This window comes from Salvelinus sp. IW2-2015, linkage group LG11 (genome assembly GCF_002910315.2).
Source record: "Salvelinus sp. IW2-2015 linkage group LG11, ASM291031v2, whole genome shotgun sequence".
Lineage (NCBI taxonomy): Eukaryota > Metazoa > Chordata > Actinopteri > Salmoniformes > Salmonidae > Salvelinus > Salvelinus sp. IW2-2015.
In genome coordinates, this window is record NC_036851.1 from 32021245 (window position 1) to 32093333 (window position 72089).

Below are 72089 nucleotides of genomic sequence, written 5' to 3' on the forward strand. Positions count from 1 at the left end.
AACACACTAAAATGACATGCACAGCATAATTATTTAAACTGACACACAGAGAGCAAAACCTCTTCTCAAGTTTCCAAAAGTCTAAACACATTTTCTGCTTTACACACATTTTGCAATTCAAAATGGCACTTTTTAAATACACTGCACACGCTTCTCTGCATAAGACACAACAATCTGACATAAAGTCACATGTTTGCCATTTCAAAACACTGCCATTCAAAATGACACTACATGAGCTAATTGGCCAATACATGTGCCACCTGGCCAAACACCTCAATGGTTAATTGTTACCACTTCAATCAGGAAGTAAGCACTATGAAAAGACCACAAAACCTTTTGTTTTACAACAACAATGGAAGCCGTTGCAGAGAGAGGAAGGGGAAGAGGAAGAGGAAGAGGGAGGGGGAGAATGAGAGGGGGAGGAAGAGTGAGAGGTAAGGGTAGAGCTGGTAGAGGAGTTCATGGCCAAAGAAGACAACAACTTTCAAATGAAATCAGAGCAACCTTAGTTGATCATGTCATCAATCATGGGCTGACAATGCGAGAGGCTGGACAGAGAGTGCAGCCCAACCTGAGCCGTTTTACTGTCGCCTGTGTCATCCGGACATTTAGACTGGAGTACAGGTATGTAACCGAAATTTATTTCACACTATGTAGTACACCCCATGTTATAGTGTATCAGGTGGGTGACACCTGTTTACTTCATGAATGGCTGATGTCATACACTAACTGCACAAATTTCCTGTAGAATTTACTCTACTGTGGAGGAAATATCTTTAGGCTGCATTGTCCAAGCCCTATATTTTTGTTTTTTTGTTTTTCTAAAGGACTGAGAGACGCAACCATGGTGGAGGAAGGGGCCAAATGTTCACRGGGGTACAGGAAGCTGCCATTGTAAACTTGGTTTTGGAAAATAATGAAATCAGATTACGAGAAAWRCAAAGCCACATCATCCAAGACAACACCATATTCAACAACATTCAACGAGTCAGTCTGTCCACATTGGCTCGCATTCTCAAGCGAAACCAAATCAGAATGAAACAACTTTATAAGGTGCCGTTTGAGAGAAACTCTCAAAGAAACAAAGAGGTCAGACGAGCATATGTGGATGTAAGTACAATATTGACTGCAGTACACTACATGCAACATTGTTTCCCAGTGTACTGGATAACACKATARTGACTGCTTTTGTTCTTTGTTTTCAGGGAGTACTGGYAATGGATGCTCATGCAATCCCACATGAGTTCATCTTTATAGATGAGGCTGGGTTCAACCTAGCAAAGACCAGAAGAAGGGGGAGAAACGTCATTGGCCACAGAGCCATTATAGATGTTCCTGGCCAACGTGGTGGGAACATCACAATGTGTGCTGCCATCTCCAATACGCATGGTGTCCTCCACCGTCATGCCAACCTTGGACCATACAACACAGCCKATATTCACACATTTCTGGACAGACTCCACAACATTCTCATACCACCAGAGCGTATGAATGATGCAGACCATCAAAGAATCTGGTATGTTGTAGTATAGGACAAGGTGAGCTTTCATCGTGCAGCCCCAGTCCAAAACTGGTTTGCTGACCACACACCATTTCTCGTGCAATACCTCCCACCATACTCACCATTTCTGAACCCCATAGAAGAGTTATTTCCGGCATGGCGGTGGAAGGTATACGACCGGCAGCCCTTTGGGCGCATGCCTCTTGTGCAGGCTATGGAAGAGGCATGTGATGAGATTGATGTGGGTGCGATTCAGGGATGGATAAGGCACTCAAGGCGCTTCTTCCCTCGATGTCTGGCAAGGGAAGATATTGCCTGTGATGTGGACGAGGCGTTGTGGCCAGACCCAGCTGTGCGGCAAGATGCTGCCTAATTATTTTTCTTGACTCTTTTTTTCTATATATTTTTTCTGCACATTTTTTCTGCAATTTTCTTTTTCAGTTTACTGTTTTTTTGTGAGCATATTTTTGTTCAGTCCAATGTAAATATATCTGCTGTGCATATGTTGCACTGACTTGTTTGGTGAAAAATAAAAAATAAAATGTTTCAACAGCATGTGTGTGTATCTGCAAATATTTCTGTGCATCTGAAGAATTTTCTACAATTTGAACTATTTTAGTATTATGGCAAAGCATACTAAAGATGACAGTGCTTTTCATTATGCCCAACAGTGTGTATTTGGTTAGACGTGTGTGCCAATGAAGTGTGTGCCATTTCGTGCAAACGTTTGATTTTGATAATGCTATATGTAGTTTTGGTTGCAGTGCTGAATTTTGCAGCATATYAGGTATTTTGCAGTTTGGGTGTGTGGTTTTGTGAATTGTGTTAAGTATTTTGATAAAACCAGCCTAGTTTGCAAAATTGTGTTTTAGCAATTGGGGAAAACTGTATTATTCCACTCTATTTGTCTGTTTCCGATGGTAATATATCAAAACCGCAGCAAATGACAAAGAGTAGTCAGGCTGATCATTGATTTGTAAAGACCCACAATAATGGGAAGAGGATAATTGGGTGAGAAGTTCAGGGCCAGGGAAAATAAGTCTTGGTGAATGTAGTATTTCTGGTAAACAAGCTAGACAGCTGAACTGAGAGAGTTTTCTTTGTACTTTGAACACGCTGCCTTGCCAGTACAATCTGTGTGCATTTGGTGTGGGTGACGTGGCTGAGTGTAGACAGACTGTACTGCAGCAGGGCGGTGTGTTGTGTGTGTGTGTGTGTGTGGTGTGTGTGTGTGTGTGTGTGTGTGTGTGTGTGTGTGGTGTGTGTGTGTGTGTGTGTGTGTGTGTGTGTGTGTTGTGTGTGTGTTGTGTGTGTGTGTGTGTGTGTGTGTTGTGTGTGTGTGTGTGTGTGTGTGTGTTGTGTTGTGTGTGTGTGTGTGTCTGTCTGTCTGTCTGTCTGTCTGTCTGTCTGTCTGTCTGTCTGTCTGTCTGTCTGTCTGTCTGTCTGTCTGTCTGTCTGTCTGTCTGTCTGTCTGTCTGTCTGTCTGTCTGTCTGTCTGTCTGTCTGTCTGTCTGTCTGTCTGTCTGTCTGTCTGTCTGTCTGTCTGTCTGTCTGTCTGTCTGTCTGTCTGTCTGTCTGTCTGTGTGTGTGTGTGTGTGTTGTGTGTGTGTGGTGTGTGTGTGTGTGTGTTGGTGTGTCCTGTGTGTCTGTGTCTGTGTGTGTTGGTTTTGCAGTGTCTGTTTTGTGTACCTGTGTCTGTGTCTTGTCAGTGTTTTTTTGTGAGTGTCTGTAGTCTTCTCGTGTGCTGGTGTGTGTTATTATTCAGACTGATGGTCACAAAGCTGCTCAGCCCTTTGCAGATAACCTATGAGACATAATGGTGTTGCTTTGTTCTTGACCAATAGCCAATATTACTAATGTCTCTATGACACAACCACCCTCTCTTTCACCCTCTCTCTTTGTCCATCTGCTCCTTTAAATTTGACACTATCTTTCTTAATCTTTCTTCCTTTTGTTGCTTCTGCTTTCTCCCACAGTAGTTATCTCCCAATTACTTAGCTAACATTGTGTGCTGTAGTGGTGTCTCTCCGACTGACAGAATTTCAGAGTTAGCCTGCCTGGACAATCCACTGGCCTTTTCAATGGACATTACATTTGACATTTATATTTAGCAGACGCTCTTATCCAGAGTCAGTGCATTCATGTTGTAGTCAACAGTTAGCCTGTTGACGTCAACTGATTGAGCTTATTTAAACTTCATGTTCTTAAATAGATAGTATGAAATGTGATGTAGGCCTACCTACCGGTTGTTGCTTTTTTTTAACACTCATACAGACAGTGGTTGTRAATTTTCCATTGCAGACTCTAAACCTAAATCTATTTTTCTCTCTACTTCTGGGTCTCCCTGTCCTCTCTTYGCTCTTGTCCTCCACATTAATTATCTAATTTCAGCACTAATATGTCAGCATATAATGAATTGTACTGGTTACAATTATTTTTAATACTCTTGTTTCATCTGTTTAATTGATTAATACATTTAGTGGATGGGACAGTGTGAAAATACGTGAAGTCACTGAAAAGTTTGTGTTATATTGTAACGCTGAGTAGAAACCTGAGTTATTGAAGTTTAAAAAGTAGGCACATTAGTGATCATGACACACAAAGTTTTGAAGCTGGGTGCATCCATATACTGGAGAGATCCATTTTAATGTTGGCCTCCACACAGTTTGCCCTTTATCATGAGTTTGATTAAGAACCAATTCTGTTTTACAACAATGACGATCTGTCGACTGTTGCAGTGGGAAGATGAGGATTCAAAATGACCTAGTTAAAAACTGCCAGCAGGTTGATTTGATGGCAATCAAAACCAGTATCAGAGGCCAGGTAAGACATTGGGCCAGGACACAGGGGTAGCCTACTCCTCTATCCAATTGGTTTTAGTATTACATGTTTTGTTTATTGTGGTTGTGCTTTCCTATTGGTAAAGGGGAATGMTTTTTTTATATCAGTTTTGTCAACTTAGGTCCCTCAGGCCCAGGAGGGACCTTGCTGCCGAATGTAGCATGTTAGAATTTAATGGTCTTCATTTCATCACCAAGGACAGTGTCCGTTAACCGGATGCCCCCAGGTGGACTAGGAGCTTCTAAAAGCACTGGGTGTATAAATGGAAGAGGAAATACACAAAATGGCCTAACAAAAATGTCTGATGGATAATTGTTTGATTCCCTATACATATATTTTGCTAAGCTAAGCTGTTTTTCTTGTCATGTGACCATGGATAATGCTTGCATATTTTCAATTAATTATTATTTTAATTTTCTTAAAATAAAATAATGTGCTTAAATACTTCTTTTTTTCCTGTTTCCGTAGGCTAGTTTGGTGGTTTTGTGCCTTACAGAGGAATCACTAAACTGCTTTGATTTATTATTGAGTTTAAATCTGTGTACACCTTGGTTCGGCTCCATATAGGCTACTGCATGTGGAGCCGACAGAGAGCATCCGCCCCCTTGAGAGTTCGATCCGGGGTGCCTCTCGGCGGGGGTCCGGCCCCGCCAGACAGCGCTCACAATACACAGAGGCTTTACCCCCCTCACATCCTTGCTTTCATATCTCTGTGACTAATGTTTTCATATGGCTGTGATTCAACTCTAATCTAGTTATGGCATGGTTAATCTATTCAGTCGTTTGATGCTGCTTGGCCAAGTTCTTTGAAATTCGTTCATCATTTTCTTTGTGGCATTAAATAACACATGGCTGAACTTCATGAAAGAACACAACAGTTGTTGGGTAGCCAGTGAAGCAATGTGTATTATTACAACATTCATGTAAGCCAAGAGCCTAGTATCTGTTTAGATGATAGGCCTAGACTTGTTTGAGAGAAGGTTGAATAAACTATGCATAGGCATATGTAACAAGAGAGACACATTTGAGAGAAGGTTCACCCAATGGAAGTGGCAGACTACTAATATCAGTCCCTGTCCACTGACATTACATACACCGTTTAGATTTCCCGGGATACACTGACTAGCACGTGGCCGCAACGTCACATGAAAATCAGAACCTCGGATAGCGGCTTCTGCCAATGCGCAGCAAGACGGCAGAGCTTTTTTTCCTTCGCGGATAGACTGAGGAAGGAATAATCATAGGAAAACGAGGTGACAACAACGATACAAAAAAACACATCTGTGTTTCAATTTGGCTAGCATGCATTTTTATGGCAGGATCCTCTTTTTGTTCGTCCACCAAATCAATTTCGATGGAGGCACGTCTGCTGACAGAAGCAAGTATTTAAACAATGCCACGTAAAATAACGTTTTATTGTTGTTGAATGGACGTAATTAGTTATTGGTAGTAAACGAACCCGTTWTTTGGTGGCAAAGTTGATCTGGCATGGCGATGTAATCGGTTTGCTTCGTTCCCATACTCTGGGGGGTTATTCCCTGCCATCTCTGTTCTTCCTGGTGTGTGTTCTGCAGGAATCGTTGCAGGAAGAACAAAAAACAGCATGGAATTTCAATGGCAAAGGGATGTGTGTTCTTCTACAGGTTTMTGGTGTCTCGTCCGATCCTGTTTAAAATGCGAACACGTTGGATAGTAAAGTGGCTCTCGGACTTATGTGGAGAGGGAACCGTGAGGGACATATTCTCTAACAATCAGCCAGAAAAAACAGTGAGGAAACAGGGGAAGAGAAAAATACGGTGTTTTGAAGTCTAGCATGCCATTGAGGGACAAACAAAAGAGAGGTGGTTGTCAACTGGCCTTTTTTGTACGGACTAAACAGATGAAAGCAACACCCAAAAATGACTCGGTGGAATTACGGATGACATAGTGACATCTGTTTTTTAATAACATTGTATATTATCCCTGAGCCTTCAACGCTACCCGCTCCCCTCTATCTTGCTCCCTCTCTGCTTGCGATAGAATTTCCTTTCAGAACCTTGGACAGCTCCCGTTAAACGCAAGCGTTGCCATTGTGCCATAAGTGACTGGATCGAAAATGTACATGAGGGGATTCAGTTTGATCCTATTGCTGTTTGGTTATGCTCATCGCTCACACTGAAAGCTATCGGGAATTGTTGTATCGGCATCCGTTGAATTCCAAAAGAACTGCCCATCCATGAAAAACTTCCGCATTGTCTATCGGCTACACATGGTAACAGAGAAAATGTAACAATGAGAGATACAATGTATTTACATTGTAATGTTTTGATTACCGTTGACCAATATTTTTTTTCGGCAGTCATGCTTTTTATAGAAACCTCTGGTATTTTTGTTTTGATAGTATAGCCCATAGCTAGGGAAGGCTACTTGAACCAAATAGGTTTGCACTTGGTAATAATAATAGGCTACTTACAAAGCCCATTTTGGCTCTCAAATCGTGCATAACAAATGCCTGATTTATACAACTAAATGTATTGATACTTTCTATTTCACCCTACAGACGCATTTTGCCAATGTGGGCTAGTTCATGATGTTTAAGTACCGGATCCGTATGTTTTTCAATGAACTGAAAGTGCTGGTTTTGATGCGGTCTGGCTTAAGACGGGGGACCGATTCTGACACAAACCCAGACAGGCGAACAAGCAGCATGCGAGGGCTCGGGGTAGGAGGCTGCGGGTGGCCACCCTTCGACTGCTCTACCCGGGACGACGAAGAAGAGTACTATGGCACCAATCCCCGGCCGCGGAGCCAGGCATTCGAGGAGAAGAATGCGAAGCTCCAAGCGAGCCTGGACACTGTATCGCTCACAAGCAGCTTGGACAGTGGCATGCGCTCGCCGCAGTGCCGAATCTGCTTCCAGGGCCCCGAACAGGTAGGCTTTCCTGTCCTTCACCTATCTATCCACGTCTAGGCTACAGTTCCCTAGGCCCCTTTTGATTACCAATTGTCTCCCCATTGTTTCCAGGGCTATGCCTGTAAGTCCCTTCAAGGCTTCAAAGTTGGTTCTTCACATGTATTTCAGGTCTATACATAAGCCCACACTGCAGGGAAGCTCAGGTATCACCGTATGGCTGAGGAAAACAAGCATGTATTTTATCAGGGCAAATACCAAACTTTTCCACAATAGATAAAGTCAACCTTTGTCTCCAAAGACCCCATAAGAGACACATTGGCTCCATGCAGACTGTTACGTTCTCCTGGAATCCAGAATAACTCATGCGGATAAAAAGCTTTTAACTAACATGTTGACATGTTTCTGCATCCTCATGTTCCAGCTGCAGCCCAAACAGACAGTGATACAGCTTCCTCCCATTGAGGAGCATAAGCAGTGTTTTCCTTCAGTGACTTACAGCTCCGGTTAAATTTAAGCTCTGCAATTGTGACCCCATTAGGGTGCCACAAGTTTGGTTTCATGAAGCAACTCATGAAACATAAAATCTGGAAATGTCTCCAATGGGTCAAACTTTCACAAAGTGTTATAGAGAATTTACATCATGGATGGCTATCAGTGCTGTGCCAATATTAAACATTATTGTATTGTTATCCTGTTTGAGGGACAGTTTTCCAATAGACAGCACATTTTTTTCAATATAGTTGTTCGTACTTGGTTCCATACATTGTTCCATACATATATTGTTCCTTACATACATGCAAGTACCTGTCAAAAGTTTGGACACACCTACTCTTTCCAGGGTTTTTATTTATTTTTATTATTTTCTACATTGTAGAATAATATTGAAGACATCAAAACTATGAAATAACGCATATGAAATCATGCAGTAACCAAAAAAGTGTTAAACAAATCAAAATATATTTTATATTTGCAATTCTTCAAAGTAGCCACCCTTTGCCTTGATGGCAGCTTTGCACACTCTCGGCATTCTCTCAACTAGCTTAATGAGGTAGTCACCTGGAATGCATTTCAATTAACAGGTGTGCCTTGTTAAAAGGTAATTTGTGGAATTTATTTCCTTCTTAATACGTTTGATACAATCATTTGTGTTGTGACAAGGTAAGGGTGGTATACAGAAGATAGCCCTATTTGGTAAACGACAAAGTCCATATTATGGCAAGAACAGCTCAAATAAGCTAAGAGAAATGACAGTCCATCATTACCTTAGGATTTGAAGCTCACTCAATCCGGAAAATGTCAAGACCTTTGAAAGTTTCTTCAAGTGCAGTCTCAAAAACCATCAAGTGCTATGATGCAACTGTCTCTCATGAGGACCGCCACAGGAAAGGAAGACCCAGAGTTACCTCTGCTGCAGAGGAAAAGTTCATTAGAGTTACCAGCCTCAGAAATTGCAGTCCAAATAAATGCTTCACAGTGATCAAGTAACAGACACATCTCAACATCAACTGTTCAGAGGAGACTGCGTGAATCAGGCCTTCATGGTTGAATTGCTGCAAAGAAACCACTACTAAAGGACACCAATACGAAGAAAAGACTTGCTTGGGCCAAGAAACATGAGCAATGGACATTAGATCAGTGGAAATCTGTCCTTTGGTCTGATGAGTCCAAATTTGAGATTTTAGGTTCCAACCGTCGTGTCTTTGTGAGATGCAGAGTAGGTGAACGGATGATCTCCGCATGTGTGATTCCCACCATGAAGCATGGAGGAGGAGGTGTGATGGTGAGGGGGTGCTTTGCTGGTGACACTGTCAGTGATTTATTTAGAATTCAAGGCCCACTTTACCAGCATGGCTACCACAGCATTCTGCAGCGATACGCCATCCCATCTGGTTTGTGCTTAGTGGGACTATCATTTGTTTTTCAACAGGACAATGACCCAACACACCTCCAGGCTGTGTAAGGGCTATTTAACCAAGAAAGAMAGTGATGGAGTCAGATGACCTGGCCTCCACAATCACCTGACCTCAACCCAATTGAGATGGTTAGGGATGAGTTGGAATGCAGAGTGAAGGAAAAGCAGCCAACAAGTGCTCAGCATATGTGGGAACTCCTTCAAGACTGTTGGAAAAGCATTCCAGGTGAAGCTGGTTGAGAGAATGCCAAGAGTGTGCAAAGCTGTCATCAAGGCAAAGGGTGGCTACTTTGAAGAATCTCAAATATAAAATATATTTTGATTTGTTTAACACTTTTTTGGTTACTACATGATTCCATATGTGTTATTTTATAATGTTGATGTCTTCACTATTATTCTACTATGTAGAAAATAGTAAAAAAATTAAGAAAAACCCTTGAATGAGTCCAAACTTTTGACTGGTACTGTAAATACATACATACTGTACATAAATACATACATGTTGTTTCATATATTGTGCCAATGCAGATCTTTTCAGGTTAAAACAGGCAGTGGTTCCACCACCAAGAAMCAGATAAAGATGAATACTGCAGGTATATAACAAGTAGTGTAAGACACTATGAAGAAAACAATTGCTTTAATATTTAATGCTCAGATTTTTAAACAAGGAACAATAAACTGTAGGCCTAAGTGTACAAACATAGATTTTTTACATAGTCTGCATATATAGCACAAGAGGTTGGTGGCCCCTTAATTGGGGAGGACGTGCTCTTTGTAATGGCTGGAGCGGAATTAGTGGAATGGTATCAAATACATCAAACACATGGTCCTCCCCTCAGCAGCCTGCACTGATATATAGAGATGGATAATGCTCGCTAACTCCTGTGCATACCCGGATATCTCAGAGGCCTTTCGTGTGTCATGTTGCATGGGTAGAGCAGAAGTGCTTTCAATAATAATCTGATTGTTATGATTTGATTCACTGTCAGTCTGAACCTGACACTACTGTGTGTCAGCTAACCCACTGGGCACAGACGTCATTTCATTGTCTAGTTTTGTTTTACATTTGGTTTAGTTATCAACGAACATGAATTCACATGAAATCAACAAAAAATGTTACCATGTCATTGGATTTAGGTTAAAAGTTAGTTGAAAAAAACGAAATTCTCTTACCCAGTGGGAAGGTCCTGTGATTTCATCACAGGCAAAAAGGAAAACACAAATAACATCAAAAGAAGTGTAACAACATGTGAGGGACCAACAATGACAATAGYACATCCATCAGATTGAATACAGTAGGACATACAGTAGATACATTGAAATACAGTAGTAAAGTGCATCATGGGGTAATGCATTTAATGACCTTTGCCCATTTATCATGACATCGAATCACAACTAATCAACAAAGATTCTTGTCTGTGCAAAATATTTGAAACATTGTCAAGAAACACATACAAAAAACAACCCTTAAAAGTCTATTAGTGATTGTAGAAAATGTKTGTTTCTCTACCAAATACTCTTCCTGTATACTTGAGTGAATTAAATTAAAATACGTTTTGTTAAAATTATTTGACAATTTGTTTGTTAAAAAGCAACAACAACAAAAAGGCCTGAGCTCAGTCTCCCTGTAAGCGAGCCTTGGGCTGTAATATTATAGATAGAAACAGTCTCTGTTGCAGCACCATGTCCCGTGATATAAGCATCCACTGAGGGAATCAAATGAGACAGAACCCCTGAATACTTTTCATTAGCCTTGGTGGTGTCCTTTGAAAGGAGGCACGTGGATCCATTGATAGAACGTAAATGACAACATTGCGTGGAGTTGATTTATAGGAGTGTCGTGATGGGGACTTACTGTGCAGGAGAATAAGAGAGATGAAGAGAGGACTGTGGAGTCTGCAGAAACCCTGTAGCTAGGGGTATAGTGCCCTAACCTTATCACAAATCTACATATAGTGTATTATTCCACCTCTGCACTGGGGAATGATAATCCTTCCAAACCTCTAACTGTACATGTATATTAAATGGGTAAAATGTTCTCATTAGTTGAAAGACTGCAGATAAAGAAAAMCTTAGGAAGGGGGTTTCAAATGGGAGGTCGAGGAGTCTCTTATCCTAGATGAGAATATGTTTTGAAAGTGTAGCAAGTATAGTTCTAAGAATATCCTTGAAACAGCTGGCTATAGCTCTATGTTATTTGCAGTGAAGTGGTGGTGGTGGTACACGTGTATGGACCCAGGCTCTGCTGGACGGAGAGTGCTGATGTGTAAGGCATTGGACTGCAGGCAGAGTCTGACATTCATCCAACATCAATGGAGAGACATGCTCATGGAACCTATAGTGCCCACAGTGGATTGTCAAGATGGACAACTGTCCCACATGCAATCCCAGGGTTTTAGTTGAAACTCACACCATGAAGACTGTACTCACTCCAATACATGTCTTCCTACGCATTCTTCTATATACCTGTGTATTAGTTCTCTAAATAGAAACGATACAGAAAGTGGTCATTACCATATGGGTAGAAGAATCTGATCACCCCATGAATAAATATATTATGTTTTTTTCACACTGGTCTAGTCAGAGAGGAATGTTGTAAATCATGTCCCCGTCTGGTGTTTCTGGAGCAGTAGTAACTCTGGAATTATGCACATGTCAAAATATGTGTGTGTYCGTGTGTACGTGTGTGTTTGTGTGCGAGTGTGTGCCAGTGTGTGAATGCATGCGTGAGAGAGTGTGTGTGTGCGTCTCATTTATATGGTACATCCCAAATTATATGGACCAGGGCGAGAGCAAGATCATAAAGTAGAGATGATAAAAGATGGAGAAAGAGAATGGGGGAGGGGAAAGATACAAGAGAGAGAGAGAGAGGGCTACAGAGAAAAGGGGGGAGAGAGATGGACAGTAAGGTAGAATAGTACAGTGGGGAAAGAATCAATCAATCAAGTTTATTTTATATAGCCCTTCGTACATCAGCTAATTCGAAGTGCTGTACAGAAACCCGCCTAAAACCCAAACAGCAAGCCAACTGCAGGTGTAGAAGACGGTGGCTAGGAAAAACTCACTAGAAAGGCCAAAACCTAGAAAACCTAGAGAGGAACCAGGCTATGAGGGGTGGCCAGTCCTCTTCTGGCTGTGCCGGGTGGAGATTATAAACAGCAATGGCGAAGATGTTCAAAATGTTCATAAATGACAAGCATGGTCAAATAATATCAGGAATAAATGTCAGTTGGCTTTTCATAGCCGATAATTAAGAGTTGAAAACAGCAGGTCTGGGACAGGTAGGGGTTCCATAACGCGCGGCAGAACAGTTGAAACTGGACAGCAGCAAGGCCAGGTGGACTGGGGACAGCAAGGAGTCATCATGCCCGGTAGTCCTGACGTATGGTCCTAGGGCTCAGTTCTCCGAGAGAGAGAAAGAAAGAGAGGAGAGAATTAGAGAGAGCCAAGATGTCCAAATGTTCATAAATGACAAGCATGGTCAAATAATAAAATCAGGAATAAATGTCAGTTGGCTTTCATAGCCGATCTTAAGAGTAAAAACAGCAGGTCTGGGACAGGTAGGGGTCCATAACTGCAGGCAGAACAGTTGAAACTGGAACGCAGCAGGCCAGGTGGACTGGGGACAGCAAGGGGTCTCATGCCCAGTAGCTGACGTTGGTCCTAGGGCTCAGGTCCTCCGAGAGAGAGAAAGAAAGAGAGAGGAGAGAATTAGAGAGCATACTTAAATTCACACAGGACACTGGATAAGACAGGAGAAGTACTCCAGAATAACCAACTGGCCCTAGCCCCCGACAAACTACTGCAGCATAAATACTGGAGGCGAGACAGGAGGGTCAGGAGACACTGTGGCCCCATTGATGATACCCCGGACAGGGCCAAACAGGAAGGATATAACCCCACCCACTTTGCCAAAGCGGGATATCTTCAACCACCAACTTACAATCCTGAGACAAGGCCGGTTAGCCCACAAAGATCTCCACCACAGCACAAACCAAGAGGGGGCGCCAACCCAGACAGGAAGATCACGTCAGTAACTCAACCCACTCAAGTGACGCACCCCTCCTAGGGACGGCATGAAAGAGCACCAGTAAGCCAGTGACTCAGRCCCTGTAATAGGGTTAGAGGTAGAGAATCCCAGTGGAGGGGAACCCGTCTGGTTCTCCAAAGAACAATAGAGTGGGGAAAAAGGTGATGAAAATAAAATGAATATTTTAGGCATTCTCTTATCTCTTTAAACCACATGGTTAATTGAGAACATACATTTTTTACATTTGCCTTTGCAGCTTTTGAGCTTTTGTCATGATGATTCTGTGTAAACTATTCACAAAGACTACTCTTTGGCTTTGATATTGTTACAGTATGACATTTTCACGCATCAGCCCATTCTATAGCTAGGTTATACTCAACTTGATAAACACTTGAATGCCATTTATTTTTTCAATTCAGGAAGTAAACTGGAATTCAAATTCCATTTCCAAATGTTTCTCATTGAAAGCCATTGAGGGAACAAGCAGAGTATTTGGAAGCGCACAACATTAATCACATACAATACCACTACAACAACTATGTCCCTCTATAAGAGTTTCTCTAGTACAGTCCCAGAAACAAAGAGGGATATGTAGCACCATTTTTCCCTGCAGGAGAACCCTGTGAAAATAGGCTCCAGATAGAACCCTTTTCAGGTCAGATAGAAGCCTTTTGAGTTCCAAATTGAACCTGGGTTCCAAATACAGATGTATGATCTTAATTTTAGTAGGTTTGCCACAGCAGGAAAATAACCCTGCAGCAACAGGAAATGTGAATAGTATGTGGATTATAATTAATGGACATTTTTGTAGGGTTTGATAAAAAAAAATTGTTAGGGCAAATCAAGTCTGACATTTCAAAAGTGGAAATTACAAACTTTAGAAGCCTAAAGTTTAGAAACCTAAACTAAAAGTTTGTATTTCTCAGCAACACAAGAGTGACATCTGTAGAACCTGTTAAAGGGTGCTATTTGGAACCAGAAGGAGTTCTATCTGATCTTAAATGATTCTGTAGGGGAATCTTTTTGTAAAGGGTTCCTCTATAGCATGGGGGGCAACTCCAGTCCTCGAGGGCCTGATTAGTGTCACACTTTTTCTCCATCCCTAACAAACACAGCTGATTAATCAAATTGCATTCTAAACTGAAGATCGTGATTAGGTGATTATTGGAGTCAGGTGTGTTAGCTGGGGCTGGGGCAAAACTGTGACACCAATCAGGCCCTCGYGGACTGGAATTGCCTACCCGTGCCCTATAGGGACAAATGGTGCCACATATAACWATTTTTTTCTGAGAATGTAGTCTATTCTCTCCTCTGTCACCTCATCGATTTCTCAGGATAAGTGTCTCAACAGATGATGGCCCAGCCTCCCTGGCGTTTGCCATTTATCTTCGACAAACACAATTAGCCACCTCATCAGGTGGTATCAAATATTCATGCCCATCCAGTGATGGGGGTGACTCCCTGTTGACACTGTCAACCTGAGACGGAGAGATGGACATGCTGTGTCACTGTGCATCAACCAGGCCTGGGCCTGTATTCACAAAGTGTCTCTAGGATCAGGTCTACCCTGTCCACATAATCTTATTCATTATGATCATAAAGGAAAACTCCCTCCTGCTCTGAAACTATTTCTGAATACAGGCCCTGATGTGTGTCACATCATGTAAACTGTCTGTCTCAGCCTCTCACATTCTTGACCTATTGCTTTCTCTGTGTATTGTTTTTCTTGTATCTGTCGTTTCTATCTTTCCCCATAGTTATACAATTGTTGCTTCTGTTGTTCCATGTTCCATACTTCAAGCTTCCAAGGCCGTTGTGTGCTATTGTACCTGGCCTATAAGTACATTTCCTTGGTTACTAAATATATGTTGTCACACCCTGACCAGAGTTTGCTTTGTATGTTTTATGTTTTGGTTGGTCAGGGTGTGATCTGTGTGGGCATTATATGTTGTTTGTCTGGTTTGTCTATTTCTGTGTTTGGCCTGAWATGGTTCTCAATCAGAGACAGGTGTTTTGRGTTGTCTCTGATTGGGAACCATATTTAGGTAGCCTGTTTTGTATTGTGGGTTGTGGGTTATTGTCTATGTGTAGTGTTTGTGTCAGCACTAGTTTTCATTWGCTTCACGTTCGTCGTTTATTGTTTTGTATTAGTTTGTCAAGTGTTCTTCATTTTCGTCTTCGTTAAAATAAATCAAGAATGTATTCATTTCACGCTGCTCCTTGGTCCTCCTCTCTTCAACGTTACGACGATCGTGACATGTGTTGTTGGCATGAAGGGTATGTCATCCCTTGGTCCACTTATCAATAACCATTGATTAATGATAATATTATCACCTAGGGCCATATGTATCAAGCGTCTCAGAGTAGGAGTGCTGATTCAGGTAAATGTTTTCCTTTTTTATCACAATGAATAGGATTACATGGACAGCGATAARCTGATCCTAGATGAGCACTCCTACTCTGAGACACTATATAGACATGGCCCCTTATCTATCTATCTATAGCTTCAAAATTATAAAGACATCCTCAGCATTTCATAGTCATGAGATTATCACTCCAGCTCACAACATTCCATCAGGCTTATATCAATATCAACAGGCGACACCATTGAATTCATGAAGACATCACTGTTTCACCGATCTCCTGGTATCTTTCAATCATAATGTCATCATTGTTCCACCTGTCTCTCCATAACATCACATTAACAAATACCATTGGTTCACCTAGCTGTCCACTTTATTTGATTCATTAAGGCATTATGCCCAAGGAGCAGATTCACGTACCCTTGACTTACCCCGTTTAATGTTGCTGGTGCTTTTTTGCCCCAGTCCCTTCCGTCCTTGCCAGCTGAACCATCAACTCGCGTGGATATTTACATGCCCCGAAACAAATTATATTTATATAATGTTGTTGTGATGGGCACTCTGTGCGTGTTTTGGGATGGGAATCAAGTTTGGTCCCACCCATGCCCCACACCCACCCATCCCCCACACTGCCACTCCCTTCCCTAACCCCATATTCTTTATCCGCCAATACATCATAGGGACAGAAAGGCAAAGATACATACAGTACAATCCAGCTAACAATTGTTGGTTCCCAGAATGTTCATAGGTATTTCTATAATAGATTTGTATCTGCGTATTCCAGGAATGATCATGCCAGATACATTCCATGAATAGTTCAGAAACGTTTTCATAACTCTGTGGAGACATTCTTTGAAAATGTCATTAGCATATGAAGAGAATGTTTTCTATTGACCATGTCTGTGAGCATTAGATGCTTGCTGAGAATATTACTTGATTGACGATGAATTCACTGTTGCTCAATTACTACATCCAGACGTCTTACTTTATTCTTACTGAACCCCAAGACTGAGATACACTTGCTTTCAGGATTGAAATACAATAACATTTTCACAGAATGAACAAGGAGACCAATAACACTATTCAATGCAGAGAACAAAATCTGTGCAATAGGGGTGAGAGAAATGAGTCATACTATTTTGGATTACTTAGAGGATTGATCACAGTGGAAAAAAACTCCCTCTGTGATGTCACTACTATTGAATGAAGGCGCTGACCAGCACTGACAGACTGATTACTCCACATAAAGTATGCCCATGAAAAATTGACCACATTAAAGCTCAAGTGTGTTTTGCAAGTGTGCATAATGGTAGGGTTTTCATGTTAAGTGGCACAAGCCATTGGCTTTCAGGATGGCCATGCCACGCTGACAAACAGGCAGTGAGCTGACTCACCGTCCACCCTTTCCTCCATCCCCCTCCCTCCCTTCCTTCATCCGTCCTCCCCTCCGCCTCTCTTTCCTCTCTTCTCCTCTCCCTCTCTACAGCAGCCCTGTGGCTATCTGGAATCTGAGCGCGCGCACACACACACACACACACACACACACACACACACACACACACACACACACACACACACACACACACACACACACACACACACACACACACACACACACACACACACACAGAGAGAGACTGCAAAGACAGAGCTTTAACTAAACTCACAATAACATGGGCTTGCCAGAGAGAGGAGAGGAGACATAAGAAGTGAGAGACGGAGAGAGAGGGGTGGAGAACGAGAGAGAGAGAGAAAGGTAGCGGGAGAAAGGGAAACAATGAGAGGGGGAAACAGGGGAGCAAAAGGAGAGAAAGAGAGTGAGGGGGGAGAAGGAAAGGGGGATGGGAAGATAAAGCTGTTTGCACTTCAGGCATTTAGAAAAGAGCAGGACAACGAATGGGAATCATTATCGCTGTGGTAATGAGAGCATTTACAAAAACATACAGGCTTATTCCCACACACTCCTCCGGTAGCCACTGTCTTTTCATTCATTATCTCTGTTACATTTAGCTGTAATCCTCACAGCCAGCACTTACCATTACACTCAATCTCCGTTTTTCTTTATCCCTCTCCTGCCCCAAGTCTACTTTCTCAAACCCAGACAAATGGCAACAGCAACAACAACAACGATTGTACACAGTATGATGATCAGAATTGTGCTCCAAACCTATCTAGACTTTCACTGCTACGAATACTGGTTTCATTTTTGAAGATATATCCTGTGAGTCTGTTTTTAGGAATGGTGTCAATGATTTTCATTTAATATAATGTTAGGGTAGTTCGGTGGGAATCTGGATTAGCAGCAATGCCATTCTCTCTCAAATCATGTTCCACGAGTACACATTCTTTAAATCAATACATTCTTGGCATTCTTATTTACATTTTTGAAAAGGTTTTCTGGAATGGTGCCAATCATTTCCAATTAATGTTTGGGCTATATCTGGATTAGCAATGTCATCCTCTCCCAAATCATGTAAAACTATACATTCTCTCCCATGAACGTCCTTGATTATCAATCATGAGCTAAGATCATTCTCAGCATTTAACAATTTCCTTTCATGTTCTGTGCTTGTGTACAGTAACCATAATGCAAACTTTAATGCTCCCGTCACTTATCCACTGACATTTATATGCCTCTTACTGTATACACCTGCTTCCATCACACAAAATGTCACTTAACCTTTATGTACAATCCCTGTACTCAATTTTGTAATGTGTTTTAGTGGGCTATCCTGGTGAATGTATACCATCTTATTACCATGGAAATGCATGTGCTCTTCCATCCTCCATCCTTTCTCTACCACAGTGAATAATGCCCGGCACTTGATGGCAGGACATAATGGAATGGAATAAATTATCTGACCCTGACCTCTAACCTCAGCCAGTGGCTATATGACATGACAATTTTAGAAAGCAATCCAGGGATATTGCTAGATATCAAGTTGAAGGTGTACTCATGTGTGTCTCAAATGACAGATGGATTGGCAGAGGCTGTACAAACAACACCCTTATTCAGTGGGAAAAAGAAAGAGAAAACCCTCTGTATAGCAGAGGTGCTGGTGCTGGTTTTCGCAGGAACAACTAGTATTCCAAAACAAGTGTAAAAATCCCACATGTTTTAGAACATCCGTGTCAGCTTCACCAACCATTCAGTGCTTACCCAGCTAAAAACTAACATTACCACAACTTTAGAGAACGTTCCCTTTAGGTTTCATTAGGTCATTAACTAACGTTTTCAGAGGAATGTTCCTGTGATGTGCAAGGAATATTTCCACGAGACCACTCCCTTAATGTCAATAGAACTTACCCAAAACTTGGATACCATTTCTCAGAACTTAAGATATTAATGTTATAAACACGTTTCATAGGAAAGTTGTAACAACATTCATGTGTCCAGTTTTCTGTGGGTGAGGAGAATATTCCACCAACGTCCCACCAAACATACACAGAACATGGTTGGCATGTTATCAGAATATAAGATAATGTTCTAGAAACATTTCAAATCAAATCAAATGTTATTGGTCACATACACATGGTTAGCAGATGTTAATGTGAGTGTAGCGAAATGCTTGTGCTTCTCGTTCCGACAGTGCAGTAATATCTAACAAGTAATCTAACAATTCCCCAACAACTACCTAATACACAACAAATCTAAAGGGATGGAATAAGAATATGCACATATAAATATTTGGATGAGCGATGCCCGAGTGGCATAGGCAAGGTGCAATAGATGGTATAAGGTACAGTATATACATATGAGATGAGTAATGTTATATATGTTAACATTATTAAAGTGGCATTGTTTAAAGTAACAAGTGATCCATTTATTAAAGTGGCCAGTGATATGAGTCTCTTTGTAGGCAGTAGATTCTCTGAGTTAGTGATTGCTGTTTAGCAGTCTGATGGCCTTGAAATAGAAGCTGTTTTTCAGTCCTTCGGTCCCAGCTTTGATGCACCTGTACTGACCTCGCCTTCTGGATGGTAGCGGGTGAACAGGCAGTGACTCGGGTGGTTGTTGTCCTTGATGATCTTTTTGGCCTTCCTGTGACATCGGGTGGTGTAGGTGTCCTGGAGGGCAGGTAGTTTGCCCCCGGTGATGTGTTGTGCAGACCGCACCATCCTGGGGCAGCAGGTAGCCTAGCGGTTAGAGCGTTGGGCCTGTAACGGAAAGGATGCTGGATCGAATCCCTGAGCTGACAAGGTCAAAATCTGTTGTTCTGCCCCTGAGCAAGAACAGTTGCTCACTGTTCCCTGGGCGCCGAAGATGTGGATGTTGATTAAGGCAGCCCCCTGCCTGATTCAGAGGGGTTGGGTTAAATGCGGAAGACACATTTCAGTTGAATGCATTCAGTTGTACAACTGACTAGGTATCCCCCTTTCCCTTTCTGGACAGCCCTGCGGTTGAGGGTGGTGCAGTTGCCACTACAGGCAGTGATACAACCTGACAGGATGCTCTCAATTGTGCACCTGTAAAAGTTAGTGAGGATTTTAGGTGACAAGCCAAATTTCTTCAGCCTCCTGAGGTTGAAGAGGCGCTGTCTGTGTGGGTGGACCATTTCAGTCTGTCCGTGATGTGTACACCGAGGAACTTAAAACTTCTCCAGTACTGTCCGTCGATGTGGATAGGGGCGTGCTCCCTCTGCTGTTTCCTGACGTTCATGATCATCTCCTTTGTTTTGTTGACGTTGAGTGAGAGGTTGTTTTCCTGACACCACACTCCGAGTGCCCTCACCTCCTCCCTGTAGGCTGTCTTGTCGTTGTTGGTAATCAAGCCCACTACTGTTGTGTCGTCTGTAAACTTCATGATTGTGTTTGAATCGTGCATGGCCACGCAGTCATGGGTGAACAGGGAGTACAGGAGGGGGCTGGGCACTCACCCTTGTGGGGCCCCAGTGTTGAGGATCAGCGAAGTGGAGATGTTTTTTCCTACCTTCACCACCTGAGGGCGGCCCTTCAGAAAGTCCACGACCCAATTGCACAGGGCGGGGTTGAGACCCAGGGCCTCAAGCATAATGATGAGCTTGGAGGGTACTATGGTGTTGAATGCTGAGCTGTAGTCAATGAACAGCATTCTTACATAGGTATTCCTCTTGTCCAGATGGGATAGGGCAGTGTGCAGTGTGATAGCGATTGCATCATCTGTGGACCTGTTTGGGCGGTATGCAAACTGAAGTGGGTCTAGGGTGGCAGGTAAGGTGGAGGTGATATGATAAGGGGTAAGTCAAGTCCTGTACAATGCTTTAACCTTATCATACAAATGATCCTTAAAGGGACCACTCTGAACATTCCTCAGAATACTTTGTCACCACTCACGTACGTCAACGTGTTAGTGTGCTAGTTGTATATTATTATTTTTCTATTCTTACTTCAAATGATCATCATAATAACCCATTATACTCAATATTATGTTACTTTATCTATAGTAACCCATTATACATGTGTTACTTCACAACTTCCTCATCTAGACTAGTGTTCTATTCATACAGGGGTTTAGATATTTACACTAGCTCTATTTAACATCTTATTCGGAAATAGTTCTCTCTTCTTTCATATCCCCATACATAATAACATTATACATCAAACTCCACTGATGATACATGTTATCCTCATATAATCTAAATAATCTCAGAAACATGTTATCCTCGTTACCAATGAGACATGTTATCCTCGACATTAACGAGACATGTTATCCTCGACATTAACGAGACATGTTATCCTCCTTACTAATGAGACATGTTATCCTTCTTACTAACAAGACATCTTATCCTCTGAGACATGTTATCTGCAGCTGGTAATCGTTGCCTCTAATTGGGGATCATATTTAGGTAGCCATTTTTCCCACCTGTGTTTGTGGGATATTGTTTTGTGTTTGTGCATGTGCACCACTACTTTCACGTTTCGTTGTTGGTTTATTGTTTTGAAGTTTCACCGAAATAAAGATGTGGAACTTAAATCACGCTGCGCCTTGGTCCCGTCCTTATTACGAACGTGACAGCTAGTCCCCTGACAGCTCTCATTCACTCAGTACTTAATAGCTGTTACGAATCCCTTTGGCCCGACAGTCTGGGGGGGGGGGGGTGGGGGTGGTAATGGGACCCGTAACACAACTCACGCAAATTATAATAGTGAAAACGTAACAGTGAGAACAAATAACCACGACAACTTAAATCTACCGTCAAACTCAGGTTTATTAGTAAACCACGTAATGGGGGGGGGGGGGGGGGGCAGGAAAAGGGGCTGAGCTGGACCCAAGAAAAGAAAGAATAAGTACCCAAAAACACCCCTAAGCTAGACTAGCCTATTTCAACAACAACTAACTAACCAGAAATACAGTGGGTGGTCCGCCCAGTTCTAACTAGTGTATTTAACAAAGTTTACCTACGGGTAGTGTATGGCCATGGGCGAACAGTCTGGTTACCCCCTTTTCCCACTATCAAACAAACACAATACTCACAGGTGGGGACAAAGTGACATGTAGATGCTAAACCACACAAGCGATGTACAAACATATGGCATTTACAGAGAGATGGCTACACAAAGAGATCGAGCTCCAGAGAACACAACTGACAGGGTTTTTAAACCAAGGGAAAGGGAATGTGATTGGGTAGGAGAAAAGGAGCAGGTGTCTTCTGATTAGCGACTGATTGATGACTGATTGGGGAATGATGATTGTCACCTGTGAGTAGGGGAGAAGGAGAGAAAAGAAATACACACAGGATACACACAGAATACTTGTATCCGTAACAATAGCTCAATTTCAATGCTCTTATTATCCATACTTCAATCTTATTATCCAAATTCCAATAGTCATAATTTCAATAATTTGTTATCCAAATTTCAATCAGCAAAATTTCAATCAGGTTAATATGTCATATCTCACAATCACACACCTTTCACATCCACATTCACTGAGTACTATTCCCAAATACACTAGATAATTTCCTCATTACCCACGATCTCCAACGATTCTCTCTGTCATTACTTGCTATGCACATAAATAACACCCTGTACTCAAAAATACCTACTGTTATTTTTTATGGCTGCAGACCACATAGATATTTCTTGTAAATGCCTACAGACAGCTGTCAGCGGGGCTTTCCATGGTACCGTTACGCGCTTGCTCTAGTCTTCTCATTAAACTAGTGAATAGTCTTCTCTCTATAACACTGTGGGTACCTTTTTATGCATTACTCACCTTGATTTTCTTTTTACACAGATTCATTTAAATTGATTTACTGAAATCAGTTGCCGTCCCTCAATTGTTCGTGGATGATGTGACTCCTCCTGGGCAGCTCACAGTAAGAGTCTGGTCTGGGTGGGTCCTCGTCCTCTTTTGGTCACACAGGAATTTCCCTCACGCTTCATAAAATGCGCCACCGGTTTTCCTCGCAGACGCCCACTGGAAAGCTCCGCAGGCAGTATCAATCATGCTGGTCGTTGACGCCAAATTGTTGTGGAAAAATTACACAGGGACACTCAATGTACATTTTTCTCTTTATATTTATTTCTTAGCTTGAAAAAATGGTAGAATTTGCTAAATAATTTACCCTACAATGAGTCTTGTTGGCTATTTCTCAAAAGTTTCCGACAGCATGCCCAGCAGAACTACTAAGAACTAGACCAAAACCACCACTTCTGTAGATGTTCGGGGTGAGCTAACTAACGTTAGTGAAGTTAACACCATTGCTGATCCAGGCACAATGGATCTAGTGATCCAAAAGATGACTGATAACATTACTAAAGTGATTGATGTCAAGATAGTAATGGTCTTAGAAGCAATAACAGGCCATTCAGCCAAACTACAGAAGGTTGTCAAGCATGTTGATGAGGCGGAAGGAAGAATTGCTACTGTGGAAACTTCAACTACACCAATGGACACTAAGATAAAGACAATTGAGAAACAGGTGCATGAAATGGCGGAGCACATTGATGAGCTGGATAATTGAGGACGGAGATGCAATATCCGTGTGGTGGGTTTCCCGGAAATTAATGTAGGGACACGCTCAGTTAAATTCTTTGAGGAATGGATTCCTTGGTGCTGAATCTGATGGTATTCAGCACACAGGACCAAGGGTCTCATTCTTCAAAGACTACTCCACAGCGGTTGTACGAAGGCGTTTGATGAGGTGAAGAACCAACTCGAGAAAATGAAGATAGACTACTCACTTCTGTACCGTGCCACATTGTAGATTATGGTCAACAGAACGCCTAAGAAGCTTTACACACCTGAAAAGGCTGCTAGGTTTATTGACTCTCTCGGGTAAATAACTTTACGCTGCGCCTTTGCAGCATTGGATAGCTTCATTCAAATCTGGTCATGAAGCAGTAATGTGAGTTCTCAAGTGCTCTTGTTCAGTAACATTATTTGTATTATTTTTTATTGCTACAGTAACTGCCATCATAGCTCAGACTGAGATCTGTGTGAATCTACAGTGCCTTCGGAAAGTATTACATTTACATTTACATTTAAGTCATTTAGCTGACGCTCTTATCCAGAGCGACTTACAAATTGGAAAGTTCATACATATTCATCCTGGTCCCCCCGTGGGGAATGAACCCACAACCCTGGCGTTGCAAGCGCCATGCTCTACCAACTGAGCCACACGGGACCATACTGAGCCACACGGGACCATGTGTATTCCGACCCCTTGACTTTTTCCACATTTTGTTTCGTTACAGCCTTATTCTAAAATGGATTAAATCCTCAGCAATCTACACAGAATACCCCATAATGACATACCCCATAATGACAAAGGGAAAACAAGTTTTTAGAAATGTTTACAAATTCATTATAAATAAAAAACGGAAATACCTTTTTTACATAAGTGTTCAGACCCTTTGCTATGAGACTTGAAATTGAGCTCAGGTGCATCCTGTTTCCCGTGATTATCCTTGAGCTGTTTCTACAACTTGATTGGAGTCCACCTGTGGTAAATTCAATTGATTGGACATGATTTGGAAAGGCACACACCTGTCTATATAAGGTCCCACAGTTGACAGTGCATGTCAGAGCAAAATCCAAGCCATGAGGTCAAAGGAATTGTCCGTAGAGCTCAGAGACAGGATTGTGTCGAGGCACCGATCTGGGGAAGGGCAACAAAATTTGTCTGCAGCATTGAAGATCCCCAAGAACACAGTGGCCTCCATCATTCTTAAATTAAAGAAGTTTGGAACCACCAAGACTCTTCCTAAAGCTGGCCGCCCAGGCAAACTGAGCAATCGGGGGAGAAAGGCCTTGGTCAGGGAGGTGACCAAGAACCCGGTCGTCACTCTGACAGAGCTCCAGAGTTCCTCTGTGGAGATGGGAGAACCTTCATGAAGGACAACCATCTCTGTAGCATTCAACCAATCAGGTCTTTATGGTAGAGTGGCCAGACGGAAGCCACTCCTCAGTAAATGAAAACCTGCTCCAGAGTGCTAAGGACCTCAGACTGGGGCGTAGATTCACCTTCCAATAGGACAACGACCCTAAGCACATAGCCAAGACAACACAGGAGTGGCTTAGGGAATAAGTCTCTGAATGTCCTTGAGTGGGCCAGCCAGAGCCTGGACTTGAACCCGATCGAACATCTCTGAAGAGACCTGAAAATAGCTGTGCAGCAACGCTCCCCATCCAACCTGACGGAGCTTGAGGGGATCTGCAGAGAAGAATGGGAGAAACTCCCCAAATACAGGTGTGCCAAGCTTGTAGCGTCATACCCAAGAAGATTTGAGGCTATAATCGCTGCCAAAGGTGCTTCAACAAAGTACTGAGTAAAGGGTCTGAATACTTATGTAATTGTGATATTTCAGTTTTGTATTCTTTATAAATTTGCTACATTTTCTTTGTCATTATTGTCACGTCCTGACCATAGAGAGCCCTTATTCTCTATGGTAGAGTAGGTCAGGGCGTGACTGGGGGTTAGTCTAGTTTATTATTTCTATGTGGGGTTCTAGCTTTGTTTTTCTATGTTGGTGATTTTGTATGATTCCCAATTAGAGGCAGCTGGTAATCGTTGTCTCTAATTGGGGATCATATTTAGGTAGCTTTTTGCCACCTGTGTTTTGTGGGATATTGTTTATGTGTAGTTGTATGTCAGCACTCCATTGTCGTTTCGTTATTCTGTATTGTTTTGTTATGTGGTTCACTTACTTTAAATAAATAAAGATGTGGAACCCAGATCACGCTGCACGTTGGTCCGAGTATGCTTCCAACGATCGTGACAATTATGGGGTATTGAGTGTAGATTGACGAGGAAAAAATAACATTTAATACATTTTAGAATAAGGCTGTAATGTAACAAAATGTGGAAAAAGTCAAGGGGTCTGAATACTTTCCGAAGGTGCCCAGGTTTGGTCTTTGGTGGAAGAGCCTCAGTCTTCTTTCATTGATTTTTATTTGAATATTTATAAATGATGAGGCTATAGAATGGTTATACAGACTTAAGAGTCTACATTGGAGAGTTGAAATCCCCTGCATGTTAGCTGGCGGGGAAATCCCACTTTTGGAACTTTACATATTTATTTTTCAGGTGTATTATACTTAGGGTTCAGGGTTCATATAGTTTGTTTAGGCTCGCTGAGAATTTGTATTTATTATGGATCCCCATTAGCTGCTGGGGTCTGGCAAAATTAAGGCAGTTATATCATTTTTTAAAACATTCATAACAGATTTCACAACACACTAAGTGTGTGACCTCAGGACCCTACTCCACTACCACATATCTACAACACAAAATTTGTGTACATGTTATCATCTGTGTGTATGCATGTGTCTGTGCCTATGTTTGTGTTGCTTCACAGTCCCAGCTGTTCCATAAAGTGTATTTGTATCTGTTTTTTAAATCTGATTCTACTGCTTGCATCAGTTACCTGATGTGGAATAGAGTTCAATGTAGTCATGGGTCTATGTAGTACTGTGCTCCTCCCATAGTCTGTTCTGGACTTGGGGACTGTGAAGAGACCTTTGATGGCATGTCTTGTGGGGTATGCATGTGTGTCTGAGCTGTGTGCTAGTCATTTAAACAGACAGCTCGGTGCTTTCAACATGTCAATACCTCTCACAAATACAAGTAGAGATGAAGTCAAACTCTCATCCACTTTGAGCCAGGAGAGATTGACATGCATATTATCTCTGCGTACGTCCAAGGGTCAGCCGTGCTGCCCTGTTCTGAGCCAAATGCAATTTTCCAAGTCCCTCTTTGTGGCACCTGACCACACGACTGGCCCTTAGATGTACACAGTAGTCCAGGTGCAACAAAACTAGAGCCTGGAGGACCTATCTTGTTGATAGTGCTGTTAATAAGTTGATGGTACCTGCCACCCCTCTATGGGGCGGCAGGTATCCTAGTGGTTAGAGCATTGGACTAGTAACCGAAAGGTTGCAAGATCAAATCCTGAGCTGACAAGGTAAAAATATATAATTCTGCCCCTGAACAAGGCAGTTAACCCACTGTTCCTAAGCCGTCATTGAAAATAAGAATTTGTTCTTTACTGACTTGCCTAGTTACATAAAGGTAAAATAAGAAGGCAGAGCAGCACTATATTATGGACAGACTTCTCCCCATCTTAGCTACTGTTGTATCAATATGTTTTGACCATGACAGTTTACAATACAGAGTTAGTCTAAACAGTTTAGTCACCTCAACTTTCTCAATTTCCACATTATTTATTACAATATGTCACGCCCTGACCATAGATTGCTTTGTATGTCTCTATGTTTTGTTTGGTCAGGGTGTGATGTGGGTGGGCATTCTATGTTTGTATGTCTATGTTGTCTATTTCTTTGTGTTTGGCCGTGTGTGGTTCTCAATCAGAGGCAGCTGTCTATCGTTGTCTCTGATTGAGAACCATATTTAGGTAGCCTGTTTTCCCACTTTGAGTTGTGGGTGATTATTTTCTGTTTAGTGTTTTTCGTCACCTTACAGGACTGTTCGTTTGTCGTTTTGTTGTATTGTTCAGTTGTTTATTAAAATAATGAACACTTACCACGCTGCACCTTGGTCCTCCTCTCCTTCTCCCGACGACAAACGTTACACAATATTTAGTTGAGGTTTAGGGATTAGTGAATGATTTGTCCCAAATACAATGCTTTTCATTTTTGAAACATTTAGGACTAACTTATTCCTTGCCACCCATTCTGAAACTGACTGCAGCTCTTTGTTTGTTAAGTGTTGCAGTCATATCAGTCGCTGTAGCTGACGTGTATAGTGTTGAGTCATGACTTAGTGTCTTTGACTTCATTTTAAAACCTCTACAGGATCGGTGTCCCCCGCGGGACGGTTGAGCTAACGCCGGCTAATGTGATTAGCATGAGGTTGTAAGTAACATGAACATTTCCCAGGACATAGACATATTGGATATGGACAGAAAGCTTAAATTATTGTTATAACTGCACTGTCCAATTTACAGTAGCTATTGCAGTAAAATAATACCATGCTATTGTTTGAGGAGAGTGCACAGTTATGAACTTGAAAATGTATTAATAAACCAATTAGGCACATTTGGGCAGTTGTGATAGAACGTTTTGAACAGAAATACAATGGTTCATTGAATCAGTCTAAAACTTTGCACATACACTGCTGCCATCTAGTGGCCAAAATCTAAATTGTGGCTGAGCTGGAATAATACATTATGGCCTTTTTCTTGCATTTCAAATATGATGGAACAAAAAAAAAGAGACAAAAACACATGTTTTTTTCTTTGTATTATCTTTTGCCAGATCTAATGTGTTATATTCTTCTACATTAATTTCACATTTCCACAAACTTCAAAGTGTTTCCTATTTGAAGGAAACACTTTGAAGTTTGTGGAAATGTGAAATTAATGTAGAAGAATATAACACATTAGATCAATCAATTGTAATGGTATCAATAATATGCATATCCTTGCTTAAGGTCCTGAGCTACAGGCAGTTAGATTTGGGTATGTCATTTTAGGTGAAAATTGAAGAAAAGGGTCAGATCCTTAAGTTAAGAAATTATTTTTTTAAACATGAGTTTGGCAAGTCTGTAGCCCCAGACTCATGCGATGGTGCCTGGAGAGCAGGCCAGCAGCGGAGAATACCCTCTCCACACTTGCAGAGCCACTGGGGATGCTTATCACCCTTTTGGTCAATCTTGCTAGGCTGGGCAGAGATGCATAGTTGTTTTTGAAAATTTTCTATAGGTAGGCCTAAATGTTTTTAGGCAAAATAACCCAATCAAAATGGAAAGCTCCTTAAACGTGGGAATATGTCTGGCCTACTGGGCTAAAATCAATTAGGGCCTATTGAGCAGCGCTCAACGTTGGACTCTCTCCTACCACAGGATGCTGAAAAGAAAATTAGATTTGTCAGGCAAAAGCTTTATGAACATGGCGATAAACCAGGAAAATATTTGGCATGCCTAGCTAAAAAGAAAGTAGACTGGCATTCAATTGTTACTATTACTGATTCTGATGGCAACCATTTATATTCAAATAAATGGATAAATTAATAATTTAAGAAATGTTTTGCAAATCTTTATGCCTCAGAACTGACAAATGATGCACCCAAACTAATGGAGGACTTATTTTCTAAGATTGAGCTCTTTACTATTTCCGAAGAACAGAGCTCTCTCCTTAATGCCCTTATTTCCAAGGTAGAATTCATGTTTGCAATTGAGAATCTGCAAAAAATATATTTTTTAAAATTTATTTTATCCGTCTTTAACTAGGCAAGTCAGTTAAGAACAAATTCTTATTTTCAATGACAGCCTAGGAACAGTGGTTTAACTGCTTCGTTCAAGGGCAGAACGACAGGTTTTTACCTTGGGGATTTGATCATGCAACCTTTCAGTTACTAGTCCAATGCTCTAACCACTAGGCTACCTGCCGCCCCAAATGGCAGGGCCCCAGGACCAGACAGGTTTTGTAGTGAGTTCTATAAGGAGTTCCATGGCCTGATCCTTGAGCCAACTCTGAGGGAAACTAACATATCACTTATTCTCAAAAAGGGGAAATGCCCAGAGTCTTGTTCCTCGTACAGACCTATTGCCCTTCTGAATGTGGATAGAAAATTGCTATCTAAAATCCTTGCCGCACGACGAGAGGACTTATTGCCACTAATTGTGAAAGGGGACCAAAGTGGCTTCGTTAAGGGAAATAACTCATGTAATAGTGTCAGGCGGCTTCTTAATGTTATTCAAGTTCATAATGTTATTCAAACCTATTAACGAAGTGCTGTGGATGGTCTTGTGCTCTCCCTAGATGCTGAAAAAGCATTTGACCGTGTGGAGTGGTCTTACCTATTCTTTGCACTGACTAAATTTAGTCTAGGTGACAACTTTATAGAATGTGTTAAGGTATTATATGATGACCCTCAGGCTGATGTCCTTACTAATGGACTAAGGTCAAATAGCTTCTCCACACACAGAGGTACCAGACAGGGCTGTCTTTTGTCCCCTCTCCTATTTGCACTCGCTGGCCGAGGCCATCAGAGTAACGCCTGCTATATAGGGTCTGCTCATTGGTGACAATCATCATAACATAAGCTTGTATGCTGATGATGTTTTGATATTCATCTCTAGCCCTGAGACTTCAATTACATCTCTTGTTAATATTATTGAATTATTCAGTGTATTCCCAGGCTACAAGATTAACTAAATCAGAGGCTATGCCACTTGGTAGTTTTAGCTTTGTACCTACTACCTCTCCCCCCTTTCCTTTTAAATGGTCTCCCTCAGGTTTAATGTATCTGGGTATTTTTGTAACTCACAAATTCTAGCAAATGTACAAAGGCAATTTTGTTCCATTATTTGACACAATAAGACTGGATCTGGAGTGCTGGAACTCTCTCCCAATTTCATTATTGGATAGAATATCCCTCTTGAAAATGAATATTTTACCTAGACTACTTTACCCAATCCAAATGATCCCAGTCTTACTTTCCAATAAGGTAATAAAATATTTAAAAGGCTGGTTAAGTTCTAGGGGAGCTTGGATTTGCCCAATATGAGGTTTTATCAATGGTGTGCCCACTTAAGTTATATTTCTGACTGGATTACAAGTGATGACTCCTCTATTTGGTTAGATATTGTCACGATTTCCACCGAAGGTGGTTCCTCTCCTTGTTCGGGCGGCGCTCGGCGGTCGGCATTGCCGGCCTACTAGCCATCACCGATCCATTTTTCTTTTTCCGTTTGTTTTGTCTTTAGTTCATTCACACCTGGTTTTCATTTGCTTTAATTAACCCCAGATGAGTCGGCACCAGGCTCTCCCAGAGTCCCCTGTTGCTCACATGTATGTGTTGATTTCTTTTCCTGAGTTTGCCCCACATTCCCAGCATCAGGCGCTAGTAGATTCAGGCGCAGCGGGGAATTTTATTGACCGTGGTTTTGCGTATAGTTCAGATTGATAAGCCCTTCCCAGTGCACGCTTTAGATAGTCAACCATTAGGGTCAGGGCTAATCAGGGAAGCCACGGCTCCATTGGGCATGGTTACGCAGGAGGTTCATGCGGAGAGAATTAGTCTCTTCCTTATTGATTCTCCTGCGTTTCCCGTGGTGCTTGGGATACCCTGGTTGGCCTGTCACAACCCCAAGATTTCGTGGCAGCAGAGGGCTCTAAAGGGGTGGTTAGAGGAGTGCTCAGGCAGGTGTGTAGGAGTTTCCATCGGTGCAACGAGGGTGGAGAGTCCAGACCAAGTCTCCACCGTGCGCATTCCCTCAGAATATGCCGATTTGGCTATCGCCTTCTGTAAAAAGAAGGCGACTCAATTACCACCTCATCGACGAGGGGATTGTGCGATAAATCTCCTGGTAGACGCCGCACTTCCCAGGAGTCACGTGTATCCGCTGTCATAGGAGGAGACGGTGGCTATGGAGACATATGTCTCTGAATCTCTGGGGCAGGGGTACATTCGGCCCTCCACGTCACCTGCCTCCTCGAGTTTCTTTTTTGTGAAGAAGAAGGAGGGAGGTCTGCGTACGTGCTTTGACTATAGAGGTCTAAATTCCATTACGGTGGGGTACAGTTACCCGCTACCTCTCATCGCCACGGCGATTGAGTCATTTCACTGGGCACGCTTCTTCACAAAACTGGATCTCAGGAGCGCGTATAACTTGGTGCGTATCTGGGAGGGAGATGAGTGGAAGACAGCGTTTAGTACCACATCCGGCCATTATGAGTACCTCGTCATGCCGTACGGGTTGAAGAATGCTCTTCCTGACCAATCTTCCTCCGTCACAGGGCAACACCACGATCCTGGTCATTGTGGATCGGTTTTCTAAGTCCTGTCGTCTCCTCCCTTTGCCCGGTCTCCCTACGGCCCTACAGACTGCAGAGGCCCTGATTACACACGTCTTCCGGCACTACTGGGTACCTGAGGACATAGTTTCTGATCGGGGTCCCCAGTTCACGTCCAGGGTTTGGAAGGCGTTCATGGAGCGTCCGGGGGTCTCCATCAGCCTTACCTCAGGTTTTCACCCCGAGATTAATGGGCAGGTGGAGAGAGTAAACCAGGATGTGGGGAGGTTTCTGCGGTCGTATTGCCAGGACCGGCCAGGGGAGTGGGCAACGTTTGGCCCATGGGCAAAGATGGCCCAGAACTCACTCCGCCACTCCTCTACTAACCTATCGCCCTTCCAGTGTGTGTTGGGGTATCAGCCGGTTCTGGTACCGTGGCATCAGAGCCAGACCGAGGCTCCTGTGGTGGACGAATGGGTGAGGCGCTCGAAGGAGACCTGGGAGGCCGCCCACGGGTACCTTAAACGGGCCGAAGGGCGGCAGAAGGTGAGCGCTGACCGTCACCGCAGTGAGGCGAACACCGGGGGACCGGGTCTGGCTCTCGACCCGAAACCTGCCCCCCCGCCTGCCCTGCCGGAAGCTGGGTCCGCGGTTTGTGGGGCCATTTAAATTCCTGAGGAGAATAAACGAGGTGTGTTACAGGTTACAGCTTCCCCCCGATTACCGTATTAACCCCTCGTTTCATGTGTCTCTCCTCAGGCCGGTGGTGGCTGGTCCGCTTCAAGAAGCTGAGGTGCGGGAGGTTCCTCCGTCCCCTCTGGACATCGAGGGGGCCCCGGCATATGCAGTTCGGTCCGTACTGGACTCAAGGCGTCGGGTGAGGGGCCTTCAGTACCTCGTGGATTGGGAGGGGTACGGACCGGAGGAGAGATGCTGGGTGCCGGTGGAGGACGTATTAGACCCATCGATGCTGAGGGAGTTTCACCGCCTCCATCCGGATCGCCCTGCACCTCGTCCTCCGGGTCGTCCTCGAGGTCAGCGTCGGCGCGCTGTGGGAGCCGCGCGTCAAGGGGGGGGGTACTCTCACGACTTCCACCGAAGGTGGTACCTCTCCTTGTTCGGGTGGTGCTCGGCGGTCGGCGTCGCCGGCCTACTAGCCATCACGATCCATTTTTCTTTTTCCGTTTGTTTTGTCTTTAGTTCATTCACACCTGGTTTTCATTTGCTTTAATTTCTGTGTGTATATTTACCCCTGTTTCCCGCTTAGGTTTGTGCGGGATTATTTTCATGTTGCTCGTTGAGGTTTTCCTCAGTTTATTCACGTGTGTACAGTGTTGTAGGAAAAGTAAGGAGCGTTGTTTTTTCTCCTTCTGTGAGTGACTGTGTGTTCCTATGTCTTGGGCGTTTATTGGTATTGTACCTGACCCATTTTGGACTTGCCTATTGAAGACGCTACTTTGACATCTCTGCTATCCTGCGCTTGACTACCTTAGCTACCTCAGTACAAAGTTGCAACAGATATTGAGACTTCTTTTTCAAAAAGAATAATCTTGCATAATCTTTTATTTTTCAGAAGCTTCAAATCTGTAAAAGATTTCTGCAATAATCCCATTACACTTAATACACTCAAAGCATGGAGGTCAGTTCAACGTTTTTTGGGAAGGTTCCAAACTGACCTCTGCTCTTACCCCGATTCTTAACAACCCAGATGTTGGACCAGGATTGCTGGATGCTGGCTTTGCCTAAACCCTTATTAAACCAAATGTTAGACTAAATAATTTATTCACTGATAAGATGTTATTGTAATTGAGCAGATGAGAAATATTGACTCCCAAAGCAGGACTTTTTCTGCTTTCTACAAGTTGGACATTATATTTTGAAGAGCACCATCTTGATTGGCAACCCTGATGTGTCTGTCATTGAAATAATGTTTTTTTTTCTTACAAAGGAAAATGTCTGTAAGTATATTTTATGATGCTTTAAGGTCCTTTTCTACTGTTGACACACAGGGGGTCAAGCGAGTGCGGGAGAAAGAATTGTCTGCTACTATTGACGAGGTGACGTGGGAGGACATTTGGTGATATGCAAAAACAATATCTGTAATCGTACTAGAGCAATCCAATTAAGAATAGTACAAAGACTGCATAGATCCCAGAATCACAGACATGCTTTTAGCCCCTCTTCCTCTTCTCATCAGTGTCTTAAATGCAAAACTGATACAGGCACCCTAACACATTGTTTATGGTCATGTTCCAAATTACAAAGGTACTGGTCTGTTCTTCAAGAAATCCTAGGGCCGACCTAGAATTGGACCCAGTTTCTTTGCTGTTAGGTCTCCCTAGTAGGCATGTTACTTCTGTGGGTAAGAGGAGGCTTTACAACATCCTTACCTTCGCAGCGAAGAAAAAACATCCTCTTACTGTTGATTAGTGACAAGGTCTCTTCTATTAAAGATTGGCGTAAGATAATATTTGAATGGGCTCCATTTTAATATTTGACTTGTACATTACATTCTAAAATAGACAAGTTCTACAAAGTTTGGGGACATTATTTTATTTACCTAGAACCTGATTTATCAGCTATTATGCTGCAAGGATTTTCTTAGAATGGTGGTTGTTTACATGTCTCAGGATTACACTGTACGTTCCATGTATTTCACATAATTCCTTTATTTAAAAATGTGTGTTTAATTTCTGTCTGTTTGTTAATTTAATTTTTGTTCTTTGTTATTTTAATTTTATCTTTGTTACTGTATCTCTTAATGTGGGAGAAAATTGCGAAATTCCAATAAAAATACTATTCCAACAATTACTGTAAAAAATGTACATGCACAATGTAATCATGTATGTCAAAATGTGTCAAGTATGTAAGTTGAAAACACTGTATGTTAAAAACACTGTGTGTGTGTGTGTGTGTGTGTGTGTGTGTGTGTGTGTGTGTGTGTGTGGGTGTGTGTGTGTGATTATCCCCATTGCTTAATTGGCTAAACGGGAAGGTCGGAACAAAAAGTGAACGTGAGAGGGCGGTGACCTCGGGAGTGCTGAGGTACCGGAACGCATGAGAAAACAAAATCACCTTTATAATAAAGCATTGCATGCATATCATCACATTTGCGTAGTGACATAGAGCAGTAGAGTAGAGGCACTTACAGAAGTTGCAAGCATGGGGAACATTTTTATTAGCCTACGGTCTGGGAAAATGTTGGCTTTTATAAACGCATTTCATGCAATTCTACGTCATTTTACATGACTGGAGACAATGGCAGAATATTTTTTAATACCGCAAAAATTATCCAAATGGCAGACTACATTGACTGACAAACTGAGAATTTGAGATCAATAAAAAACACCTTGTCTTGAATCCATCAATGGCCTAGGCCTAGCTGTGTGGAGACACATAGCATAGACTCTTCTCTTTTCAGCAGTAGCCATTTGCTTTCTAACCTGTGTTATCCCTCGATTGGATTCAATGGTGATTTTAGCATGTACAGCGTATTCGGAAAGTATTCAGACCCCATGACTTTTCCCACATTTTGTTACAGCCTTATTCTAAAATTGATTAAATAAAACATTTGACTCATCAATCTACACACAATAACCCATAATGACAAAACAAAAACTGTTTTTTTCTGCAAATGTATTAAAAATAAAAAATATGTCATCAGAACCTTTGCTATAAGACTCTAAATTGAGCTCAGGTGCATCCTGGTTACATTGATCATCCTTGAGATGTTTCTACAAATTGATTGGAGTTCACCTGTGGTAAATTCAATTGATTGGACTTGATTTAGAAAGGACACACCTGTCTATATAAGGTCCCACAGTTGACAGTGCATGTCAGAGTGAATACCAAGCCATGAGGTCGAAGGAATTGTCCGTAGAGCTCCGAGACAGGATTGTGTCGAGGCACAGATCTGGGGAAGGGTACCAAAAAATGTCTGCAGCATTGAAGGTCTCCAAGAACACAGTGGCCTCCATCATTCTTAAATGGAAGAAGTTTGGAACCACTAAGACTCTTCCTAGAGCTGGCCACCCGGCCAAACTGAGCAATTTTGGCCGGGTCAGGGAGGTGACCAAGAATCCGATGGTCACTCTGACAGAGCTCCAGAGTTCCTCTGTGGAGATGGGAGAATCTTCGAGATGGACAACCAACTCTGCAGTGCTCCACCAAACAGGTCGTTATGGTAGAGTGGCCAGATGGAAGCCACTTCTCAGTAAAAAGCACATGACAGCCCGCTTGGAGTTTGCCAAAAGCCACCTAAAGAAACAAGATTCTCTGGTCTGATGAATCCAAGATTGAACTCTTTGACCTGAATGTCAAGCGTCACGTCTGGAAGAAACCTGTCACCATCCCTATGGTGAAGCATGGGGGTGGCAGCATCATGCTGTGGGGATGTTTTTCAGTGGCAGGGACTAGGAGACTAGTCAGGATCGAGGGAAAGATGAATGGAGCAAAGTACAGAGAGACCCTTGATGAAAACCTGTTCCAGAGAGCTCATGACCTCAAACTGGGGCTAAGGTTCACCATCCAATAGGACAATGTCCCTAAGCACATAGCCAAGACAATGCAGGAGTGGCTTCGGGACAAGTCTCTGAATGTCCTTGAGTGGGCCAGCCAGAGCCTGGACTTGAACCCGATCGAACATCTCTGGAGAGACCTGAAAATGGCTGTGCAGCGACGCTCCCCATCCAACCTGACAGAGCTTGAGAGGATCTGCAGAGAAGCATGAGAGAAACTCCCCAAATACAGGTGTGCCAAGCTTGTAGCGTCATACCCAAGAAGACTTGAGGCTGTAATCGCTGCCAAAGGTGCTTCAACAAAGTACTCAGTAAAGGGTCTGAATACTTGTGTAAATGGGATATTTCAGTTTTATGTTTTTTTATTAGTCATTAAGGGGTATTCTGTGTAGATAGATTAATGAAGGAAAATAACAATTTAATACATTTTAGAATACGGCTGTAATGTTACAAAATGTGGAAAAATCTTGGAGGGGCAAACTTCCATTCAATTTCTTTTTATACATGCCAGCAAAGTCACTGCACAACACAACACTAAACAATACATTAATTGCACTATAACAGTGAAAAACGGTGCCCACAAGCTGTTAGGGTCTACATAAAGCTATCCCAACAGCAGAGTCCCATCAGCAGTCCCAACACCTTACCACTGTTTTAGCTGCCTTGTCTGGCAGCGAAACATTTAATTCAGCCTTATTTACTGCCTTTTTAAAAAATGTCTGACTTGCTTAAACAAATGTGGTTTCTACTGAGAATTGAGATGTACAAACTATGGCATAAGGGGACGACGAGCGGATAAAAGGCAATCTGTAATTTCGATTAAGACATTAATGAGTGAGCTAGGACGGACGTAGTCAATATAACTATTTGTTCAGCACTTTTGAAATGTACAGCGACAGACTTCAGAGCATGGGCGGTTCTTACAGTGTTCTCTGTACGCCAAGTCAGAACCGTAGGATAAATAAAGGGGGCATATAAGCAAACAATGAAAGCTCTTACAGAATCCGATGATGATATTTCTCTAAAACAGGCTATAGGCTACATGTGCTCCACCAAGTCAGAAGAACAGTAGGCTAAATTATGAGGGGTAGGCACATAGGCTACGAACAGCTTACTACACAACATACACTTAGTATTACTTTCTTTGCTACAGTATATAATTTACATAATTTATGCCGCATCATACAATACATCTTTGGACTCACCTTGTTGTGCTGTGCTCACTTGAACAGGAAGGTGGTGCGGCGGTCCTTCAGTCCAAACTTTGTCATCAAAGTCTAGCATTCTCTGAATTTTTGGTGTTTTCAAGACAACTGGGAACTTGGAAAAACAATATTGAATCATGATGTTAGTGATCCTGTACACCCGCACATTGACTCGGTACCGGTACCCCCTGTGTATAGCCTTGTAATTGTTATTTCATTGTTGCTCTTTTATTTTTTACTTTAGTTTATTTAGTAACAATTTTTTTCTTAACTCTTATTTTTCGAAAAAATGCATTGTTGGTTAAGGACTTGTAAGTAAGCATTTCACGGTAAGGTCTACACCTGTTGTATTTGATGCATGTGACAAATACAATTTGATTTGAGGTCGGAGCTCTAGAAAGAGGCCCAGATCCCGACTTGGAATTGCAAGTTGGATCACCGTTCAAAATGTATTTTCCCAGTCGGAGCTAGTTTTTTTTCCAATTTCATAGCTGTCATGAACTCAACTGAAGTCAGATTTCCCAGAGTTTCCAGTTGTTTTGAAAGCGGCAGAAGTCATGCTGGAATGACAGCACGGCCAACGTTGAATGTTTATCCTTTTAAGCTTGGAAAATAGACCCTTAAGTGCTCCCGAGTGACGCAGTGGTCTAAGGCATCTCAGTGCAAGATGCGTCACTACAGTCCCTGGTTGAAATCCAGGCTGTATCACATCTGGCCGTGATTGGGAGTCCCATAGGGCAGCGCCCAATTGGCCCAGCATCGTCCGGGATTGGCCTGGATAGGCCATCATTATAAATAATAATTTGTTCTTAATTGACTTGCCTAGTTAAATAAAGGTTCAATAAAAATGAAATACTAATAATAATTAAACCCGGACTTGGACCAAACATCCAATCCACTGAATAGCAGGCTAGTGATTGCTTTGCAATGCTTGCAGTTGGCCACAGATTCCTTCCAAACCACTCATTGTTGAATTTGCGATTTCTAACTTGTTGTGTAATGTTTATGTCCAATGGCCGATGAGCACCGATACGTTTTATCTATAATTTATCTTCATAATTTCTCGGGGTTGAAAAGGATTTGCCAGTAGATTCATGATGATGACTGCTAGCTAAGATTTTGAAAGTATGACATGACATGATCAGTCCAATCAAAGCTACTGTACATATTACGTGATTTGATGTCATTTTATCTGTGGCCAATGACCTTGAGCCTTCTTGTATGGGCACTTCTAATGTAACTCTATGGCAGCACCCAAGGGGCTTAAATGTTCGAGCTCTCCATGTTGATTTTGTGGTGATATAGTGTCCCCATGAGTGACAGAACACTGAGCCAATCACGGTGCAACTAGAGAACATAGCCAACCCCTACGCTCCGTATTTCCCTTCCAACCCCACCATCACAGAAAGCACTGAGCTAGGCTGAAACGCCTGCATTTTTGAGCTGCCTTACTCAAGAAAGCAAACATTAAACCATGTTTGTATGTGGCTTTATTAACTAAATTATGTTTAGTTTATTTTTTATTTTTTTACATTGTTTTCAAACTGGTATGTGACACGTATTAATGGAAAATGAATATGCTTTTTAAATTTTTTTATGAATGATTGGTCGCCACTGATTGTATTAGAAATATTGCGAAAAACCTTTTTTGTTGTTGTTTTTCTACTGACAGATATGCAGCGCGTTCCCGACTGTAGGCTACAATCAACAGCTAGGCAATAAAAAAAAGAAGCGATTGATCCTCTGTGGCTAAATTATAGGCCTTCTCATGGTGTAGTAGGTTATTTTGAATGTTTTCATTTATTTCTGAACAAAGCAGTACTTCTATCATTTTGGGAAATGTATATAAATTCATCAGGGGTGCTGCTGTTTAGGCCCTGGCTGAAAATCTACTTTATCACGTTACGTTTTTTGTGGGGGCAGGAGAATTAACGAAGAGGCAACTCAAATTCACTTTGATCGCTTTTATTAGAATTTTTACATTGCAAAAAGTGAAAATAAATGTTCATGCCACGAGTGTTATGGGATATGGCCAAATACACTACAGGGCAACACCTACTCATTCAAGGGTTTATCTTTATTTTTTATTATTTTCTACATTGTATAATAATAGTGAAGACAATCAAAACTATGAAATAACACATCATGTAGTAACCAAAAAAGTGTTAAACAAATCAAAATATATTTTACCCACCCTTTGCCTTGATGGCAGCTTTGCACACGCTTGGCATTCTCTCAACCAGCTTCATGAGGTAGTCACCTGGAATGCATTTCAATTAACAGCTGTGCCTTGTTAAAAGTTAAATAGTGGAATTTCTTTCCATCGTAATGCGTTTGAGCCAATCAGTTGTGTTGTGATAAGGTAGGGGGGTATACTGAAGATAGCACTATTTGGTAAAAGACCAAGTCCATATTATGGCAAAAACAGCTCAAATAAATAGAGAGAAGTGACAGTCCATCATTACTTTAAGACTTGAAGGTCAGTCAATCTGGAAAATTTCAAGAACTTTGAAAGTTTCTTAAAGTGCTGTCGCAAAAACCATCAAGCGCTATGATGAAACTGGCTCTCATGAGCACCGCCACAGGAAAGGAAGACCCAGAGTTACCTCTGCTGCAGAGGATAAGTTCAGTAGAGTTACCAGCCTCAGAAATTGCAGCCCAAATAAATGCTTCACAGAGTTCAAGTAACAGACACATCTCAATATCAACTGTTCAGAGGAGACGATGTGAATCAGGCCTTCATGGTCGAATTGCTGCAAAGAAACCACTACTAAAGGACACCTATAATAAGAAGAGACTTGCTTGGGCAAAGAAACACGAGCAATGGACATTAGATTGGTGTAAATTTGTTCTTTGGTCTGGAGTCCAAATGGGAGATTTTTGGTTCCAACCGCTGTGTCTTTGTGAGATGCTGTGTGGGTGAACGGATGATCTCTGCATGTATGATTCCCACCGTGAAGCATGGAGGAGGGGGTGTGATGGTGTGGGGGTGCTTTGCTGCTGGAACTGTCTGATTTGTTTAGAATTCAAGGCACACTTAACCAGCATGGCTACCACAGCATTCTGCAGCGATATGACATCCCATCTGGTTTGTGCTTAGTGGGATTATCATTTGTTTTTTGACAGGACAATGACCCAACACACCTAAAGCTGTGTAAGGGCTATTTGACCAAGAAGGAGAGTGAGGGAGTGCTGCATCAGATGACCTGGCCTCCACAATTTCTGACCTCAACCCAATTGAGATGGTTAGGGATGAGTTGGAATGCAGAGTGAAGGAAAAGCAGCCAACAAGTGCTCAGCATATGTGGGAACTCCTTCAAGACTGTTGGAAAAGCATTCCAGGTGAATCTGGTTGAGAGAATGCAAAGAGTGTGCAAAGATGTCATCAAGGCAAAGGGTGGCTATTTGAAGAATCTCAAATATAACACTTTTTTGGTTACTACATGATTCCATATGTGTTATTTCATAGTTTTGATGTCTCCACTATTATTCTACAATGTAGAAAATCAGGGGACGTCCTGACAACTGACAACTGATGCACAAATGTTTTTGTGAAGTTCCCATGAAACGTGTCTAGAACTTTAATATTTTACATTCTGAGAACATGGCAACCATGTTCTATGTACACTATATATACAAAAGTATGTGGACATCCCTTCAAATTAGTGGACTCGGCTATTTCAGCCACACCCATTTCTGTCAGATATATAAAATTGGGCACACTGCTATGCAATCTCCAAGCTCCGTGACTTTCAAAGTGGCACCTTCATAGGATGTCACCTTTCCAACAAGTCCGTTCGTCCAATTGCTGCCCTGCTAAAGCTGCCCCGGTCAACTGTAAGTGCTGTTATTGTGAAGTGGAATAAACAAGGAGCAACAACGGCTCAGCAACAAAGTGATAGGCCACACAAGCTCACAGAACGGGATCGGCGAGTGCTGAAGTGCGTAGTGCGTCTCTCAGATGAAACACTCACTACCAAGTTCCAAACTGCCTCTGGAAGCAACGTCAGCACAAGAACTGTTCGTTGAGAGCTTCATGAATTGGGTTTCCATGGCCACAAGTCTAAGATCACCATGCGCAATGCCAAGTGTCGGCTGGAGTGGTGTAAAGCTCACCACCATTGGACTCTGGAGCAGTGGAAATGTGTTCTCTGGAGTGATGAATCACGCTTCACCAACTGGCAGTTGGGTGAATCTGGGTTTGGCGGAATCTGGGTTTGGCGGATGCCAGGAGAACACTGCCTGCCCCAATTTGCCACCTGTAAAGTTTGGTGGAGGAGGAATAATGGTTTGTGGCTGTTTTTCATGGTTCGGGCTAGGCCCCTTAGTCCCAGTGAAGGAAAATCTTAACGCTACAGCATACAATTAGATTCTAGACGATTCTGTGCTTCCAACTTTGTGGCAACAGTTTGGGGAAGGCCCTTTCCTGTTCCAGGATTACAATGCCCCCGTGCACAAAGTGAGGTCCATATAGAAATGGTTTGTCGAGATCGGTGTGGAAGAACTTGACTGGCCTGCACAGAGCCCTGACTTCAACCCCATCAAACACCTTTGGGATGAATTGGAACGCTGACTGTGAGCCAGGCCTAATTGCCCAACATCAGTGTCCGACCTCACTAATGCTCTTTTGGCTGAATGGAAGCAAGTCCCCGCAGCAATGTTCCAACATCTAGTGGAAAGCCTTCCCAAAAGAGAGGAGGCTGTTTATAGCAGCAAAGGGGGGACCAACTCCATATTAATGCCCATGATTTTGGAATGAGATGTTCGACAAGCAGGTGTCCACATACTTTAGTAGTGTATGTTTGTGACGTTGATGGAATATTCTCCTAACACTTAGAAAACTGGACACAGGAGTGTTCTTGCAACATCCCATAAAATGTCTACGACATTAATGTTGTTTATTCTGAGAACATTGTAACCACATTCTAGATAAGTTATATAGAAAGGTTCTCAGAAGGTTTTTGCTAACATAGATAGAATGTTCCCTTAACAATTGCTAAACTGGACACTCAAACATTAGGGGAACATTATGGGTAACATTACAAAAATGTTCTCTCTCCCTAGAATTCACAGGAAGTTGGTGGCACCTTGCGGAGGACGGGCTCATAGTAATGGCTGGAATGGAATTAATGGAATGGTATCGAGCTCATAAAACACATGGTTTCCATGTGTTTGATACCATTCCATTCACTCCATTCCAGCCATTATTATGAGGCGTCCGCCCTTCAGCAGCCTCCTGTGCTAGAATTGTTAGCTGGGTAGTGCCTGGTCCCAGGGTTTGCAGGCTTCTAGCAACCCTTTACTAACAGACTGGATTCAACAAATCTAGTAATCATCCACACCATGCTTAGCTGAATCAGGTATTCTAGTGCTGGTATGGATCAAAAGTTTAGGATCAAAATATTGGAGTTGTTGCCCATGCCTTCAGGAGATATATAGAGAGATTTAACAGAAGACTCTCTGTTTCCTTCTCTGTCTCCTGCAGGGGGAGTTGTTGAGCCCGTGTCGTTGTGACGGATCTGTGCGCTGTACCCACCAGCCCTGCCTCATCCGCTGGATCAGCGAGAGAGGCTCCTGGAGCTGTGAGCTCTGCTACTTCAAGTACCAGGTCCTGGCCATCAGCACCAAGAACCCACTGCAGGTACAGTGTGTGTCTGTGTGTGTATGCGTGTGTGCTTGCGTGTTTTTGTGTGTCTACAAGTACTGCCCCGTACCTCAGGAGATCCATATCAAATCTAATGTTTTGTGTGTCTACAAGTACTGCCCCGTACCTCAGGAGATCCCATATCAAATCTAATGTTTTTGTGTGTCTACAAGTACTGCCCCGTACTCAGGAGTTCCATATCAAATCTAATGTTTTGTGTGTCTACAAGTACTGCCCGTACCTCAGGAGTTCCATATCAAATCTAATGTTTTGTGTGTCTACAAGTACTGCCCCGTACCTCAGGAGTTCCATATCAAATCTAATGTTTTTGTGTGTCTACAAGTACTGCCCCGTACCTCAGGAGTTCCATATCAAATCTAATGTTTTGTGTGTCTACAAGTACTGCCCCGTACCTCAGGAGTTCCATATCAAATCTAATGTTTTGTGTGTCTACAAGTACTGCCCCGTACCTCAGGAGTTCCATATCAAATCTAATGTGTGGGTGTGTCTACAAGTACTGCCCCGGTACCTCAGGAGTTCCATATCAAATCTAATGTTTTGTGTGTCTACAAGTACTGCCCCGTACCTCAGGAGTTCCATATCAAATCTAATGTTTTGTGTGGATGCTAAGCATAACGTCCCACTCGAATCCTCCCAAAATACTTACAAATATAACAAAACAAATCTTCTTGCCTGTTGCTGCATGACATCAGTGCACAGATAATTATCTCCACCAAAAAGACACACATTGATCCGCCGCCTCCCCTCTCTCTCTCCAACCCCCCTCTCTTTGTCTCTCTCCTTGTCCCTTTATCTCTCTCTCTCTCTCTCTCCCCCTCCACCCCATCCCCTCTCTCTCTCCCTCAACCTCCCCCTCACTCTCTCCAGTGGCAAGCCATCTCTCTGACGGTGATAGAGAAGGTGCAGATAGCAGCCATTATACTGGGTTCTCTGTTCCTCATCGCCAGCATCTCCTGGCTGGTGTGGTCGTCCTTCAGCCCCTCGGCCAAGTGGCAGCGCCAGGACCTGCTCTTCCAGATCTGCTATGGCATGTACGGCTTCATGGATATCGTTTGCATAGGTGAGCTAGACGGTTCTATGACGTAGACCTCACCGACATACTATAAAAGATAAACATATGGTTTTGTGATTGCAATTGCAGGTATGATGTGTAGAGTTGCGTATGAAAAGAAAGGAGAATACTTCCATGCTCCCAGAGTTTGAATGTAGGAATGGTGGTTGAAACTTCCAGTGTTCCAGTAAGACTTGAGGTGTGTGTGTTAGATAGTGTAAGTGAGTGAGAGCAATTTGTTTGTTTTGGTCTTTGTTTCTCAGAGAGGTCGTAGTCTGTGTGATATGTCTCAGCTGAAAATGTACAGCCACTTCTGAAGTGCCTTGAACATCCAGACTGTTTAAATATTTACAGCACACTTGTGCAAAGGTAGCCTATGATAATTTCGGCTTGAAAGTGTTTTTTTCTTACTTTCTCTCCCGTCTCTGTCTTTCTCTGTGTCCTTTCATCTGTTTCTCTCTTTGTCTGGCCATTCACATTCTGCAATCTTTCACCTCTCTCTGTCTGCTTGCCTCCCTCCATCTCTCTTCTATTCACCGTCTCTCTTTCTCCTACCACTTGTATCACTCATGCTTCTCTCACTTTCATACCTGTGCTCTCTTTCTTCTCCCTCTTTCTCTCACTCTCTCTCTTACTCCTCCCTAATTTTCATGTCTGTCTGGATTCTCTCTCCAGGCCTTATAATCCACGAGGGATCGTCAGTATACCGGATCTTTAAGCGCTGGCAGGCAGTGAACCAGCAGTGGAAAGTACTGAACTATGAGAAAGCCAAGGACCTGGGCGACCCCATCAGCTCCAGCGGCAAGTGTGGGGGGCGTGGGGGTCGAAACCCTCCCCACGAAACCCTCCCCACGGCTGACAGGGTGGGCCGGACAGGCCAGCATGTTAGGACTATTCTCAACCACCACTGTGGCTACACCATCCTGCACATCCTCAGCCAGCTGAGGCCCAGCAACCCTCGCATCAGAGCCACATCCAACCGCGAGGTGGTCATGAGGGTCACCACCGTATGAGACCTGACCCCACGGGGGGGGGGGGTGACAAACACAAGGGCGTGGATGCAGACATCCTGCTCCTGATAAACCCACCCTAGGGACACGAGGGGAGGGAGAGCAGCACAGTTAAAGTTACAGTCACAGACAGTAGGACAAAATCATTAATAAAAAATTAAGAAATAAAAAAGAAACAGCTTCGATTTTTAAAAAACGTTGGAGGACTTTCTTTCACCAGCTGAATTACATAAAGCATTGTCATTATTCCTGTTCGTCTGTTTTCTAAGGAAAAACTGCAAGTATTGCTATTGATTTAGATGTTATAATCGAGAGCAGGTTAAGGAGGAAAAATGGAAAGGGACAATTTCTTACATCTGCCCCCACCAAACCCATACCACCAATGATGACTTACATCTCCTCCCCCTCCTCAACCCCCTCTCTCTCTCTTCAAGGTGTCTGTGACAGACATTCTCTGTCCACCTGTAACACCTGAACTGTCCCTGTGGTGCAAAGCATACCGGAAACCACCTAAAGAATGAGCAAAAAAATGCAATAAAACAGTTAAAAGAGATATGATTGACATAACAAAATAAATGATATTCCAACATTACAATTCATCTTCTGCAATAAAGAAACATGTACATGTCATGGTGAACCCCTATGTGATGTCACAGCTTTATTGTACACAATGTTTGATATAATTATTGTATGTTGTTCTGTTTTCTTAATTTACTGTGTGAAGTTGTGTGATTGGTACCTGGGAATATTTGAGTATTTGTTGAGGTTAACAATACAAGCTAGGTAAATATCAATAATTAGAGTTGATCAACTGGAACAGATTAGTTTTTTTTTTCATGGTTTGAAATATAGCCCTGGCAATGCTGAGAAAATGTTCTTGACAGCGCTACAAACGGCTATATCAGACCACTAATACAGGACTTTTAAAGGCCTAGTGCACTCATCATTCTTTTTATTTTTTATTTTCGATTTTTCAGGGGGTTCTGCAGCACCTTCAGCACCCTTACTTCCCGGGGCTATGTGCTTACCTCCATCAACTGGAATTGACATGGAATCAGAGCCCCATCTGCAAATGGGTATGGTAAGTATTCAAGTGCAGAATGGTGTGCATGATATTATGGCCTTTCACAACAGAAATGTTGATGCTTTGTTAACCCTCTATTACCACATTGTCTGGAGTCTGACTGTAGTTTACAGAATGCTGGACAATGCTATGCCAGGCCTACGCGTTAGAGTGGACCACTTATACCCTCTGTGTTTGTGAAAAACAATTATTTTGAAATGGTTTCAAATGATGGCCATAAATCAATTCAGTAAATGTGGAGTAGGGCAACAGATGGCGACAAAATGACCAATATAAAACATTGATGGTCTGAATAAATTCTCTATAGGCAGCAATACGTATTTTGATTCCGTTAATATAATTAAAGGTGAAAAATGCAGAAATCGCGGACCTGGTTGCTAAAATGTTTATGGTTCGCCTAATTTCAGTTTAAGTGACAAACAAGCAATGTGTAGAGAATCATTGTACCATCTAAACCGCTGTGGATTATCTTTTCAATAATATTGTATTTTCAGCTGTTTGAAGCTGGGGCGGCAGGTAGCCTAGCTGTTAAGTGCATTGGTCCAGTAAGTGACAAGTCACTGGGTCGATTCTCTGAGCCAACTAGGTGATAAATCTGTCGATGTGCCTTTGAGCAAGACACTTAACTCTAATTGCTCCTGTATTTCGCTCTGGATACGAGTGTCTGCTAAATGAATAAAATGTAAATATTTGTATTTATTATGGATCTCCATTAGCTGCTATCAAGGCAGAAGATACTATTCCTGGGGTCCAGCAACATTAAGGCAGTTATAAACAATTAAAAACATTTTGCAACAAATTAAGTGTGTTCCCTCAGGCCACTACTCATCTAGAAAACAAAATCCATGTATACGTGTGTGTATAGTGTGTATGTTATCATGTGTGTGTCTGTGCCTGTGTGTGTGTGTTTCTTCACAGTCTCCGCTATTTCATAAGGTATATTTTTATCTGTTGTTTTATCTGATTGTAATGTTTGCATGAGTTACTTGATGTGGAACAGAGTTTCATGTAGTCATTGCTCTATGTAGTTCTGTGTGCCTCCTATAGTCTGTTCTGGACTTGGGGATTGTGAAGAGACCTCTGTTGGCATGTCTTGTGGGGTATGCATGTGTAACAGTATAACTTTAGACCGTCCCCTCGCCCCGACCCGGGCGCGAACCAGGGACCCAGGGACCCCACATCAACAACTGACACCCACGAAGCGTCGTTACCCATCGCTCCACAAAAGCCGCGGCCCTTGCAGAGCAAGGGGAAACCCTACTTCAAGTCTCAGAGCAAGTGACGTAACCGATTGAAACGCTATTAGCGCGTCCCCGCTAACTAGCTAGCCATTTCACATCCGTTACACTCACCACCCTTCCTCCTTTTCCGCAGCAACCAGTGATCCGGGTCAACAGCATCAATGTAACAGTATAACTTTAAACCGTCCCCTCGCCCCGACACGGGCGCGAACCAGGGACCTTCTGCACACATCAACAACGGTCGGCCACAAAGCATCGTTATCCATCGCTCCACAAAAGTCGCGGCCCTTGCAGAGCAAGGGGAAACCCTACTTCAAGTCTCAGAGCAAGTGACTTAACCAATTGAAACGCTATTAGCGCGTAACCGCTAACTACCTAGCCATTTCACATCCGTTACACATGAGTGTCTGAGCTTTGCGCTAGTAGTTTACACAGACAGCTCGGTGCATTCTACATGTCAATACTTATCACGAACACAAGTAGTGATGAAGTCAATCTCTCCTCTACTTTGAGCCAGGAGAGATTGACATGCTAATTATTAATGTTAGCTCTCCGTGTACATTTAAGCAGTAGCATGTAAATCTTGGTGGGGCAAAGAAAGAAAGTGGGATGCATGCCAGCAAAGCCAGTACACAACACAACACAACACTAAACAATACATTAATTCCACTATAACAGTGACAAACGGTGCCCACAAACGGCCTACATAAAGCTGTCCCAACAGCAGTCCCAACATCTTACCACTGCTACACTTGGCTTTCAGTGGAGCCAGTTCATTCAGCCTCATTTACTGCCTTTAAAGAAAAGCTGATATGGCTGACTTGCTTAAACAAATGTGGTATGTAATAACAATTGAGATGTAAAAACTATGGCATAAGGGGACGACAAGCAGATAAGAGGCAATCCGTAATTTCGATTAAGACATTAATGAGCGAGCTAGGACGGACGTAGTCAATATAACTATTTGTTTAGCACTTTTGACATGTACAGCGACAGAATTCAGAACATGGGCCGTTCTTACAGTGCTTTCCTTGTACACCAAGTCAGAACCATATGATAAATAAAGGGAGCATATAAGCAGACAATGAAAGCTCTTACAATATTCGATGATTACATTTCTATAAAATAGGTTATAGGCTACATGTGCACCACCAAGTCAGAACAGTAGGCGAAATTAAGAGGGGTAAAGAGACCAAATTATTAGGGTGAGGCTCATGGGCTACTAACATCTTACTACACAACATACACTTAGTATTTCTTTCTTAGCTACAGTATACATATCTCCCTGGCATATTACATCATTTATGCAGCAGCATACAATACATTTTTGGACTCACATTGTTGTGCTGTGCTCACATGAACAGGAAGGTGGTGCGGCGGTCCTTTGTGGGCAAATTTTGTCATCAAAGTCTGGCATTCTCTGGATGTATGCTGCTTTCAAAACAACTGGGAACTCAGAAAAAAACAAGGTTGAATCATGATGACGTCATTGATCTTCAGGTCGTAGATCTAGAAAGAGGCCGGATTTACAATTCCGAGTTGGATGACCGTTCAAAATGTATTTTCCCAGGCAGAGCTCCTTTATTCCCGACTTCCCAGTTGTCTTGAACTCACTGAAGGCAAGTTTTCGCAGTTCCAAGTTAACAGTTGTTTTGAGCACGGCACAAAACATGCTTCATTGACAGCATGGCCAAAGTTGAATGTTTATAATTTTAAAGTTGGAAAAGAGCCCCTTAATCCCAGATTTGGGACCACACACCCACTTCACTGGAAAACAGGCTAGTGATTGCTTTGTAATGCTTGCAGTTAATGTTAGCCACTGTCACTGATTCCTTCCAAACCACTCATTGTTGAATTTGTGATTTCCAAATTGTTGTGTAATGTTTATGTCCAATTGCCGATGAGCACCGAAACATTTTATCTATAATTTCTCTTCATAATTTCTCTTCATATGACAAGGATTAAAAAGGATTTGCCACTGGATTGTCGACTTGATTCATGATGATGACTGCTAGCTAAGATTTTGAAAGTATGATATTGACATGATCAGTTCAATCAAAGCTACTGTACATATTACGTGATTTGATGTCATTTTATCTGTGGCCAATGACCTTGAGCCTTCTTGGATGGACACTTCTAATGTAACTCTATGGCAGCAGCCAAGGGACTACATATTTCTAGCTCTCCCCTTTGACTTGGCGGTGACCTAGTGTCCCCATGAGTGACAGAACACTGAGCCAATCACGCTCTGTATTCTCTGCTGGCTTGCCCCACCACCACAGAAAGCACTGAGCTAGGCTGAAACACCTGCATTTTGGAGCTGCCTTACTCAAGAAAACAAAAAAGAGACCATGTTTGTATGCGGCTTTATTAACTCAGTGATATATATATTTTTACATTGTTTGCAAACTGATATGTGACACGTATTAATGCCAAAATAACATGCAAAACAGGCAAGCCTGTGCAAAAAAATGCCCTGAATGACGGGTTGCCACTGCATTTGAGGTCCAATTGTAATTTTTCCCTCTTTGTGGCACCTGACCACAAGACTGGACAAGGTATGACAAAACTATGACCTGTAGGACCTGCCTTGTTGATAGCGATGTTAAGAAAGCAGAGCAGCTCTTTATTATGGACAGACCTCTCCCCATCTTAGCTACTGTTGTATCAATATGTTTTAATCATGACAGTTCACAATCCAGGGTTACTCAATTTCCACATTATTCATTACAAGATTTACACTGAACAAAAATATAAACGCAACATGCAACAAATTCAAAGATTGTCTGATGATTAGCTGAGAGAAATCGATAATAAAAAGATTGTGGATTATGGCCTAATTTATTTATTTCATTTGACTGATTTCCTTATATGAACTGTAACTGTAATTTGTGTAAGTGCCCCCTACATGTTGAACGCACTTGCTGAAAGTCTGTTGTTAATTTGTTAATTTGTTTACTGTGAAGTAGCATTGTATCTGGTCAAACACTATTTTTCCCAAAAGTTTTCTAAGGGTTGGTAGCAGGCTGATTGGTCAGCTGTTTGAGCGGGTGCTTTGCTATTCTTGGGTAGCGGAATGACTTTTTCTTCCCATCGGGCCTGAGGGCACACACTTTCTAGTAGGTTTAGATTAAAGAAATGGCAAATAGGAGTGGCAATGTCATCCGCTATCATCATCAGTAATTTTCTATCCAAGTTGTCAGACCCAGGTGGCTTGTCATTGTTGATAGACAACAACAATGTTTTCACCTCTTACACACTCACTTTACGGAATTCAAAATTACAATGCTTGTGTTTCATTATTTGGTCAGTTATGCATGGAAGTGTAGGTTCAGTATGTTGTTGGTATGTCATGCCTACATTTGCTAATCTTGCCAAAGAAAAAATCATTAAATAGTTGGCAATATCAGTGGGTTTTGTGATGAATGAGCCATCTGATTTAATGAATGGAGCTGAGTTCGCCTTTCTGCCGAAAATTTCATTTTGCTGTTTACTATAGTTCTTTACATCATTTATCTTTGTTTCATAGTAAAGTTTCTTCTTCTTTTTGTTAAGTTTAGTCACATGATTTCTCAATTTACAGTACGTTTCCCAATCGGTTGTGCATCCAGACTTATTTGCCATTTATTTTCCCTCATCACTATCAACCATGCAATTGTTAAATTCTTCATCAATCCACAGGGATTTAACAGTTTTTACAGTCATTTTCTTAATGGGTGCATGCTTATTATACTGAACAAAAATATAAATGCAACTTGCAACAATTTCAAAGATTTTACTGCGTTACAGTTCATAGAAGGAAATCAGTCAATTTAAATACATTCTTTAGGCCATAATCTATGGATTTCACATGACTAGGAATACACATATGCATTTGTTGGTCACAGATATCTTTAAAAAAGGTAGGGATGTGAATCAGAAAACCAGTCAGTATCTGGTGTGACCATCATTTGCCTCATGCAGCTTGACACGTCTCCTTTGCATAGAGTTGATCAGGCTGTTGATTGTGGCCTTTGAATGTTGTCCCACTCCTCTTCAATGGCTGTGAGAACTTGCTGGATATTGCCGGGCATTGGAACATTGTCGTACACGTTGATCCAGAGCATCCCAAACGTGCTCAATGGGTAACATGTCTGGTGAGTATGCAGGCCATGGAAGAACTGCGACATATTCAGCTTCCAGGAATTGTGTACAGATCCTTGCGATATGGGGCTGTGCATTATCATGCTGAAACATAAGGTGATGGCGGCGCATGAATGGCACGACAATGGGCCTCAGGATCTCGTCACGGTATCTCTGTGCATTCAAATTGCCATCGATAAAATGCAGTTTTGTTTATTGTCCGTAGCTTATACCTTCCCATACCATAACCCCACCGCCCCAATGGGGCACTCTATTCACAATGTTGACATCAGCAAACCGCTCACCCACACAACGCAATACACGTGGTCTGCGGTTGTGAGGCCGGTTGGACATACTGCCAAATTCTCTAAAATGACGTTGGAGGCGGCTTATTGAACAGAAATTAACATTGAATTATCTGGCAACAGCTCTGGTGGATATTCCTGTATTCAGCATGCCAATTGCACCTCCCTCAAAACTTGAGACATCTGTGGCCTTGTGTTGTGTGACAAAACTGCACATTTTGGCTTTTTATTGTCCCCAGCACAAGGTGCACCTGTGTAATGAGCATGCTGTTTAATCAGCTTCTTGATATGCCACAGCTGTCATGTGGATGGATTATGTTGGCAAAGGAGAAATGCTCACTAACAGCAATATAAACAAGTTTGTGCACAAAATTAGAGAGAAATCAGCTTTTTGTGCGTATGGACAATTTCTGTGTTATTTTATTTCACCTCATGAAACATGGGACCAACACGTTACATGTTGCGTTTATATTTTTGTTCAGTGTAGTAACTGGAATAAGCAATTTCCTAAATGTGTCAAGTGCAGCGTCTGGTTGGTCTTCATTACACACCACAGACCAGCAAATATGCTTTATATCTTCAACACAGGAAGCACTACAAAACTTGTTGTATGACTTCTTATACACTATATTAAGCCCATCCTTCGGAACTTTGTTTTTTCTAGATATGGCTGATATATTATCACTACATCCGGTGGATTTGGATACTGCTTTAGAGTAGATATCTGTAGCATTAGTAAAGATGTGATCAATACTTGTGGATGATTTCATTCCTGTGCTGTTTGTAAATACCCTAGTAGATTGACTGATAACCTGAACCAGGTTACAGGCACTGGTTACAGTTTTTTTTAAATTATTGAGTGGGCAGCTTGACATTTCTCTTCTGAAGATGTTGAAACGATGTATTGCTACTACTGTATCATGAAAGGTATTTTTTAAGTGAGTTCCGGAGATAGTCAGTACATGTACAAAAGTAAAAGATGCCAAAACGAAACTTAAGAACGGAAAGCATAGAAAAAGCACACAAAACAAATATGAATTTGGTTGGGTCACCCAAAAAGTTAGATATTGTAGCTTTAAGACAGATCGAAAACAGAAACAGCATATCCTTAAAACTTCTTATGGCTGCAGTCCCGTTAACGGGATCAATATGACAACAGCCAGTCGAAGTGCAGGGCGCCAAATTCAAAAAACAGAAATCTCATAATTAAAATTCCTCAGACATTCATGTGTCTTATATCATTTTAAAGGTAATCTTGTTGTTAATCCCACCAAAGTGTCCGATTTCAAAWAGGCTTTTCAGCGAAAGCACTACAAACGATTATGTTAGGTCACCACAAAACCACAATAAMCARAGCCATTTTTTCCAGCTAAAGATAGCTTCACAAAAACCAGTATAGAGATAAAATMAATCACTAACCTTCTATTATTTTCATCAGATGACACTCATAGGACTTCATGTTACACAATACATGCATGTTTTGTTTGATTAAATTCATATTTATATAAAAAAATCTGAGTTTACATTGAGGCGACTAGATTCACTAGTTGCAAAAACATCAAGACTTTGCATAGCCACATCGTTTCAACAGAAATACTCATCATAAATATAGATGATAATACAAGTTATACACATGTAATTATAGATATACCTCTCCTTAATGCAACCGCTGTGTCAGATTTCAAAAAAACTTTACGGAAAAAGAAACCTACGTTATAATCTGAGACGGCGCTCAAAAGTAAAACACCACAGCCACAAAGATGGCGTCAACATAAACAAGAAAATATATGATAAATATTCCCTTACCTTTGATGATCTACATCAGAAAGCACACCAGGAATACCAGGTCCACAATAAATGTTCGGGAAAAAAATCAGTTATTTATGTCCAAATACCTTCTTTTGTTAGCGCGTCTGTTTACATATCCAAACGCTAATTCTGGTCAGCGTTATATCGGACAAAAACTTCAAAAAGTGATATTACCGGTCGAAGAAACGTTTCAAACTAAGTACACAATCAATCATTAGGATGTTTTTAACATATAGCTTCAATAAAGTTCCAACCGGAGTATTCCTTCTTGTCTTCGTGAGCAATGGAACGTAAGTGACTTCCACGAGGAAAAAGCATGATCAGAAAATGGCTGCTTGATGGACACCTGACTGATTCTGCTATCATTCTCTCCCACAACATCATAGAAGTCTCATTATAATTTCTATTGATGGTTGACATCTAGTGTAACCCCTAGGCAGTGCAACATCATTAATAGCTCAAGGGGATTTCTTTAGGGACTCTGGTGAATACATACAAGCTCAGATTTCTGACTTCCTGTTTTGATTTCAACTCAGGATTTTGCCTGCCAATATGAGTACTGTTAATCTCACAGACATAATTCAAACAGTTTTAGAAACTTTAGAGTGTTTTCTATCCAATAGTAATAATAATATGCAAATATTAGCAACTATGACTGAGGAGCAGGCCGTTTGATATGGGCACCTTTCATCCAAGCTACTCAATACTGCCCCTTCAGCCATAAGAAGTTTTAAGCAATCCTTAATATTGAACAGGTGAAATAGAATAATGTCCAAATAGATGTGTCCCGGTGCAAATAAACTGGTATGCAACAGTTCTCTTTCATTGAAGTGAGAAACATAATGTAAACATTTGAATTGATACAATTCAGCAGTGGATCCATATTTATTAGCTATATATAGGCTATAGTACATTGTATCAACGCGTTGGATGGTTTGTAGCACCACAACCAATTAGAATCCAGAACTTGTTATCGTCATCTGGTGACGTAAAAAGGAAGCGACCGAAAACGAACACCGTTGGAGCGAAGTACATACGTCGTTGGTACATTTCAATCTAATCACTGAATAGTTCAATTAAAACAAAATGAGCGTGTCGATGCCCCAGAAGCGATATTACAGGCAGCGAGCCCACTCGAATCCAATGGCAGACCACACGTTTGAATAGTGAGTCACTCGTCAGTCCGTTTGGTAAAAGGTTTAGCAAGCTAACTGTTAGCTAGTTAGCTAACGCATGTTGCCCGCAAAATTGGCCAAGCTTCTAGTCGATGCACTACTGTATGTTTGAATTCATTTAACACCACAGCTTTATTGAGCAATAAATTGTCAAACGCAAAACGTTCTCTAAACTAGATTGCTTTTACGCCTCCATGCTTCCGTATGGAGTTTGTGTCGCTTGTTTAGATGCCAGACGACGGAACAGTCATTTTACAAGTCAGAATGTTGAATAAACTAATTTCAACCTTTTCAAAATATCCATAGGAAAGTAAGTATCATTAAAACGACTTTCCAAAACGCGTGGCTTTCGGTTTGTTTATCACTTAACACAAGCTCACACTACTAAGCGAAAAGTTTGTTTAAGAAAAGTTTGTTTATTAATAAAACTTTKATGTGGATATTTTTTCCAAAATTTCCAACGGCATAAAGATCAACCAAGTGGACAACCAGCAGATTAAGTTCAAATGACAGTTTATACAACATTCTGGCTACACAAGACCAATGGTATACATAAATCATTGCACAAGACACATTACGAACATGTAAATGGATTAAAGGCGTTTCCTAATCCACAAGCTAGCTTGCTTTTATGTCAGTCAGGAAGCTGGTATTAAAGGCTACTTTTTGTAAACGTAAAGAAAATACTGCATTGGATTAGAAGTCAATGTTGCTGATGTCATTTACATCAGTTTCACCTCGTGCTGGTAAACATTTGCTTAGGTCTGTTGATTTCATACACATTTTTACCTATTTCACCATGACCTCTCCTCAGCCCTGTCTGTCCAGAGGACATGGACTGGTCCCAGCTGTACCCGGAGTTCTTCAGCGATCACCAGTCGACCCAAAAGGCTGCACAAGTGGAGTTTGCAGACATCGGCTGTGGATATGGGGGACTTCTAGGTATGGGATGATCTTCTAATCCATGATATTTCCTCACCCTTGTTACCCTAACTCCAGTCTTTATCATTCTCATGCTTACTAACAAAATACTAAACCATCATTTGTTGATGGAGGACTGTCTGCCCTACACTGAAATTATGTGAGTGAGATGGTCCTTTTTATGTGTTGTTTTTGGTTGTTCCATCTGAGGGTGCTGTTGACTTAGAACATGGTCAAGAGATTTGGCTTGGAAGGTTCTTTCATTGTACACTCAGTAACCAGTTCACGAAAATAGCTTGCTCCTACAGACAGTGAGTCACGACCAGCATTGAGGCATTCAGTTACTGTTCGCTTGAACATTAGAATGGCAAAACGACTGACCTAAGCGACTTTGAGGGTGGTATGATCGTCGATGCCAGGCGCGCCGGTTCCAGTATCTCAGAAATGGCTGGCCACATGGGCCTTTCACACACGACAGTGTCTAGGGTTTACCAAGAATGGTGTGACAAACAAATAAAATCAGTCAGTGGAAGTCCTGTGGGTCGAAGGAGAATGGAAAGAACCGTGCACACTAACAGGCGGGCCACAAACAGGCAAATAACGGTGCAGTACAACAGTGGTGTGCAGAATGGCATCTCGGAAATCACAACTTGTTGGTCTTTGTCACGGATGGGCTATTGCAGCAGACGACCACACCGGAATCCACTCCTATCACCTAAAAACAAGAAGAAGCAACTTCAGTGGGCACACGATCACCAACACTGGACAATTAAGGGCTTGTAAGTAAGTATTTCACGGTAAAGTCTACACTTGTTGTATTCGGCGCATGTGACAAATTACGTTTGATTTGAATTGAGTGAAAAAACATTGCCCAGTCTGACGAATCCCGGTTCCTGTTGTGTCATGCTGATGGCAGAGTCAGGATTTGGAGTAAGCAGCATGAGTCCATGGCCCCATCCTGCCTGGTGTCAACGGTACAGGCTGGTGACTGTGGTGTAATAGTGTGGGGAATGTTTTGGCCTGGCACACGTTAGGTCCCTTGATACCAATTGAGCAACGTAACATTCCCCCTAAAGAATTCAGTCTGTTCTGGAGGAAAAGGGTAGTCTGACATGGTACTAGATGGTTGTACCTAATAAATTGGCCACTGAGTGTACAGTATATTCTCTGTCTATATTCCTGGATTAACCGAAAATATCATATTGTATGGTATTTTCTCTGTGAATTTTTATTAGAATCCCCATTAGCTAACGCCGTAACATTAGCTAATCTTCCTGGGGTCCAACACCAATTAATAAGACATTAGGAACAATTACAAATTAAGACTTTACAAACTTTCGCCTATTTATTGCCTTACCTCCGTACTTCATTTGCACACACTGTATACAGATTTTTCTGTTGTGTTATTGACTGTATGTTTGTTTATCCCATGTGTAACTCTGTTTTTGTCACACTGCTATGCTTTATCTTGGCCAGGTCAGTTGTAAATGAGAACTTGTTCTCAACTGGCCGACCTGGTTAAATAAAGGTTAAAAAAAACTAAAAAAACTTTACAAACATTTAACAAGTAGACAATACAGACAATTAAAATACCTGACAGGAAACACATTTAACATTCAGTTGATGCTTTCTATTTCCTGTCCGGTCATATGGTCTATTGAATTAGATGTTTTTATTTTTTTCCTGGAGGTGGATTTACTTTTTGCCTGAGAAATATGGATTGGTAAAGAGTTCCATTTAGCTATGGCCCTATATAAAACTGTCGATTTAAGGTGATTTGTCCTTGGGTTGTCTTAGATGCCCTGAATGTACCTGTCTGGTTTAGTGGTTATGCATGTTGCTAGTATCTACTAACTGGCCCGAAAAATAGTTTTTTTTTTGAAGAATATAACATTCCTAAAGAAAATCATAAGACTGGATAGTAATTTGTTTTCAATGTGACGCCATGAGAGATTCTGATGCATTTGGATAATATTCATACAGATATAGCTCATCTGCCAGCCCTGTTTTGAGCCATTTGGAGCTTTTTTATATCTTTCTTTGCTGCAGATATAAAAAAGTTCAAATTATTATGCCTCTGATTTGAATATACAGAGAAAATAACCTATAGCGATTAATGCAGGGAAAGCAATCTAATCGTATTTGTCACATGCGCCAAATACAGCAGGTGTAGACATTACTGTGAAATGCTTACTTACGAGACCTTTCCCCAACAATGCGGCGTTAAAAAATTTGCAAAATTTGCAAAAAAGGAAACGGTAGCACAATAAAATAACGAGACTATATACAAGGAGTACTGGTACGAGTCAATGTGAAGGGGTACTAGGTAATTGAGGTAATATGTACATGTAAATTGGGGTAAAAGTAACTAGGCAATCGGGATAGATAATAAACAGTAGCAGCAGCGTGGAAATGTGTGTGTTGGAATGTCAATGTAGTATGTGTGAGTGCATAGAGCCGGTGCAAGAGAGTCATTGCAAATGGTAAGGGTAGCCATTTTATTAACTGTCAAGCAGTCTTGTGGGTTGGGGGTAGAAGTTGTTCAGGAGCCTTTTGGTCTCAGACTTGGCAATACTGCATACTGTGCGAATCGGAGTATGACTTTTCAACATTCAGTATACTCTCCTTTTCCACAGCCATCATTATCATAATAGACTGTTTTAGTGGTTCTTGCAACTCTTTTTTTGGCCACCTGTTCCCGGGTCAGATTAATAACCTACCTCCTCTGTGTCTCAGTGGAGTTATCCCCGCTCTTTCCAAAGCAACTGATTCTGGGCCTGGAGATCCGTGTCAAAGTGTCTGATTATGTCCAGGACCGTATCCGCTCCCTGCGTGCAGCAGAGACGGGCAGCTACCAGAACATCGCCTGCTTACGGAGCAACGCCATGAAGTACCTGCCCAACTTCTTCTCCAAGGGACAGGTACTTAACCGTTCCTTCCCCTTTTCTGTCATCTTTTTCCCTTTTTTTCTGTCATATTTTCCCCTTTTTTTATGTGAAGTGTACTGTGACAAATTTGTTTGTAAAATACACTTTAAATAAATGATGATGATGAATGACGTAGCCAGAGACCATCGGGGGTTGTCAGCCACATAACACTTCTGCCTTGCCCCTGTATCTGTTGTGTGTATATTTATTTGTAGACACGTCTGTCAAACACCTCACCTCTAAATAGTACTGCACTTAATCCCTTCAGGAAGTTTTCAAAATGTTTTGATGCCTGGTAAAGATGCTCAAATTCAAATGGTGTTTGCTACACTTTTGTACAGCTTTCTGACCATTGGGCATTGAGGGTTTGTGAAGCTATCCAGCGTAGTAATTTTTAAATAAAGTGTCCTTCCTATCAACCAAAATATAAATATTTCTAAACTAGAAATGTCTGTTTTAGGTAGTTTACAGCCCTCTAGTGGCAACAATAGGAAGTGTTTGATCAGCAGCACTAGTTATCAACATGACAAGTACAGAAACTTAGTTCTCATGTCTATACCGGAGAGTAACAATGGCTAATGATTTCCAAACCTTATGTCACAACCCAGAGATTTTAGCCTCTAATGAATTTCTCAACAAAGGTGACGCCGTGCCAGTGACCACATGCCAGGCGTCACATCAACTGAGCATAGAACTATAAACTAATCAGTATTTTACAGCCTAATAGTGGAGGGTTTATCCTTTCAATTCAACCCAATTAATCAGAATGACTTTGATAAAACAAGCACTAGCTTAGCCTACATAGTGGAACCTCCAGTACCAGGACTGAGTAACCTAAATCAAACTTTGTAAAGCACATTTAAAAATCGCAACACCGATTAAAGTGAAGAAATTACATGTAAAAGCAAATAAGAAATAAAATGTCACATTTTCCTTCAACTTCTTGTGTTGGAGTATAGCTCCTAGGCTGGGTTTGAATAGACACATTGACATGATGTGAGACATAGCAGACAGTAGTACATCAGGTAGGAGACAGTAAATGTGTTGATGCCGGGGGCTGACAACTGAAAGGAACGCGAAAACTGTCGATTTTATCTATGGAAGAAATACCCCACAGTACTATTTTTACCGTCTTGGCTGTAATGACATCATTGAGACCTGCCCATTCTGTGTAGAGGATTAAGTGCTTTGGAAAAACACAGACCGACTGACACACACGCTCTCTGTCATATGTACACACATAAACGGGAGCCCCTGAGCGATATTTGCACACCCACATGCATGATGTCGTGTGGGTAGAAACGGCGCTATACTCCCCAATATGGCTTCTCTCTTTGTTTCCCCTCAGTTTTTTTATACTGTGCCAGAGCACTAATTAAAGTGTCGTTTTTTCCATTTTGTGAAGAGCGGGGCCCAGTCTCAACCCCCCTGGGGCGACGGCAGTCCTCTGTGATTATCCCCCCGTTTTTCTGTCTTTACATTACATTATTTATTTGAATTAATAAAAAAGAGTGAACTGGAACAGTTTTTAATATTGCAACCAGACTAATAGTTGTGTACATCTTGTCAAAGGGAGGGGGACTTTATCTTAATAAAAATCACTTAGAGGGAATTTCCACCTTTACAATCCGGGCTGCCTGACAACTGACACAAAAATATTATGAGAACTACAGAGAGCTGACTCTATAATGACTTGATAGACTGGTTTGAATAATAGCCACTTTGATACAACAGAATATTTAGCACCATAGTCCTCGTTTTCACAAACTGGAAAAGTAGTACCAGAGAAAGTATAAGCTGGAGGACTTAATTTATCTGTGTTTCTTCACTGAGGTCAGTTGAACTTGAGATGCTTGGTCTGTCTGTCTGGTCTTATTTGCATTGTGACCATTTTGTTTTGTTGATTTCTCTGTTCAGCTCAGTAAGATGTTCTTCCTGTTTCCTGACCCGCACTTCAAGAAGACCAAGCACAAGTGGAGGATCATCAGTCCCACTCTGTTGGCCGAGTACGCCTACACACTGAGAGTAGGGGTAAGGACAGAGCATAGTACGCCTACATTTACATTTTCGTCATTTAGCAGATGCTCTTATCCAAAGCAACTTACAGTTAGTGCATACATCTTAAGATAGCTGGGACAACCACATATACACAGGCATAGCAAGTACACTTTTCCTCAAAGTAGTCGAGGTGAGGCGGGGGATTATTTAAGATACTCTTTGAAGAGGTAGGGTTTCAGGTGCTTTCAGAAGATGGGCAGGGACTATGCTGTCCTAGCTTCAGAGGGAAGCTGGTTCCACCATTGGGGTGCCAGGACAGAGAAGAGCTTGGACTGGGCTGAGCGGGAGCTTCTATGGGAGGGCCAGAGGTGGCAAAACGGAGTGAGTGCTCAGGTTGGGGTGTAGGATTTGAGCATAGCCTGAAGATGGGGAGGGGCAGTTCCTCTTGCTGCTCTGTAGGCACACACCATGGTCTTGTAGTGGATGCGAGCTTCGTCTGGAAGCCACTGGAGTGTGCGGAGGAGCAGATAAGTTGCAGGGGTTTGATGGCGCAAGCGGGAAGCCCAGCCAACAGCGAGTTGCAGTAGTCCAAACAGGAGATGACAAGTGCCTGGATTTTCCTGTGTGAGGAAGGGTCGTACTCTACGGATGTTGTAGCGCATGAACCTGCAGGAGTGAGTCACTGCTTTGATGTTTGCAGAGAACAGGGTGTTGTCCAGTGTCACGCCAAGGTTCTTTGCACTCTGGGAGGGTGACACTGTGGAGTTGTCAACTGTGATGGAGAGATCTTTGAGCGGGCAGGCCTTCCCCGGAAGAGAGGCTCCGTCTTGTTGAGCTCGAGGTGGTGGGCCGACATCCAGGCTGAAATATCTGCCAGGCACGCAGAGATGTCAGAAGGGGGAAGGAGAAAAGTAGTTAAGTGTCATCCGCATAGCAATGATAGGAGAGACCATGTGAGGATATGAAAGAGCCGAGTGACTTGGTGTATAGAGAGAAGAGGAGAGGGCCTAGAACTGAGCCCTGGGGGACACCGGTAGTGAGAGTATGTGATGCAGACACAGTTCCTCTCCACGGCACCTGAAAGGAACGGCCTGCCAGGTAAGATGCAATGCAAGAGTGTACAGAGCCTGAGACGCCCAGCCCTGAGAGGGTGGAGAGGAGGATATGATGGTTCACGGTGTCGAAGGCAGTGGATGGATTTAGGAGGATGAGAACAGAGGAGAGAGAGTCAGCTTTGGTAGTGCGGAGAGCCTCTGTGACTCAGAGAAGAGCAGTCTTGGTTGGAGAAAGAGGTCAAGGCGTAGCCTATACACTGAGAGTAGGGGTAAGGACAGAGCACAGCGAATGGGCGGGGGGTTCATCAGGGGCACCCAAAGTCAACAGTTGATTTAGGGATGTGGTTGAGCAATGGGTCTTCAGTTCCCTTTTCCAACAACAAGACATATGAGAGGACAGTACTAGCTACATTGCATACATGGCCTGGAATTTACTTAACCCTCACTTGCTCTCTATCCTGCTCATTTGTCTGTTATCCCCCCCGCCCCCCKCCCCCCCCCATGTTTCATACCTGTCAGATTTGTGTGGGGCTCTTGGTGTCAGTTCACTGTGGCAGCGAGGAGAGACTGAGGATTGGGAGAACAATGGGAGTCTTGTTTGTGTGTGTGTGTGTGTGCATGTGGGATTTTAATGTGCTCACGTGCGTCCGTCTGTAGGCTCTACCATTACACTCAGCAGCACTGACACAGGGCCTATGCCAGACACTGATCTCCTCTGGGGGGTGGAGAGAAGAGCTGTCTAGAGAATTTCCTCTACGGCAATTTAGACTACAACATCGATCCGCCCCGAACACACCCACACACCTCCATCACACCCTCCCCCCGCCTCCATGGCTCCCTACCTCCTGGCCTCAACTTGAACGCTGCATCACTGAACTAACATGCGGGCACTGTGCAAATCTATGCCATCGCTTAGTTTTCCAAGAAAGCCCTGTTCTAATTATACTATCTGTCCACACTCCAATGTAAACTACAATGACACAGGTTATAAACCTTGATGTTGGCTTTGGGTTATTTCTGTCCTTTTGAGGAAAAAAAGAAACCTTTGCTCTTCAAAGTATTTAAGGCCACCACACTAAAGCATGTTTCAAAGAAAATGTTATTGGTTAAATGCTTACTTATGAGCCCGTTCCCAAAAATGCAGTTTAAAAAGTGAGACAAATAGTAGCACAATAAAATAACAATAACGAGGCTATATACAAGAAGTAACAGTACCGAGTCAATGTGCAGCGGTACGAGGTAATACAGTATGTACTGTACATGTCGGTAGGGGTAAAAGTGACTAGGCAATCAGGATATATAATAAACAGAGTAGCAGCAGCGTATGTAAAAAGTGTCTGTCTGTGGGGTCAATATGCATGTGTGTGTGAGCTTATGTAGTGTGTGTGTGTTGGCGTGTCAGAGTAGTATGTGTGTATTCATGGGTAGAGTGAAGTGAGTGTGCATAGAGTCGGTGAAAAAAATGTTGCAATAAATAATAAAGGGGGTCAATGTAAATAGTCCGGATAGCCAATTGATTAACCTTTCAGCAGTCTTATGGTTTGGGAGTAGAAGCTGTTCAGGAGCCTTTTGGTCGCAGACTTGGTCCTCCGGTACCGCTTGCCATGCGGTAGCAGAGAGAACAGTCTATGACTTGAGTGGCTGAAGTCTTTGACAATTTTTGGGGCCTGGTATAGAGGTCCTGAATGGCAGGGAGTTCGACCGCAGTGATGTACTGGGCCGTACGCACTACCCTCTGTAGCACCTTGTGGTTGGATGCCGAACAGTTGCCATATCAAGTGGTGATGAAGCCATTCAAGATGCTCTCAAGGGTGCAGCTGTATAACATTTTGAAGATCTGAGGACCCTGACAAATCTTTTCAGCCTCCTGAGGGGGAAGAGATGTTGTCGTGCCGTATTCACGACTGTGCTGGTGTGTTTGGACCATGTTAAGTTCTTACTGATGTGGACACAGAGGAACTTGAAGCTCTCGACCCGCTCCACTTTTCGTGTAAAATGTTGAAAGTTAATGGGAAAATGGGAAACCAAGGTCATATTCATTAGTACACACTGTTTTGCAGCGGAAATTAGTTTCTTATTGGACAAGTTCAGGTACTCCCTCCCTGTTTAGGTTAACTTTTTTCTGTCGGTTTGGTTTCTAGTGAAACTAGATTGATACTTAAAGTAAAGTTAAGTCAGTTTGTATGATGATTGTGTTTGTCAGTCACGGGCTGCACTGTAAAGGAGCTTAAAGTGACCGTTCACTCTAAAATCAAAATTTGTCAGATGTTTGCAGACCTCGTGGTTTAATTTTGATGATCCCGCTGTATGCCTCAACCCCAAATGAATGTAAAAGATTTGACACTGACTAAAATGAGTACCTTCAGAGACTAAATTTAGGTGTTTTAAAAGCTAATTCCCGGCAGTTTTACACATTTAGCCTGGACTGTTCTTGTGCTATCTGAGTGACTCAAACTTTCAAACAAAATCAATTGGGACCCAATGCCATGAGAATTAATTCTGAATGCATCATATAGGGAATTTTATATTCTCCCTGACTGTCTAGCTTTTATTTAGGTGATTGTTAGTTCTTATTTAACAATATATAGGTCCATTATATTTACTACATACTTTATATCTGGTTGTAGTCTAAGTTTACACTAAACTTTTACCATTAAATAAAAGTATTTATTTTTATTTATTTTTTGTAGCCCGGGGGAAAACACAAATAGCGGCCCGCCCTTGACTTTTCTATGCAGAAAAGAACCCTGGCCTTATAATATGGTGCTTGTTTTTCCCATTCATTTGGAATTGAGTAACAGATTGTGGGACGTGAACTCATCTCAACATTAGTTCGAGGGCCGGCAAACCGTGCCAATATATCCTCCAAAAGCCGGCTTTGAGGGCATTATCACTTTTATACGACGGGTTACCAACATATTCAAATAATGATTTACATATTTTCATTACAAATGTTATTTTGATGAATTTATTCATACTATTTAATCCGTCTACAAGATATAGTCCCAACACAAATCTAGGGTTGTTACCCAAGCCGGCTGGCCGTTCGTTCTATCGGTTTGGTTGCTAGAGATGCGACCCAGTTGTTCAGTCTTTTTGTTCTGTATCTATGGACGCGGCCAAGTCGTTCATTCTAAATGTTCAATTACCATACTGGCTGGCAACGTTCTTATCCCTTACTTGCTAGCTAGCCAACTATGGCTAACTTACAGTCACGTCAAAAAGTGCAGCCTGATTAGCAGCAAAGTAGCTGCATTTGAATTTGTTTAATCTGTTTTCTAGTGACATTTATTTGGACACATCCATAACAATGAGCTAATGAGGCATGATTTCAGCTGGAATAGAATATTTGCTCACTCGTCAGGACACTTTTGTTCAGAGGAGCTAGCCAACAACACAGCTAACACAATCACTTCAAACTCAAGCTGGAAAGACTGCAAACTAGCTGCACTTGATGCACCTTATACAAAATGATGTAGCTTATTCATGATTTCAACTGGCTGAGAAAAGCTGCCTGCCTGTCTGTCTCGTCCCGACACGTTCATTACTGTAGGATAGCTGGAGATCGAATTTGAATATTGAAACAATGTTGCAAATGTCAGAGACAGACAGCAGGGTTTATACAAATCGGAGCTGTTAAAAACGAAATGTTAGTCTAAAAGAAATGTGAGAATGTCTAGATGCTTTTTAAAGTGGAGATCAAGTATAAATTGCCTGGTTGGGCTGATGAGGCAGCGGATTGCGCAGTCAGATGGAACAGAGTAAATAGGCATTTTAACATCATCGATTTAGCCGCTGATAACTTGTGGAATAGACACCGGCTAGAATGCGGTTTTAACTGCATTCAGGATCAGTCCCACCCATTGTATAAACGTTAATTATGAGGACATTGTGTTTAACTCTTGTTTTGTGTTTCCCAGGGTTTGGTGTACACCAACACAGATGTGGAGGAGGTGCATCTCTGGATGGTAAAACACTTCAGTGAGCATCTGCTGTTCACACGGGTCCCCGATGCAGAACTGGTACGATGACTGACATTTTAGACAGTCCTCAACAATTAATATTGATTCTGTTTTTACTTATGTAATACTTTGTCATAATATTTGTCATAGAGAAGCCAACCTTGAACTCCATATAAGCAAGTGAGAAATTGATTTTAACAAAGAAGTGAAACTCCTTGGGGCCAGAGTTACACAAAGCAACTTTCACGCAAATTTGGTTGCTAGCAACTGAGTTGCTTCTTGATTGCTTTGTGAAACACTCCCCCAGCAACTAATTTGCAACTTGTTTGCATACAGTTGCAACTTTGTGCAACTAGTTGTGTACTGCAACCAATCAAAGCAAATGCTTTTGTAACATGATCCATTCGAAGGTTCGGAAACTCTAACCCCGTTGTCATGTCAACAACACAGCTGTCAGTGCTATGGTAAACCCGCGATCAAGGTGGACACAAGACATTCGGTAGCTAGTTTGATAAAACAGTGCTGGCATTTTCAAGTTGTACAGACAGTATTTTGTCTAAATCAATCATACAATAATGAAATGGTTGGAGAAACAAATGATTTGTGAAATCATGATGTAATGCAGCAGATGACAATGGGTGAGTTTAGAATTCTCAAACCATATGGAGGAATGATATGACAAAAGCAGCTTCAATTTGATTGGCTGTTGCATTTCTTCTTGTATCAGCAAATTTGCTTGTAATTGTCACTTGCAACTAAAATTGCGTGAAAGTTGCTAAGCATAACTCCAGCCTTACGTTCAGAACTAGATTTTTGTGATGTCCAACAATTGTAAAAAATCTTCCTACCTTCCAATTTGGAAAACATTGTCAACATACTTGCCAGTATCATCATTTTTTTTAGGCCGTCACAAATATTATGATTTGGAAACCTGGTAAATGAGACAATCAACAAATAGTAATTTTACTATTAAAACCCCCAAAATAGTCATGGTAATTTTGGGGTAGCACTCTTCAGACCCTTCAAAATTGTCCCTTTGTTTGGCAGGTTGATGATGTCATCATCAGTCGCTTGGGAACATGCACAGAGGAGGGGAAGAAGGTGCAGAGGAATGGAGGGAAGAACTACCTGGCAGTTTTCCGGAGGGTAGAAGACCAAAACTGAAACCCCGGTATTACAGACATATCTGTTGGATGAACTGAACTTTTTGCCTTGCTGATAGGAGTACCAGCTCTTCCCATGCAAGGACAGAAAAATGGATGACCAAAATGACTGCTAGCAAAGATTGTCTTATATTGGCAAGATAGTCAAGTGACCCCTCCTACAATGGAAATACATGTCCTCAAAGATGGAAGGCAGGCCGGAGGAGGCGAGATTAGGTGGGACCATTCTAGCCAATGAGAGGGCAGTGTGTGAACAACATGCCATAGAGATAGAAGACTCGTCTTTGTATCTATGCCATAATAGTGTCTGTGACAGCATGGGCATCTTCATTTTTAAAGTAGTCAATTTTTATCTTCTTCATTGGCTGATTGCTCCCAACTAATAGGAATCCCCACCCAGTTGACTACTTTAAAATGGTGTAAGCCCTCAATTGCAATTTCCATGCTAAAAATGGTTATATCCACGATGAGTCCTCTATCACTGACAACAGGCTGAAATGTTGTTAAAAGTTGCCCAAATGCCATGTCCACTTGTATCCGTTTATTCGTAACAACCAAAACAATTACGAAACTTCTATTAGATAAAATAAGCCATACGTAGCAAATAATCAATAAAAAAAGTGTTGACCAAATTCGACACTCATTGACTTTCATACAAAGATTCCTAACTTGGTGGGCTTATTTTGGGTTGAATAAAACCTCTCACTTTGCCTTTTCCTCTCTACAGCTAGGCTATCTCCAGGGGTAAAACTGGGCTTGTTCATCTTAAACTTTGGTTCATCCCGATTGGTGGACAGTAATATGAATGTGTGGTCATTGGTCAAGGGTTTAAATGGCCAAACTGAAGCATCCACCATGACCTTTTGTGCCTGAGTTGAGATTATTGTGATTATCTGTTTTATGTATTGTTTTTTTTAAACTCATGCAAGAAGATCAACACTTTAGCCATTATTTACACTCAAAACCTGTTGCTAATTAGACTGCTCACAAAGGCGTGCTAAGTTGGAGATTAATCTGCAATGAAGCTTTGTATTGATTCATTATACTTTCATGACAGCATGAATAAATATTTCTTTTTCTCATGCCACTTTTTCCCCCCACCTTTTTAATTGTGGGATGCAATCACTTGTTCCGACCATCTGCCAAACCTTGACTGCTATTTTGGGATTTTGGTTGAGCCTCCAAGGCTTTTTCTGTTCCAACTTGACAGGGGAAGTGTTGGTTTTGGCTTAGACCCGCTAGTGTTGGAGACTTCACCCTAAATAAAATGAGAGAAACATTGAAGTATAACAGTCATAGATGGAGTTTGAGGGAGACCAGGAGAGGCTTCAGCTAAAATGTAGAGGCTTCTTCAGTTCTTATTCTTCATTATCTGAAAAATCTGGAAGCATTTGCCAAATAATGTTAATTGCAATTATATAATGCAAAAGTGCATTGACTTCTGCATGTTACAATGGATGACACAGCTAATGGTATCCCAAATGTCTTTGGATACCAAAGAAGTAAGAAGTTTATTGAATGATGTGTATTGTCTGTAAATGTACTTAAGAATGCACTTGCTGTCTGAGACCTACAAGAATCATCCCATAACATATTCAGTTGGCTCTGTCCTGAGCAGGGAGAGGAGATTGGAGGCATCTGCTTCGAGCAGCATCTGTGTTCCAAATGTCACCCTATTCCCTACATAATGCTCTACTTTTAACCAGTGCCCTATGGGCCCTGGTCAAAATTAGTGCACTATTTAGGGATTAGGGTGCCATTTGGGTCACATCCAGTGGGCCCGTTTAAACTTGAAGTTGGACTTTGCCAGGACTTTGGTCCTTTCAATCCACACTGGTATATTATTCCTGAATCAGGATCAAATGTGTTCATTCAGCACACCTTGGACCATATGGTTTGAAGCATGTCTGTAGAAAAGCCAGAAACGGGATGGTGCAGGTTTGAAATAAGCCTGTTCTACCGCTGCAGGGGTTGTTGGCTAGAAACAGGACAGCACATGCCTCAATAGAGGAACTCCACAGTCAGGAAACCAGGGATGGATACAGTCTGAAATCTCAGGTTCCCTTTCAGTACTCTTGCTACAACACAACTATGGGCAGTCTCACTATCGCAACTTTGATTGAAGAACAAAAATCCCACCTGACAAGGCCAATGAAATCTGTGCCATAGGTGATAAGCGTGAGGCTCAGATTAATTCCTTAAATTCTTCTGCTCTTCACCTCATTGTGAGCAGGAACGATTCAAATATAATTTTATTGGTGAAATGGGATGCCCTTAATAACCTTTCTAGCGCAGGCGTTCCGCTAGCGGAACCCCTCTACAACATTCCGCTGAAAAGGTAGCGCGGGAAATTCAAAGATATTTTTTAGAAATATGTAACTTTCACACATTAACAAGTCCAATACAGCAAATGAAAGATAAACATCTTGTTAATCTACCCATCGTGTCCGATTTCAAAAAGGCTTTACAGCGAAAGCACAAGATATGATTATGTTAGTTCAGAGCCAAGTAAAAAAAACAGCAATTTTTCAAGCCAAAGAGAGGAGTCACAAAAAGCAGAAATATAGATAAAATTAATCACTAACCTTTGATGATCTTCATCAGATGACACTCATAGGACATCATGTTACACAATACATGTATGTTTTGTTCGATAATGTGCATATTTATATCCAAAAATCTCAGTTTACATTGGCGCGTTACGTGCAGTAATATTTTGATTCCAAAACATCCGGTGTTTTTGCAGATAGCCACAGAAATCCCAGAAATACTCATAATAAACATTGATAAAAGATACAAGTGTTATTCACAGAATTAAAGATAGACTTCTCCTTAATGCAACCGCTGTGTCAGATTTCAAAAAAGCTTTACGGAAAAAGCATAATCTGAGTACAGCGCTCAGAGCCCAATCCAGCCAAAGAAATACCCGCCATGTTGGAGTCAACAGAAGTTAGAAATAACATGATAAATATTCACTTACCTTTGATGATCTTCATCAGAATGCACTCTCAGGAATCCCAGTTCGGCAATAACTGACTGATTCGTTCCATAAAGTCCATCATTTATGTCCAAATAGCCACTAGTTGTTAGCGTGTTCAGCCCAGTAATCCATCTTAATGAGCACTGCGTCCAGACAAAAACTCAATGTTCCGTTACAGGTCGTAGAAACATATCAAACGATGTATGGAATCAATCTTTAGGATGTTAACATAAATCATCAATAATGTTCCAACCGGAGAATTACATTGTCTGCAGCAAAGCATTGGAACGAAAGCTAACTCTGTCGGGAGCGTGCGTCACGAGCCTGAGACACTCTGCCAGACCCATGACTCATTCAGCTCCCATTCCCACCTCCTTTATAGCAGACGCCTGAAACAAGTTTCTAAAGACGGTTGACATCTAGTGGAACCCTTAGGAAGTGCAACTTAACCCCGTAGACACTGTGTATTCGGTAGGCCAAGCTTTGAAAAACTACAAACCTCAGATTTCCCACTTCTGGGTTGAATTTTTGTCATGTTTTCGCCTGCCATATGAGTTCTGTTATACTCACAGACATAATTCAAACAGTTTTAGAAACTTCAGAGTGTTTTTTTTATCCAATACTACTAATAATATGCATATATTAGCATCTGGGACAGAGTAGCAGGCAGTTTACTCTGGGCACGCATTTCAAGCAAACAGGTTATTAACCAACAATGCATAGTTTTAAAAAAGTAAGAACAATTTGCTAAATAAACTCAAGGAGAAATAGTAACACAAAATAACAATAATGAGGCTATAATAAACAAGGGGTACCGGTACCGAGTCAATGTTCGGGGTACAGGTTAGTCAAGGTAATTCAGGTAATATGTACATGTAGGTAGGAGTAAAGTGACTATGCATAGATAATAAAGAGTATCAGCAGTGTATGTGAATGTGTGTTTGGAGTGTCAGTGTAGTATGTGTGATTGTTTGGTTAGTGTCCAGTGTGTGTACATGGAGCCTGTGCAAGAGAGTCAGTGCAATAAATATGAATAAAATAAGGGGGTCAATGCAAATAGTCCGGTAGTCATTTGCTTAACTGTTCAGAAGTCTTCTGGCTTGGGGATAGAAGCTGTTAAGGAGCCTTTTGGTAACAGACTTGGCTCTCTGGTACTGCTTGCTGTGTGGTGGCAAAGAGAACAGTCTATGACTTGGGTGGCTGGAGTCTTTTGACAATTTTTAGGGCCTTCCTCTGACACTGACTAGTATATAGGTCCTGGATGGCAGGAAGCTCAGCTCCAGTGATGTCCTGGGCCGCCTTCTGGTTGGATGCCGAGCAGTTGTCATATCAAGTGGTGATGCAACCAGTCAGGATGATCTCGATGGTGCAACTGTAGAACTTTTTCAGTATCTGAGGTCCCATGCCAAATCTTTTCAGTCTCCTGAGGGGGAATAGGCATTGTCGTGCCCTCTTCACAACTGTCTTGGTGAGTTTGAACCATGATAGACTCTTAGTGATGTGGACACCAAGGAACTTGAAGCTCCACTACAGCTCCGTTGATGTGAATGGAGGCGTGCTTGACCCTCCTTTTCCTGTAGTCCACGATCAGCTCCTTTGTCTAGCTCACATTGAAGGAGAGGTTGTCGTCCTGGCACCACACTGCCACATCCCTGTTGGCTGTCTTGTCGTCCTGTGATCAGGCCTACCACAGTTGTGTCGTCTGCAAACATAATGATGGTGTTGGTGTCGTGGGTGAACAGGGAGTACAGGAAGGGACCAAGCATGGACCTCTGAGGCGCCCCCGTGTTGAGGGTCACGGATGTGTGACGGATGACGGATGCGTGACGGATGTGTTGTTGCCTACCCTCACCACCTGGGGGCGGCCCGTCAGGAAGTCCAGGATCCAGTTGCAGAGGGAGATCTTCAGTCCCAGGGTCCTTAGCTTAGTGATGAGTTTGGAGGGCACTATGGTGTTGACCGCTGAGCTGTAGTCAATGAACACCATTCTCACGTAGGTGTTTTTCCAGGTGGGAAAGGGCAGTGTGGAGTGCAATAGAGATTGCATCATCTGTGGATCTGTTGGGGCGGTATGCAAATTGGAGTGGGTCCAGGGTTTCTGGGAATGATGGTGTTGATGTGAGCCATGACCAGCCTTTCAAAGCATTTCATGGCTACAGATGTGAGGATTACAGGTC

At 42.1% G+C, this 72089-nt stretch overlaps 2 protein-coding genes across 4 annotated transcripts; both read left to right on the forward strand.

The window, feature by feature from the left end:
* Positions 1-5507: 5507 nt before the first annotated feature.
* On the forward strand, positions 5508-45813 carry LOC111970191 (E3 ubiquitin-protein ligase MARCHF9-like). The gene is made up of 4 exons (XM_023996779.1): positions 5508-7253; positions 42930-43085; positions 43977-44169; positions 44836-45813. Exons 1-4 carry the CDS (start codon positions 6909-6911, stop codon positions 45171-45173), a joined length of 1032 nt encoding a protein of 343 aa, XP_023852547.1. The 5' UTR covers positions 5508-6908; the 3' UTR covers positions 45174-45813.
* An 8900-nt stretch (positions 45814-54713) lies between these two features.
* Positions 54714-68019, forward strand: mettl1 (methyltransferase 1, tRNA methylguanosine). Of its 3 annotated transcripts, none has more exons than XM_023996780.2 (6): positions 54714-54897; positions 55721-55848; positions 58564-58748; positions 60672-60785; positions 65728-65829; positions 66817-68019. In XM_023996780.2, the coding sequence occupies exons 1-6, from the start codon at positions 54818-54820 to the stop codon at positions 66931-66933; spliced, it is 726 nt and encodes a 241-aa protein (XP_023852548.1). In that variant the 5' UTR covers positions 54714-54817; the 3' UTR covers positions 66934-68019. The 3 variants fall into 3 exon arrangements, with proteins under 3 accessions (XP_023852548.1, XP_023852550.1, XP_023852549.1); XM_023996782.2 differs by lacking the exon at positions 54714-54897 and adding an exon at positions 54958-55216; XM_023996781.2 differs by lacking the exon at positions 54714-54897 and adding an exon at positions 55383-55452.
* Positions 68020-72089: the final 4070 nt, after the last annotated feature.

Bases quoted from the DNA above. Each gene is read 5' to 3' on its own strand.
- LOC111970191 (XM_023996779.1), top strand. From the start codon at position 6,909: ATGATGTTTAAGTACCGGATCCGTATGTTTTTCAATGAACTGAAAGTG. The intron at 7,254-42,929 runs GTAGGCTTTCCT...TGTCTCCTGCAG, and splicing joins GCTTCCAGGGCCCCGAACAG to GGGGAGTTGTTGAGCCCGTG. The intron at 43,086-43,976 runs GTACAGTGTGTG...CACTCTCTCCAG, and splicing joins GCACCAAGAACCCACTGCAG to TGGCAAGCCATCTCTCTGAC.
- mettl1 (XM_023996780.2), top strand. From the start codon at position 54,818: ATGAGCGTGTCGATGCCCCAGAAGCGATATTACAGGCAGCGAGCCCAC. The intron at 60,786-65,727 runs GTAAGGACAGAG...TGTGTTTCCCAG, and splicing joins CCTACACACTGAGAGTAGGG to GGTTTGGTGTACACCAACAC. The intron at 65,830-66,816 runs GTACGATGACTG...TTTGTTTGGCAG, and splicing joins GGGTCCCCGATGCAGAACTG to GTTGATGATGTCATCATCAG.